This window comes from Triturus cristatus, chromosome 7 (assembly GCF_964204655.1).
Source record: "Triturus cristatus chromosome 7, aTriCri1.1, whole genome shotgun sequence".
In the NCBI taxonomy this organism is placed as follows: Eukaryota; Metazoa; Chordata; class Amphibia; order Caudata; family Salamandridae; genus Triturus; species Triturus cristatus.
This window is the reverse complement of record NC_140590.1, coordinates 15,120,312-15,192,400: the sequence shown is the minus strand read 5'-3', so window position 1 is coordinate 15,192,400 and position 72,089 is coordinate 15,120,312. Positions and strand designations below refer to the sequence as shown.

General features: G+C 48.4%; 1 protein-coding gene across 2 annotated transcripts; it reads right to left on the bottom strand.

The window, feature by feature from the left end:
• Window positions 1-22,823: 22,823 nt before the first annotated feature.
• LOC146808691 (keratin, type I cytoskeletal 47 kDa-like) lies at window positions 22,824-51,322 on the bottom strand. Of its 2 annotated transcripts, none has more exons than XM_085615502.1 (8): window positions 50,773-51,322; window positions 42,939-43,015; window positions 38,896-39,052; window positions 37,075-37,236; window positions 36,824-36,949; window positions 36,056-36,273; window positions 34,220-34,332; window positions 22,824-23,822 (listed from the first exon to the last, which is right to left on the bottom strand). In XM_085615502.1, exons 1-8 carry the CDS (start codon window positions 51,247-51,249, stop codon window positions 23,713-23,715), a joined length of 1,440 nt encoding a protein of 479 aa, XP_085471628.1. In that variant the 5' UTR covers window positions 51,250-51,322; the 3' UTR covers window positions 22,824-23,712. The 2 variants fall into 2 exon arrangements, with proteins under 2 accessions (XP_085471628.1, XP_085471627.1); XM_085615501.1 differs by having other exon boundaries at window positions 34,220-34,335; window positions 50,773-51,321.
• Window positions 51,323-72,089: the final 20,767 nt, after the last annotated feature.

Genomic DNA, 72,089 nt, shown 5'->3' with positions numbered 1-72,089 from the left:
AGGTCTTTCCAGTGATTGTCAAGTCCTTCTTCTCTGACTTCCTGCACTCCTGTTGTTCCAGTGTTCTCTTCTGCAACTTGTCTCCTAGAAGCCAGACTTGCTGTCTCAAACGAGAGGGAGACGAAAGCCATAGACAGCGCATGCGCTGTCTAGTAGGTTTGACCTATCAAGAACACTACACCCTCAACTTGCCTTTAAGGGCATTGTCTGGAAGAATGTTTGAACATTGACTATGAGCACAGCAACAGTTAGCTCAGCCTAGCAATGAGGGAGAGGGGCAAGACTGGCACCTGTTAGCATCCCAGCCATCACTCCCTCCCACCTATTGCTAATCTGCATCTGTTCCCTGGTTAATGGGCCCTAGCTAATAGGGCAGCCATTTCCTGAAAGCTATATCACCCACAAACTTGGCAGAAGGATATGTATTTATTACATGATGATGACACCAGCGTCCACTCAACTTATTAGGAAACCTGGAACACATTCTTGTGAATAGGCCAACCAGTGGCGGCTCGCATAGGGCATGCTGTGGGGCGGGGGAGGGGGAGGGGCAGAGTGTGGGGGGGGGGGTATTAAACTCGGACAATTATTACTTTCCTCCGTTCCGTCGTATGTCCGAGTTTCCTACCCCCCACCTTGCCCCTCCCCTGCCCTACCGCCCCACAGCGCGCCCAATGCGAGCCGCCACTGAGGCCAACTCATAAAGGGACCATACATTTCATGACGAAACTAATGTAAGATGATTGAGCGACAAGCAGCGATGCTGAAGATATGTGGTAGGAGGCAGATGGACTTTGGGGGCCTCCAATCTCCACATTCTTCCGACCATCACCGATTGAACATCCCTCCTTCAAGCTCCATAACTTACACAAGATGTTTACACTTCCCTGACGCCTGCAGGCACTCGAGGAGAGACAAGGAGCCAAGCACTGCGTGGCGAAGAGGTGGGGAGAAGCCCCAGATTCTGTTTCTGACTTAAGCAAATGCGCATCAAACATTTCCTCTCGCCCTTTTTTGCATATCTTTTCTGTCTGCCTCGCCTCTTTACTTATGCTTATAATCTACATGGTACATATTGTCCGTCCCCTGCCTGGTCGTGGCTATTCCAGTTTTATTTTCTGGCCTGTACTCGTAGACTCGCTGCTCTCATTCCTTTTCATGTACTCAGTTGTAGTCTTTGCTCAGACTTAGTTTGGGATGTCTTCAAGTTCTGGTCGTGGGCAGTTTTAGTTGTCAAACTTGTTTGCACATATTGATCGCCACAATCTTTGGTCGGAATAGCCTAAAATGGCAATTCTCTAACAGTAAATGATGTGGCAGGTGTCCTAGAGGTGCCGCGTTTGAACAGTCGAGTATGTGCAGGCACACTGGGGTTTCATCTCGCCAGTGGTACTTGCAGCTAGCAGAGAAGGCACATATGACACTCAACCGACCAACAGTCCGACAGTTCAGCCTTCCAACAGTAGAGTAAGTGACAGACAACAGGGAGGGCAATTCATGAGCAGAAGAAACAGTGCACGGCACATCTGAGCTGCATCTGCCTTACATTAAGCATGTGCCCGCCCACTGGCGAGTTCAGCTCCTTGGCGGTAGAGTGTGTGTCAAGGGACCCGGGAGTTGAGCTCCTTGGCGGTAGAGTATGTGTCAAGGGACCTGGGAGTTGAGCTCCTTGGCGGTAGAGTGTGTGTCAAGGGACCCGGGAGTTGAGCTCCTTGGCGGTAGAGTGTGTGTCAAGGGACCCGGGAGTTGAGCTCCTTGGCGGTAGAGTATGTGTCAAGGGACCTGGGAGTTGAGCTCCTTGGCGGTAGAGTGTGTGTCAAGGGACCCGGGAGTTGAGCTCCTTGGCGGTAGAGTGTGTGTCAAGGGACCCGGGAGTTGAGCTCCTTGGCGGTAGAGTGTGTGTCAAGGGACCTGGGAGTTGAGCTCCTTGGCGGTAGAGTGTGTGTCAAGGGACCCGGGAGTTGAGCTCCTTGGCGGTAGAGTGTGTGTCAAGGGACCCGGGAGTTGAGCTCCTTGGCGGTAGAGTGTGTGTCAAGGGACCCGGGAGTTGAGCTCCTTGGCGGTAGAGTGTGTGTCAAGGGACCCGGGAGTTGAGCTCCTTGGCGGTAGAGTGTGTGTCAAGGGACCCGGGAGTTCAATCAATCAATCACAAGATTTGTAAAGCGCACTACTTACCCGCGAGGGTCTCAAGGCGCTGACGGAGAGGAGGGGGGGGGTGTTGCCGCTACTGGTCGAATAGCCAGGTCTTCACCTCTCTAGCACTACACTATGTGCAGGGCCACTGTAATTATGCCAATGTGTGGCTGTGATGTTTTACGCAATATTATAGATCTGCCCTATCATTCACATAATCCATCATGTGCCGCAAAATCTGCAAATTAAAATTAAGAAAATATTTCTAGCTCAAATTCTCTGATAGGAAATGGGAAATTTGCAGGCAATATTTGAATGCTGCCCACAAGCAAACACCTTAGGTCCATGTAAGTGCAAATAGAGAAACCTGAAACAACGACCCACAAACGAGTACATTGCATGAGTTAACATAATGGCATGCTCACAGAGTCAGTTAGAAAACAAACAACCACTGGCAAAGTCAATTGGTCTCACCTCGGTGAGCTATTGGCTTTGCCAATGGTGTTTGGCCGCGCTGCACATCATCCCCGGTGTTTTGCAGCATAGCTAAAGGTAAAAACAACAAGCATTAAAAATGCAATAGGTCTCGCCTTTCATTAAGTTAAAGCCATTGGCTTTGGTATACAATACCATTAGCAAAGCAAATGGCTTTAACTAAATCAAAGGCGAGACCTATTGCATTTTCAATGCTTGTTCTAGTTGATACCGATCTGATTTATGATGTCAGTGCGCCCCCGATGGAACCTCGTTGTTGTGCGGTGCAGTGTGCCGCAGGTGCTTTCTTTAAGTCGTGTTTTGTTTCGCGATGTGTCGCGTGGAATACATTGAGCAAGAGTTAAAGCTGCACTGTCACGATAAAGTTGGCAATACAACGCATTAAAGATGGTTACTTATGTTTTAGAAATAGAAGGTATGGGGGTTGTTTGACAATTTTATGTACTTTTTTAATGCACTAAAAAGTAAAGCCCAACAAAGATAAAATGTATAGATTGTAAAACGAAGCCAAGATTCCATGCGCCCAGTGTCTGCCACCTTCACATACATGGTGAACATGCCTCGGGGGATTACCACAGGAACACGTACTTGACCGCATAGTTTCTAAGCCCCTTCGAGATTTATGTTTTTTATAGTAAAGAGAAACCGAGGCAGTAAAGCAAAGTCTGCAGTCTCAGTTGTCGCCCGGGGCACGATGGCTTTATTAACAGACACAACAAGCCTCTCTAAATTAAAAAAAAACATGCGTCGCTCGGCAAGTGTCACGGATTTATTACAGCTTTGGACTTATGGGCGGGACACATCTTTCTTTATGCCACACGGAGATATTAAAAATAACCGTATTTTTTAGATATGGGGGGGGGGGGGGGGGAGGGACTTGTTCCCCAGAAGCACATGCTTAAGAGCGGTATACAAAGGGGGAAACGCATACTCTCTTGCATGTATGCTGATACCGACGTCACCCTGCTTGCCAGCTCTTTTTTTAAAGTCTTTTTTTATATACGCAGTACATGTTTTTGACACATCAAAAGAAAGCAAACAAAACAGTCTGTCAGAGGGGTTCAAGAGACAGGGGGCCCAGTAGCGAAACCCCAATAAAAAGAGCACAGGCGCGGCTCTTCAGAGCACTCGGGGTTGTATTTTGTCTGCACGTCGCCATGTCTCCTCCTGTCCCAGACTCACGAGCGAATCACATTTCCCATTCAGATCCTGGCCTCTCCGTGTGCTTCTGAAGTTCATTTGCAGCTCTAATGCAGCCGCCTCTCAAATCCCCTGGGAGAATCTTCAAATAACGTCAAAGCGAGATTGCGCGTGGGAAAAGCAAAAGAGGAGATCTCAGAGAAAAAAATAGCAATTAATGTAAGATACCTGCAAGGGGAACGCCCACTTGATGCCCTCCATACACAGATTCACAACACTAAGGTACCTGAATGATGCTGCGAGAAGACTCGATTCGATGCGTCAGCTGCAGCGGCGAAACCCCTTTACGCGATGCGACGACAGCAGCTTTTGATACGTATTAGAAACATGTTAAGGTTAGCCCATTAACAACTTGTGCCTATCAATGTATTGGACTTTCTGCGTATTATGTGTATAATGAACATAATAATAAAATGTTAATGTTTGTTTATATTATGTAATAAAATACGGCCGGGGGTTTACTACCCCTAATCCAAAGAAGTGTGCTGCTTGAATTGTTTGCCTTGGGGGTAAAAGGGGAGGGAGCCCCTAGGGGAGCCAAGTGACTGCCCACCCCAAGGGTTGCGGGTGACGAGGAGGGGGACTTTAAGCAAATACCAGGCTATATTGGAAGGCAGGGAACGGACTCGGGCACGCCGCCATTATGGTGGTCACGCCAGGCCCCCCACCTCGGTGGGAGGCAGGGGGCGCCGCGCACGATACTAACACAGTGCCCCCGGCCTCCCCTTGATTGGTTGGTGGCCTGCGTGAACCGGAAGCACTTGTTAGTGCTTCCGGTCCGCGCACTCTTGAAAGACGGTTGTGACTGGTTGTGCACTGCCCTACACTAGGGTAGAAGAAGGCTGGGGAGCAGAGAGGACGGCCTCTCTGTTTCGCCGCTCCCCAGCTTGGGAACTGCCCTCGATGGGTACGGGCCTCCAGCGGAGGCCCTTAACTATACTTTTTCCCCACCCACCATCCCCTAAGGCAGACATTTTGGGTGATTTATATGTTTTTTACATTTCAGGAGGAATACTGTCTATTGGATAGAATTGTCGTAGAGTTGAAATACAGTGTTTTTCTTGATTAATCTTTGTCAATTTTCAGGAGTACTCTCTATTCGAAGGAATGGTTGTAGTATAAGAATGAAAGTGTTTTTTCTTATCTAATCTGCTTTCAAATTTCAGGTGTTATGTTTGTCGTATTATGTGAGTGTTCCCTTGGTCAGGCGGTAAGGTCATGATTGGTGAGCATAGTTTACGATCCTTAACGGGCATAACCATGGTCAAAATGGGGACGCCCAAGGGGGAGACAGAGGGTCTCTCATAGAACTCCAGGGGCAGTTACAGCCGGTAGGCTGGACGGTGCGGGGGTAGGGAGGTCACGCTTCCAGTAGGCTGGTTGGCCACCCCGCACGCGCATGCGCTCAAGGGCGCAAGGACGCATAACTGCAGCGGCCCCCTTTTATGGAGTTGAATCTTTAAGGGCGTGGGGGGGGGGCCTGTTGGAAGTATCCATCTGGTAAGCTGGACCCCCTGCGCAAGGTCACTTTGGTTGGAGGTTGGGACCTACTTTGATCTTGCCCTTGACCTAGGGCCGCCAGTCATTGACCTTGCTGTACGCTCTAACAGGGATACGCAGAAAGAGAATATCTTCATTGCGTAGCATACGATCGGAACCGATATGTATTAGAAACATGTTAAGGTTAGCACTCTATTCAGTTCCTATCCATGCACTTGTACAATGACTCCGGCATTAAGACACGCAGTGCTACAGTCAAATGTGTACAATCTATGCAGTCCCCTAACCCCCTGCAGACTACGTATTCACTCCTGCAATAACCCAGGTAGTGCCCATGCAGTGGCCCAATCACATTGCCATTCTCTGTCCACTCCTGCAATTATCCTAACATAACCATGTCCTTATCTAATCACTGTGCTGAAACACAAGCACTTATAAAGCAGTGCTTAATTTGTAAAATAGGAAGTGCAGGTGCTGAAATGTTTTCTTAGGAGGCCACTACCCACTTTGCTGGCTCCACCCACATCCTCCATTGTCTCCACCCACTTCCACCATTGGCTCAAGTGACATGTACCCCAAAAATAATTCTCACTTAGCCCCTGTCTCGGATCTAACACCATGCACATACAGTCTCTTGCTTACACGCTGTTTAGTCAGGCTAAAATTGTGCTCATTATTCTGGCTCTGCTGTTTATGATTACTTTTAGTCCACATTCCATGCATTATTGATCTGCGAACACTGAACCAATGATAATACCTTACAATGTTCCGAAAGAGTTGTAATACCACTTTCAGCGTGGCAATGCAAAAAACACGTGTTGATGTAAACATGTCATCAAGACCTGCTAGACTTCTGGAAAGTTCTTTTCTGAGCTGCACCTATAGTTAATGGTATCTAAAAAAAAAATCACACAATGCATTACTATGTGAAAATAACACGTTGTTATTTTACATAATCAAAAACTGACAAATGTCAAAGAAAAAAACACACCATTCAGTGCCTTCCGGGCTGAAAAACATAAGGTAGAATTGCACCACCTTAAACATGTCTACGCCAGTTTTCACACAAGTTACTGTATCACTTTCATTATAACAGCCTATTTTTGTGATGACTCAGCAAGAATATGAGCTGGGGCACTTCCTTTGAAGGAATTCCCTCGATGCGTGCATTTAATGACAGGACAAACTGCAGCGCCTTAGTACTGCTCAAATATCCATTAAAGCGCTGTTCACAGCTTCAATTCGTTATCTTACTTCACCTAGGAGATGCAACATCCTTATGGAAGACAGAGCACATGGCCACTAAGTAAACACGGGAACAGAATAACACCTTAACCCCTTCAGCGCGGCGCGGATTACCGTGCTGTGCTGAAGGGTTCGTGCGCGGGCGGGGCCATGACGGAGCGGTTCCGTCATCCGCACAGCGCAACCGATGCGCATGACGAAACCGCTCCGTCATGCGCATCGAAGGGGTTAAGATGAAATCACCCGAACAGCCAGCTCAAAATCACCTTACTTCCTTTAAAGTCCCTATTGAGTAAAACAAAAGTTAGCTTAATCCTCAATTTCACTGCTTGAAAATCAACTGTTATAACGATTCTAACTATGACTTTTTGTGACTACTATTCAAAGTGCAGTACTTATAATTTCCAATCATTTGAACCCAATAACATCACAAAATGGTGAAATGCCACTCACCTACTTCCCTCTTTAATTCAGCTGTCCATTTGACGAGAAGAATCTTAACTTTTCCTGCGCGAAAAGTTCAACGTGGGGAAGTTACCAAATTCCCCTATTTTGTAAGGTTCCCATTGGTTGGAGAATTCCTGTTCATTTAATCCATGTCTGACAATGAGTTTTATCCAGGGGCTGGAAAAATGCAACGCAGGGTAGGCGACCAAGGGAGCCATCGAGGGAAAACAAACCCACCACGGCATATTCTACGATCTAGAACCTCCTCGCCTACCCTAATGCTCGGCACCTGGGCTGGTGACCTGTGCGGCGGGGGAGCGGGAGGGGTGTTGGTTTGGTGGGAGCTAGATGGACACATTTGGAGGCAGCGCATGATACCCAGCACGAGAGCCTCGGAGGCGGCCTCCTCCTCCCAGCTGTGGCCCGACTTGGCCTGCGGACACTGACTCCCTGGCTGGATCCCCACCATCGGAACCACAGCACTGCACCACAGACACGTCCCTTGGTGACCCGCTTGGACCCAGCGTTGGCGGTGGTGGGTCCTCCGGCTCTCTGAAGCTGTTGCCAACACCTGCGACTCAGTGGCTGACTGCGGTCGTGGCCTCTGTGGGCCTGGGCCCTCTCGCCTGCTCTGGCTCCCGTTATCCACTTCAATCATTTACATGGCTGGGGACCGATGTTGGATGGGAGCCGGGTGGCAACTCGCAACTGCGGTAACCCCTAGCCTATGCAGACACTACTGAGGCGGCCTACCCTCAAAGCCCAAATTCCCCGTGATCTGCGGTGGCCTGCTACTGTTCACTCCTTGCCCACTCTCCCTCTGCCAGCAGTCGCTATGTCTCCACGGAGGCACATATTCTTTCCTGCCAGCCGAGACCCTCCATCAGCAACATTAACTCCCCTGCCGTCGTTGACTGTTACCGCCTCGCCTGTGAGCGGCAATGCTTGAACTGTGCGTGTGCTTGCTGGACCGAGGCCAGACAGAGGTGGGGAACTGGGCCCCCGGGGGGAACAGCCAGACTGGCATTTATAACCTAGACCACTATGCTTGACTACCATCAAGGGAGGCCCTCACCTGCACTGGCATCCTGCACCGGGACTTTCCTGCTCACAGTGGAAGCTCCGGCATTGGGGCTGATGCTCGGGCTCTTCTCCAGTGCGCCTGTGGCCCTCCGCCCGCCCCCTCAGATGCCCCAATGGTTGCCTCTCCTGGCTACGGCCCATCTGGTGGGTCGGCAGTTGAGCGTTACTTAATTTACCGGTTCGTGGTGGGGCGGGCGGGACATGCACTGCCTTTAGCTTTATTAACTGATTAGGCTTGCCTGACCTGGTGCTGCCTGCCAGTCCTCAATGCCGTCATCGGGTCGCCCTGGCACTCGCACTGAGTACAACAATGACTCGGTGGTGGGGTGCGGGTATGCTGGGACGTGGCAACGCAATCGGGAAAAATCTGCGCACGCTGCCTGCTGCTGCACAGCCCCAACTTCCGCAGAACCAAATTCCAGCCCAAATCAGTGTCCCGCTCACCGGGCCGGAAACACTGAACTAAGGGCCGCGGACACCATCAGCATATCAGATTGAGATTGAGATTCATTCATATGAATCTCCATTGTCGTCTTTGCTCAGCCAGGGCAGACTCAGCCTCACAGCCGCATCCGCAGCACACTTTGACTCACTCAGGAGACGGATGAGGAGCAGTACTGCGGACGAGCGAAATTGAGCACAACAGTCTATGACAAGTCCAGTAGTAAGGTAAATTAAACATATCAAAATGAATGACGTGCAACAAGATGCGTGTAGACCTGGCCCTGACAATTAAGTGCCGGTGCTAAGCACCGGAAAGCACCGGCACAAATTAAGCACTGTTATAAAGTCACCATGCTGTCAACTACCAGCACTCTAACTATCCAGTTCCTATCCATGCACTTGTACAATGACTCAGGCATTAAGACACGCAATTCTGCAGTCAAATGTGCACAATCTATGCAGTCCCCTAACCCCCTGCAGAGTACTGATTCATTCCTGCAATAACCCAGTCATGTACTTATGGAATGGCCTAGCCAGCAACACTAGTGCAGCTACAATATTCTGTGCGCTATGCATGGAGACCTGTAACTAGCTATACACTATCGATACACTCTTGTAAATACCCAGTTAGTACTTATGCAGTCTAGGAATCCTCTTCTCTGTCCCATACACTTCTCCTATCACCCATACAGCGCTATCTACTTATGCTATTAGTCCATCAATAGCTAAGCACCTATAAATTCACCATGGACTCTGTTTGCAGAACACTAATCATTCTAGTTACAAGTTATATACTTATTGAATGGCCTAGCCAGTAACACAAGTACGGCTACAATACTCTGTGCAGTATGCATGCACACCTCTAACCAGCTACATACTATTTATACACTTTTCTAAATCCTCCTGTATGCCCCATGCACTTCTCCAATCACCCCTCCCGCACTATCTACTTATGCTACCACTCTGGCAATACCTAAGCACTTACAAATGCACTCTCTTTGCAACACTGTAAGCATTCCAATTACTATGTAGAGCTTTTTGTGTATTCACAGCATTGTTGCAATACTGTCCAGTTTGTGCTTGAACAATATATGGGAAAACTATTAAAAGATTTAATTTTTCAAAAGGTATTTATTAAATTTTGAAAAAATGAAAATATATTTCGTACAAAATGGATTTTTTAATTTTTGCACAGACCAATGTAAGCACTTAACTCTATGATCCATGAAAATGCATAAAGCGTTACTGTGCTTTTTCAGAAGTTATTTTTATTGCAAACCCCTTCTATTTGCAATGTCAAGACTCCACATACGAGTAATGGTAGATGTACGTAAACTTAAATTACCCTGCAATCGAGCAGTTGAGGAAGATCATAGCAAGATCTATTTTGAAAAGATTTAGTTTGAGGTGGTGATGGATCATCCAGAGTGGACGTTTGCAAGGTCAGTGCATGGGAGACAATGTCTTCTGGAGAGGTTCCTTTTAGGCATGCCTGTACGTCATCTGCATAAAAGTAGTAAGAAAGGTCGGAATGTTTTAAAAGTGCTCCTGGTGTTAATGGTTTCATATAAAAACTGAAGTTGATTGGAGACAGAATGCAACCTTGGGGGGAGCTATGCGAGCTGGAAACTGGCTGGAGCAAGAGAGTGCAGCTCTCATGTATTTGGAAGGGTTATTAAGAGGACACTGTAATATCTGGATGTCACTCCTGTATAAGAGAGGCACAGTATTGGTGGACACACTGCGCTATGCAGATGTTGTCGCTCTGTAATACAGGTATAGCAGCAAAGAACACGTGATATCTAGATGCCGTCCATATATGTGAGAGGTATAGCAGCAAAGAACACGTGATATCTAGATGCCGTCCATATATGTGAGAGGTATAGCAGCAGAGGACACGTGATATCTGGAGGCCGTCCATATATGTGAGAGGTATAGCAGCAGAGGACACGTGATATCTGGAGGCCGTCCATATATGTGAGAGGTATAGCAGCAGAGGACACGTGATATCTGGAGGCCGTCCATATATGTGAGAGGTATAGCAGCAGAGGACACGTGATATCTGGAGGCCGTCCATATATGTGAGAGGTATAGCAGCAGAGGACACGCTGTCATAACTTCATGTCATGGCTTTTGACAGAGGTATGATCGGCCAGGATGGATACACTTTGTTTCCTCAATGAGAGAGGTAAAGCAGCAGAGGACACACTGGGATTTCTGTGTGAGAGGGGTGTACCTGTAAGGGACTCACAATCCTGTGATTGAGAGGTACAGCTACAGAGGATGCACTGTGATAAGTGGTTGTGATTATTGTACAAGACCGAAATAGCATCAGAGACCACTCTGCAATACTTGTATGGGAGAGGTGTAGCAGCAGAGAACATTCTGTGACAGATCTAGAACAGCTGAGTAGACACTATAATTCCTGTATGAGAGAGGTATAGCAGCAGAGGTGATCCCTGTATGAAAGAGGTATAGCCGCAGAAGGGATTCCTGTATGAAAGAGGTATAGCAGCAGAAGGGATCCCTGTATGAAAGAGGTATAGCAGCAGAAGGGATCCCTGTATGAAAGAGGTAGAGCAGCAGAAGGGATCCCTGTATGAAAGAGGTATAGCAGCAGAAGTGATTCCTGTATGGAAGAGGTATAGCAGCAGAAGTGATTCCTGTATGAAAGAGGTATAGCAGCAGAAGTGATTCCTGTATGATAGAGGTATAGCAGCAGAGGGGATTCCTGTATGGAAGAGGTATAGCAGCAGAAGTGATTCCTGAATGAAAGAGGTATAGCAGCAGAAGTGATTCCTGAATGAAAGAGGTATAGCAGCAGAAGTGATTCCTGTATGGAAGAGGTATAGCAGCAAAAGTGATTCCTGTATGAAAGAGGTATAGCAGCAGAAGTGATTCCTGTATGATAGAGGTATAGCAGCAGAGGGGATTCCTGTATGGAAGAGGTATAGCAGCAGAAGTGATTCCTGTATGATAGAGGTATAGCAGCAGAGGGGATTCCTGTATGGAAGAGGTATAGCAGCAGAAGTGATTCCTGTATGATAGAGGTATAGCAGCAGTAGGGATTCCTGTATGGAAGAGGTATAGCAGCAGAAGCGATTCCTGTATGAAAGAGGTATAGCAGCAGAAGTGATTCCTGTATGGAAGAGGTATAGCAGCAGAAGGGATTCCTGAATGAAAGAGGTATAGCAGCAGAATTGATTCCTGAATGAAAGAGGTATAGCAGCAGAATTGATTCCTGTATGATAGAGGTATAGCAGCAGAAGTGATTCCTGTATGAAAGAGGTATAGCAGCAAAAGTGATTCCTGTATGAAAGAGGTATAGCAGCAGAAGGGATTCCTGAATGAAAGAGGTATAGCAGCAGAAGTGATTCCTGCATGGAAGAGGTATAGCAGCAGAAGTGATTCCTGAATGATAGATGTATAGCAGCAGTAGGGATTCCTGTATGGAAGAGGTATAGCAGCAGAAGTGATTCCTGTATGGAAGAGGTATAGCAGCAGAAGTGATTCCTGTATGGAAGAGGTATAACTGCAGAAGTGATTCCTGTATGGAAGAGGTATAGCAGCAGAAGGGATTCCTGTATGAAAGAGGTATAGCAGCAGAAGGGATTCCTGAATGAAAGAGGTATAGCAGCAGAAGGGATTCCTGAATGAAAGAGGTATAGCAGCAGAAGGGATTCCTGTGTGAAAGAGGTATAGCAGCAGAAGGGATACCTGTATGGAAGAGGTATAGCAGCAGAAGTGATTTCTGTATGATAGATGTATAGCAGCAGTAGGGATTACTGTATGAAAGAGGTGTAGCAGCAGAAGTGGTTCCTGTATGAAAGAGGTATAGCAGCAGAAGGGATTCCTGTATGAAAGAGGTATAGCAGCAGAAGTGATTCCTGTATGGAAGAGGTATAGCAGCAGAAGGGATTCCTGTATGATAGATGTATAGCAGCAGTAGGGATTCCTGTATGGAAGAGGTATAGCAGCAGAAGTGATTCCTGTATGGAAGAGGTATAACAGCAGAAGTGATTCCTGTATGGAAGAGGTATAGCCGCAGAGGGATTCCTGTATGACAGAGGTAAATCAGCAGAAGTGATTCCTGTATGGAAGAGGTATAGAAGTAGAAGTGATTCCTGTATGAAAGAGGTATAGTAGCAGAAGGGATTCCTGTATGAAAGAGGTATAGCAGCAGAAGTGATTCCTGTATGAGAGAGGTATAGCAGCAGAAGTGATTCCTGATTGAAAGAGGTATAACAGCAGAAGGGATTCCTGTATGAAAGAGGTATAGCAGCAGAAGTGATTCCTGAATGAAAGAGGTATAGCAGCAGAAGTGATTCCTGTATGAAAGAGGTATAGCAGCAGAAGGGATTCCTGTGTGAAAGAGGTATGGCAGCAGAAGGGATTCCTGTATGGAAGAGGTATAGCAGCAGAAGTGATTCCTGTATGATAGATGTATAGCAGCAGTAGGGATTACTGTATGAAAGAGGTATAGCAGCAGAAGTGGTTCCTGTATGAAAGAGGTATAGCAGCAGAAGGGATTCCTGTATGAAAGAGGTATAGCAGCAGAAGTGATTCCTGTATAGAAGAGGTATAGCAGCAGAAGTGATTCCTGTATGATAGATGTATAGCAGCAGTAGGGATTCCTGTATGGAAGAGGTATAGCAGCAGAAGTGATTCCTGTATGGAAGAGGCATAGCAGCAGAAGTGATTCCTGTATGGAAGAGGTATAACAGCAGAAGTGATTCCTGTATGGAAGAGGTATAGCCGCAGAAGGGATTCCTGTATGACAGAGGTATAACAGCAGCAGTAATTCCTGTATGGAAGAGGTATAGCAGCAGAATTGATTCCTGAATGAAAGAGGTATAGCAGCAGAATTGATTCCTGTATGATAGAGGTATAGCAGCAGAAGTGATTCCTGTATGAAAGAGGTATAGCAGCAGAAGTGATTCCTGTATGAAAGAGGTATAGCAGCAGAAGTGATTCCTGAATGAAAGAGGTATAGCAGCAGAAGTGATTCCTGCATGGAAGAGGTATAGCAGCAGAAGTGATTCCTGAATGATAGATGTATAGCAGCAGTAGGGATTCCTGTATGGAAGAGGTATAGCAGCAGAAGTGATTCCTGTATGGAAGAGGTATAGCAGCAGAAGTGATTCCTGTATGGAAGAGGTATAACTGCAGAAGTGATTCCTGTATGAAAGAGGTATAGCAGCAGAAGGGATTCCTGAATGAAAGAGGTATAGCAGCAGAAGTGATTCCTGTATGAAAGAGGTATAGCAGCAGAAGGGATTCCTGTGTGAAAGAGGTATAGCAGCAGAAGGGATACCTGTATGGAAGAGGTATAGCAGCAGAAGTGATTTCTGTATGATAGATGTATAGCAGCAGTAGGGATTACTGTATGAAAGAGGTGTAGCAGCAGAAGTGGTTCCTGTATGAAAGAGGTATAGCAGCAGAAGGGATTCCTGTATGAAAGAGGTATAGCAGCAGAAGTGATTCCTGTATAGAAGAGGTATAGCAGCAGAAGTGATTCCTGTATGATAGATGTATAGCAGCAGTAGGGATTCCTGTATGGAAGAGGTATAGCAGCAGAAGTGATTCCTGTATGACAGAGGTATAGCAGCAGAAGTTATATCCCTTATGGAAGAGGTATAGCAGCAGAAGTGATTCCTGTCTGACAGAGGTATAGCAGCAGAAGGAATTCCTGTATGAAAGAGGTATAGCAGCAGAAGCGATTCCTGTATGAAAGAGGTATAGGAGCAGAAGTGATTCCTGTATGGAAGAGGTATAGCAGCAGAAGCGATTCCTGTATGAAAGAGGTATAGCAGCAGAAGTGATTCCTGTATGGAAGAGGTATAGCAGCAGAAGGGATTCCTGAATGAAAGAGGTATAGCAGCAGAATTGATTCCTGAATGAAAGAGGTATAGCAGCAGAATTGATTCCTGAATGAAAGAGGTATAGCAGCAGAAGTGATTCCTGTATGAAAGAGGTATAGCAGCAGAGGTGATTCCTGTATGAAAGAGGTATAGCAGCAGAAGGGATTCCTGTATGAAAGAGGTATAGCAGCAGAGGTGATTCCTGTATGACAGAGGTATAACAGCAGAAGTCATTCCTGTATGGAAGAGGTATAGCCGCAGAAGGGATTCCTGTATGGAAGAGGTATAATTGCAGAAGTGATTCCTGTATGGAAGAGGTATAGCAGCAGAAGTGATTCCTGTATGAAAGAGGTATAGCAGCAGAGGTGATTCCTGTATGAAAGAGGTATTGCAGCAGTAGGGATTCCTGTATGAAAGAGGAATAGCAGCAGAAGTGATTCCTGAATGAAAGAGGTATAGCAGCAGAAGTGATTCCTGAATGAAAGAGGTATAGCAGCAGAAGTGATTCCTGTATGGAAGAGGTATAGCAGCAAAAGTGATTCCTGTATGAAAGAGGTATAGCAGCAGAAGTGATTCCTGTATGATAGAGGTATAGCAGCAGAGGGGATTCCTGTATGGAAGAGGTATAGCTGCAGAAGTGATTCCTGAATGAAAGAGGTATAGCAGCAGAAGTGATTCCTGAATGAAAGAGGTATAGCAGCAGAAGTGATTCCTGTATGGAAGAGGTATAGCAGCAAAAGTGATTCCTGTATGAAAGAGGTATAGCAGCAGAAGTGATTCCTGTATGATAGAGGTATAGCAGCAGAGGGGATTCCTGTATGGAAGAGGTATAGCAGCAGAAGTGATTCCTGTATGATAGAGGTATAGCAGCAGAGGGGATTCCTGTATGGAAGAGGTATAGCAGCAGAAGTGATTCCTGTATGATAGAGGTATAGCAGCAGTAGGGATTCCTGTATGGAAGAGGTATAGCAGCAGAAGCGATTCCTGTATGAAAGAGGTATAGCAGCAGAAGTGATTCCTGTATGGAAGAGGTATAGCAGCAGAAGGGATTCCTGAATGAAAGAGGTATAGCAGCAGAATTGATTCCTGAATGAAAGAGGTATAGCAGCAGAATTGATTCCTGTATGATAGAGGTATAGCAGCAGAAGTGATTCCTGTATGAAAGAGGTATAGCAGCAGAAGTGATTCCTGTATGAAAGAGGTATAGCAGCAGAAGGGATTCCTGAATGAAAGAGGTATAGCAGCAGAAGTGATTCCTGCATGGAAGAGGTATAGCAGCAGAAGTGATTCCTGAATGATAGATGTATAGCAGCAGTAGGGATTCCTGTATGGAAGAGGTATAGCAGCAGAAGTGATTCCTGTATGGAAGAGGTATAGCAGCAGAAGTGATTCCTGTATGGAAGAGGTATAACTGCAGAAGTGATTCCTGTATGGAAGAGGTATAGCAGCAGAAGGGATTCCTGTATGAAAGAGGTATAGCAGCAGAAGGGATTCCTGAATGAAAGAGGTATAGCAGCAGAAGTGATTCCTGTATGAAAGAGGTATAGCAGCAGAAGGGATTCCTGTGTGAAAGAGGTATGGCAGCAGAAGGGATTCCTGTATGGAAGAGGTATAGCAGCAGAAGTGATTTCTGTATGATAGATGTATAGCAGCAGTAGGGATTACTGTATGAAAGAGGTGTAGCAGCAGAAGTGGTTCCTGTATGAAAGAGGTATAGCAGCAGAAGGGATTCCTGTATGAAAGAGGTATAGCAGCAGAAGTGATTCCTGTATAGAAGAGGTATAGCAGCAGAAGTGATTCCTGTATGATAGATGTATAGCAGCAGTAGGGATTCCTGTATGGAAGAGGTATAGCAGCAGAAGTGATTCCTGTATGGAAGAGGTATAACAGCAGAAGTGATTCCTGTATGGAAGAGGTATAGCCGCAGAGGGATTCCTGTATGACAGAGGTAAATCAGCAGAAGTGATTCCTGTATGGAAGAGGTATAGAAGTAGAAGTGATTCCTGTATGAAAGAGGTATAGTAGCAGAAGGGATTCCTGTATGAAAGAGGTATAGCAGCAGAAGGGATTCCTGTATGGAAGAGGTATAACTGCAGAAGTGATTCCTGTATGGAAGAGGTATAGCAGCAGAAGGGATTCCTGTATGGAAGAGGTATAGCAGCAGAAGTGATTCCTGTATGAAAGAGGTATAGCAGCAGAAGTGATTCCTGTATGAAAGAGGTATAACAGCAGAAGGGATTCCTGTATGAAAGAGGTATAACAGCAGAAGGGATTCCTGTATGGAAGAGGTATAGCAGCAGAAGGGATTCCTGTATGACAAAGGTATAACAGCAGAAGTGATTCCTGTATGAAAGAGGTATAGCAGCAGAAGTGATTCCTGTATGAAAGAGGTATAGCAGCAGAAGTGATTCCTACATGGAAGAGGTATAGCAGCAGAAGTGATTCCTGAATGGAAGAGGTATAACAGCAGAAGTGATTCCTGTATGGAAAAGGTATAGCCGCAGAAGGGATTCCTGTATGGAAGAGGTATAACTGCAGAAGTGATTCCTGTATGGAAGAGGTATAGCAGCAGAAGGGATTCCTGTATGACAGAGGTATAACAGCAGAAGGGATTCCTGTATGGAAGAGGTATGGCAGCAGAAGGGATTCCTGTATGGAAGAGGTATAGCAGCAGAAGTGATTCCTGTATGACAGAGGTATAGCAGCAGAAGTTATATCCCTTATGGAAGAGGTATAGCAGCAGAAGTGATTCCTGTCTGACAGAGGTATAGCAGCAGAAGGAATTCCTGTATGAAAGAGGTATAGCAGCAGAAGCGATTCCTGTATGAAAGAGGTATAGGAGCAGAAGTGATTCCTGTATGGAAGAGGTATAACTGCAGAAGTGATTCCTGTATGGAAGAGGTATAGCAGCAGAAGCGATTGCTGTATGAAAGAGGTATAGCAGCAGAAGTGATTCCTGTATGGAAGAGGTATAGCAGCAGAAGGGATTCCTGAATGAAAGAGGTATAGCAGCAGAATTGATTCCTGAATGAAAGAGGTATAGCAGCAGAAGTGATTCCTGTATGAAAGAGGTATAGCAGCAGAGGTGATTCCTGTATGAAAGAGGTATAGCAGCAGAAGGGATTCCTGAATGAAAGAGGTATAGCAGCAGAAGTGATTCCTGCATGGAAGAGGTATAGCAGCAGTTGGGATTCCTGTATGGAAGAGGTATAGCAGCAGAAGGGATTCCTGTATGGAAGAGGTATAGCAGCAGAAGTGATTCCTGTATGGAAAAGGCATAGCAGCAGAAGTGATTCCTGTATGATAGCTGTATAGCAACAGTAGGGATTCCTGTATGGAAGAGGTATAGCAGCAGAAGTGATTCCAGTATGGAAGAGGTATAGCAGCAGAAGTGATTCCTGTATGGAAGAGGTATAACAGCAGAAGTGATTCCTGTATGGAAGAGGTATAGCCGCAGAAGGGATTCCTGTATGACAGAGGTATAACAGCAGAAGTGATTCCTGTATGAGAGAGGTATAGCAGCAGAAGTGATTCCTGATTGAAAGAGGTATAACAGCAGAAGGGATTCCTGTATGAAAGAGGTATAGCAGCAGAAGTGATTCCTGAATGAAAGAGGTATAGCAGCAGAAGTGATTCCTGTATGAAAGAGGTATAGCAGCAGAAGGGATTCCTGTGTGAAAGAGGTATGGCAGCAGAAGGGATTCCTGTATGGAAGAGGTATAGCAGCAGAAGTGATTCCTGTATGATAGATGTATAGCAGCAGTAGGGATTACTGTATGAAAGAGGTATAGCAGCAGAAGTGGTTCCTGTATGAAAGAGGTATAGCAGCAGAAGGGATTCCTGTATGAAAGAGGTATAGCAGCAGAAGTGATTCCTGTATAGAAGAGGTATAGCAGCAGAAGTGATTCCTGTATGATAGATGTATAGCAGCAGTAGGGATTCCTGTATGGAAGAGGTATAGCAGCAGAAGTGATTCCTGTATGGAAGAGGCATAGCAGCAGAAGTGATTCCTGTATGGAAGAGGTATAACAGCAGAAGTGATTCCTGTATGGAAGAGGTATAGCCGCAGAAGGGATTCCTGTATGACAGAGGTATAACAGCAGCAGTGATTCCTGTATGGAAGAGGAATAGCAGCAGAATTGATTCCTGAATGAAAGAGGTATAGCAGCAGAATTGATTCCTGTATGATAGAGGTATAGCAGCAGAAGTGATTCCTGTATGAAAGAGGTATAGCAGCAGAAGTGATTCCTGTATGAAAGAGGTATAGCAGCAGAAGGGATTCCTGAATGAAAGAGGTATAGCAGCAGAAGTGATTCCTGCATGGAAGAGGTATAGCAGCAGAAGTGATTCCTGAATGATAGATGTATAGCAGCAGTAGGGATTCCTGTATGGAAGAGGTATAGCAGCAGAAGTGATTCCTGTATGGAAGAGGTATAGCAGCAGAAGTGATTCCTGTATGGAAGAGGTATAACTGCAGAAGTGATTCCTGTATGGAAGAGGTATAGCAGCAGAAGGGATTCCTGTATGAAAGAGGTATAGCAGCAGAAGGGATTCCTGAATGAAAGAGGTATAGCAGCAGAAGTGATTCCTGTATGAAAGAGGTATAGCAGCAGAAGGGATTCCTGTGTGAAAGAGGTATAGCAGCAGAAGGGATACCTGTATGGAAGAGGTATAGCAGCAGAAGTGATTTCTGTATGATAGATGTATAGCAGCAGTAGGGATTACTGTATGAAAGAGGTGTAGCAGCAGAAGTGGTTCCTGTATGAAAGAGGCATAGCAGCAGAAGGGATTCCTGTATGAAAGAGGTATAGCAGCAGAAGTGATTCCTGTATAGAAGAGGTATAGCAGCAGAAGTGATTCCTGTATGATAGATGTATAGCAGCAGTAGGGATTCCTGTATGGAAGAGGTATAGCAGCAGAAGTGATTCCTGTATGGAAGAGGTATAACAGCAGAAGTGATTCCTGTATGGAAGAGGTATAGCCGCAGAGGGATTCCTGTATGACAGAGGTAAATCAGCAGAAGTGATTCCTGTATGGAAGAGGTATAGAAGTAGAAGTGATTCCTGTATGAAAGAGGTATAGTAGCAGAAGGGATTCCTGTATGAAAGAGGTATAGCAGCAGAAGGGATTCCTGTATGGAAGAGGTATAACTGCAGAAGTGATTCCTGTATGGAAGAGGTATAGCAGCAGAAGGGATTCCTGTATGGAAGAGGTATAGCAGCAGAAGTGATTCCTGTATGAAAGAGGTATAGCAGCAGAAGTGATTCCTGTATGAAAGAGGTATAACAGCAGAAGGGATTCCTGTATGAAAGAGGTATAACAGCAGAAGGGATTCCTGTATGGAAGAGGTATAGCAGCAGAAGGGATTCCTGTATGGAAGAGGTATAACTGCAGAAGTGATTCCTGTATGGAAGAGGTATAGCAACAGAAGGGATTCCTGCATGAAAGAGGTATAGCAGCAGAAGTGATTCCTGTATGACAGAGGTATAGCAGCAGAAGTGATTCCTGTATGAAAGAGGTATAGCAGCAGAAGTGATTCCTGTATGAAAGAGGTATAGCAGCAGAAGTGATTCCTACATGGAAGAGGTATAGCAGCAGAAGTGATTCCTGAATGGAAGAGGTATAACAGCAGAAGTGATTCCTGTATGGAAAAGGTATAGCCGCAGAAGGGATTCCTGTATGGAAGAGGTATAACTGCAGAAGTGATTCCTGTATGGAAGAGGTATAGCAGCAGAAGGGATTCCTGTATGACAGAGGTATAACAGCAGAAGGGATTCCTGTATGGAAGAGGTATGGCAGCAGAAGGGATTCCTGTATGGAAGAGGTATAGCAGCAGAAGTGATTCCTGTATGACAGAGGTATAGCAGCAGAAGTTATATCCCTTATGGAAGAGGTATAGCAGCAGAAGTGATTCCTGTCTGACAGAGGTATAGCAGCAGAAGGAATTCCTGTATGAAAGAGGTATAGCAGCAGAAGCGATTCCTGTCTGACAGAGGTATAGCAGCAGAAGGGATTCCTGAATGAAAGAGGTATAGCAGCAGAAGTGATTCCTGAATGAAAGAGGTATAGCAGCAGAAGTGATTCCTGCATGGAAGAGGTATAGCAGCAGTTGGGATTCCTGTATGGAAGAGGTATAGCAGCAGAGGGGATTCCTGTATGGAAGAGGTATAACAGCAGAAGTGATTCCTGTATGGAAGAGGTATAGCCGCAGAAGGGATTCCTGTATGACAGAGGTATAGCAGCAGAAGTGATTCCTGATTGAAAGAGGTATAACAGCAGAAGGGATTCCTGTATGAAAGAGGTATAGCAGCAGAAGTGATTCCTGAATGAAAGAGGTATAGCAGCAGAAGTGATTCCTGTATGAAAGAGGTATAGCAGCAGAAGGGATTCCTGTGTGAAAGAGGTATGGCAGCAGAAGGGATTCCTGTATGGAAGAGGTATAGCAGCAGAAGTGATTCCTGTATGATAGTTGTATAGCAACAGTAGGGATTCCTGTATGGAAGAGGTATAGCAGCAGAAGTGATTCCTGTATGGAAGAGGTATAACAGCAGAAGTGATTCCTGTATGGAAGAGGTATAGCCGCAGAAGGGATTCCTGTATGACAGAGGTATAGCAGCAGAAGTGATTCCTGATTGAAAGAGGTATAACAGCAGAAGGGATTCCTGTATGAAAGAGGTATAGCAGCAGAAGTGATTCCTGAATGAAAGAGGTATAGCAGCAGAAGTGATTCCTGTATGAAAGAGGTATAGCAGCAGAAGGGATTCCTGTGTGAAAGAGGTATGGCAGCAGAAGGGATTCCTGTATGGAAGAGGTATAGCAGCAGAAGTGATTCCTGTATGATAGATGTATAGCAGCAGTAGGGATTACTGTATGAAAGAGGTATAGCAGCAGAAGTGGTTCCTGTATGAAAGAGGTATAGCAGCAGAAGGGATTCCTGTATGAAAGAGGTATAGCAGCAGAAGTGATTCCTGTATAGAAGAGGTATAGCAGCAGAAGTGATTCCTGTATGATAGATGTATAGCAGCAGTAGGGATTCCTGTATGGAAGAGGTATAGCAGCAGAAGTGATTCCTGTATGGAAGAGGCATAGCAGCAGAAGTGATTCCTGTATGGAAGAGGTATAACAGCAGAAGTGATTCCTGTATGGAAGAGGTATAGCCACAGAAGGGATTCCTGTATGACAGAGGTATAACAGCAGCAGTGATTCCTGTATGGAAGAGGTATAGAAGTAGAAGTGATTCCTGTATGAAAGAGGTATAGCAGCAGAAGGGATTCCTGTATGAAATAGGTATAGCAGCAGAAGGGATTCCTGTATGGAAGAGGTATAACTGCAGAAGTGATTCCTGTATGGAAGAGGTATAGCAGCAGAAGGGATTCCTGTATGGAAGAGGCATAGCAGCAGAAGTGATTCCTGTATGGAAGAGGCATAGCAGCAGAAGGGATTCCTGTATGGAAGAGGTATAGCAGCAGAAGGGATTCCTGTATGAAAGAGGTATAGCAGCAGAAGGGATTCCTGTATAAAAGAGGTATAGCAGCAGAAGTGATTCCTGTATGAAAGAGGTATAGCAGCAGAAGGGATTCCTGTATAAAAGAGGTATAGCAGCAGAGGGGATTCCTGTAGGAGAGGTATAGCAGCAGAGGGGATTCCTGTATGAAAGAGGTGTAGCAGCAGAAGTGATTCCTGTCTGACAGAGGTATAGCAGCAGAAGTGATTCCTGTATGGAAGAGGCATAGCAGCAGAAGGGATTCCTGTATGGAAGAGGTATAGCAGCATAACGGATTCCTGTATGAAAGAGGTATAGCAGCAGAAGGGATTCCTGTATAAAAGAGGTATAGCAGCAGAAGTGATTCCTGTATGAAAGAGGTATAGCAGCAGAAGGGATTCCTGTATGAAAGAGGTATAGCAGCAGAAGGGATTCCTGTATAAAAGAGGTATAGCAGCAGAAGTGATTCCTGTATGATAGAGGTATAGCAGCAGAGGGGATTCCTGTAGGAGAGGTATAGCAGCAGAGGGGATTCCTGTATAAAAGAGGTGTAGCAGCAGAAGTGATTCCTGTCTGACAGAGGTATAGCAGCAGAAGTGATTCCTGTATGGAAGAGGTATAGCAGCAGAAGTGATTCCTGTATGGAAGAGGTATAGCAGCAGTAGGGATTCCTGTATGAAAGAGGTGTAGCAGCAGAAGTGATTCCTGTATGATAGAGGTATAGCAGCATAAGGGATTCCTGTATGGAAGAGGTATAGCAGCAGAAGTGATTCCTGTTTGACAGAGGTATAGCAGCAGAAGGGATTCCTGTTTGACAGAGGTATAGCAGCATGAGACACTCTGTGACAACTAGATGTCATTCCTAGTAGGAGTGAAGGCAGGGGGTTATGCTCACTGATAGACGCATAAACGAGGCACATGGACTGCATCTGTTACTTGAAAGAGCGCGTTTATTCCATCACAAAGAGAAACAGCGATTTTACATTGAACCAGAAGGACTCTGAGGGCCCCTTACACGCCGACGTGTCAAACACAGCACATATTTAGGGATCTAAAGGTGGGATTTACTTCTGGGAAACACATGGGGTCTTGAACAGTTTAGGTACAATGCACCCTGTCCTAAGGGATAAAGAAATCCCGTGTACAATATTACACCGCGGTAAGAGCAGGTGCGTAGTTCCTGTCGCTGATATTGTTTCTTAGGAGCTCTTTAAAACTGTACAAAGTTAGGACTTCAAAGTAGGACTTTTTTTATCTAATAAAATGTCACAAGTTCACATTTTCCCTTATTCCTTTTTTCTGTTATTTGCATTTGTCACTTATTTATAGAAAGTTTATTCATGAATCAAGGGACTCTAATCATTTTAATCTTCTGTTTCCCTACCATGTGGCTCAACAACATGTATAACTCCTTTTTCACTTTGTAATCAATACATTCGTGTACAGTGCTTTCCCTCGGCTTCGTTGTCACTTCGACTATTTACCGCAAGTAGTAAACCTACAAATACAAAACTAATCAGTGATACCTGGCTTCCCATTGGTTCTACTTGAGGGAATGTGGCATTTTTCCTAGAGTTTGCCCCTTTCTCCATATTTTCAACATGTTCTTGTAAAATCTGTGGTGGCAGCATTGCTGCTGTGGAGATGTTATGAACCTGCACTGGGAGACGACGGATGTGTGCACACTGCGACTCCTTCATTCTGCTGCACTGTCCCGTGCACATCATAGCGACACGTCAAGCGAAGCCTCCATTGGGTCCTTTCTCTCTCTGTAATCCTCTTATGTTTCCTTTGGAAAGGCTGCTCTTCTGTGACATGTGCCTATTTCTTATTTGTCAGGTCCTCCGCGATTTCCTCAATGCGGGAAGACACAACTACGCCGTCGACAACTTCCTCAACGATGGTCTTCACCGTCCTGGTTTTGGTGGGGTCTGGAGTATTGGCAAGAAACAAGAGGTGCAAATTAGAACTACACTCTGCAAAAGTAGGAATGTGACAAGCATTTTTTACACAAACAACACAACAAGTTCCCTTTTCCTTTATTTTTAAACTTCTAGACTTTTAGATGAGAACTAATACTGTGCCTCAACATTTGTCAATATATAGACATTTTAATAAAACATATTATTAAAAACAAGAACAAAAACAAGAACAAACTGTGAATATGTTTTATTAAAATATCTATATATTGACAAATGCTTTTAACATATGTGAATTGGTCAAACGTTTGAAGAAAGGTATTTTTGATACTTTTGTATGAAATATTGCTCTTGCCAATAAAAATCTATTAATATAACATTCCCTTTTACATCTGGTGATTTGGTTTAGTGTCTTTTACATGCACGTTTGTAATTTAGCAACTTGGAAATCTGTTATGGCTTAAAATTCTTTTTTAGATCACGGATTGATTATATCTGGTAAACCAGTTGAGGCACGGTATCGGTTCCCATCTAGAAGTTTAAAAATCAAGGAAAAGGAGCTTTTTGTGCTGTTTGTGTATCTATACCCATCCCATTTCCAAAGATACAGGGGGCATATCATCAACGAGGCAATTAAAAATTATCGCCGCTTTTGCGTCCGTTTTCAGACAAAAATCTGCAATAATTTTATTGCCTAATCAGCAAGGTCATGCTATCGCATGAAACCTTGCATTAGCGCCTGAAATCTGAACGCCATCTTTGCATCTCTAATGAGATGCAAAGGGGGCGTTCCTCCCCAGGATAACGGGAGAAATGTCGCTAAGCGACATTTCTCCTATTATCAAGCCTCACGCAAAGCAGCATAGCGACAAGAAAAGTAGCGATAACCCCTGTTATCGATGCTTTCCATACGCCTGCTTCAGGACTGACTTAGCCATGATATCCTATGGAAGGTGGATATCATGGCTAAGTATGCCTTACCCTATCATCAAGCTATCGCCAAACTTTGTGAGATTATCGCTGGATTACCAGCGATAATCTCACATTTGGCAGTTAGCATTTGGAATATTATCGCTTTTGAGAAAAGCCATGCTAATAGCACGCTATCTCAGTGATAAAATTCCACGTTACCCGGCGATAATTATCCTAGCGCTAAATGCGCTTAGAAGTAATTATCGCCGGTCCTTTGTGATCTGCCCCCAGGTTCCTCCTTTATATTTTGACACAAGCATTTTTTACCCATGACTAACATTTTTCTTGGCAATCAAAGCATGTTACGGGATCCCTTTGAGAGGCTGTGGCCAACGGTGCTATGGGGTGCCTTTCTCAATCCATCTCTTCTTCTCTGGTGTTAGGCGTGTGCACTTCAAAGACCAGAGGATTAAAGAGTGCTAAACCTTTACTCACTTTTTGCACAAATCTAGCATGTTAGGAGTCCCTTTTCCTTATGACCTTCACATGTCTCCAGAGTCACCTTCGATTGTAACATACTTTTGAAATGTTTATCATACTTTTAGGTTCCATGGAACCTTTCATGTTACAGTGAAAACCATTATAACTGAAATATTATAATAAAACAGAAAAAAATATTTTGTGGTTTCAAAGCAGTAAATAATTTCCAAGCAGAATAAAAAATGTCTAAAGTTTGTTTCATATGTGCAGTGTGTACTGCAGATTCTGTCCCCCAATGTTGCTACCTCTGTTGTCCCGTGGTGCCCAGAGCTCTGGCAGACCATCAATTGTGTGTGCACTGAGGTGCAATAAAACATCCGAAACATGAAAACCATGCTGAACCTGCAATGTGCCGAGCAAGTGCCACTATCAAAAGAACAAACTGGAAGTCTGGAATGTGCCCCTTTTGTAGCCACAAGAGGCAGCACGTGGACCTAGCACTTCTCTGAGACCTGTAAAGACATTTGTAGGCACTTGGGGCGAGGCTTCTAAGAGCATTGAGGGTCTAGGCAAGAAGGCAGAACAAGAGACTCGGTGGGATCCCCCTGAGGGATGCTGGCCCTGCCCTCCTAGTGGGGTTCGCCTCAGTTGCCTTGGATGGGATGACTTTACCAAACCTCTGGCTTCATCCTCTTGGAAAGCACCAGCTGCACAGGCGGATCTCTCTTTCCGCTCACACAGATGAGGACTTAAAGCCTACTTCAACCAACAGATGTGCTTGAGTCTATCCTTAGAGGCTCCTCTTCCCATCATGACCTTACTTACCAGTTCTAAGCATTGTCGCAGTCATGGATGCCGGGGATTCTTCCTGGTACCCGAGGAAGGCCCATGGGATTTGGACCAGAGTGACCCTACCTGCTCTGTACAAGATGGCGCTGCATTCACTGCTTTCAGGTAGGAAGTAGAGACAGTCTGGGGAGTCCTTGCCTGGACGGATCTTTTTAAAGTCCGCACTGCGGACAAATGATCTGCTTGTGCAATGGATCTGCTTACACTAAAGCATATCCTAAAACATCACTGGGTCGAGTAGCAGTCTGCACTGACTTTGAGCACCTAGATGACGCAGATAATGAATGTCTCCTAGGGTGATCACGCAAAGCTGAAGAGGGTCACACTGTGCGGCAGAGGAGAGACAAGAAAGGGCTGCCTTAAGACCAGTGAAATGTCAGATGGACATGACGTTAACGCTTGGCATCTCCTTTTCACTCTAGGTTCTGCAGACTCAAGTTCTGTGTCGTCTTTCGGAATAACACACTTGAAAACGCCTGTTCTTGTTAACCTCTTTTCAGGAAAGCTTCTCCACAAACAGGGATTGCATTTACTAGGTTGATGAATTCAAACTTGCGAAATGGCTTTTAAAAATATTTCCACAAGTTTTTATTTTATGTTATGGAGCACCCAGAGTCACTTCTTGTGTGTGGTTTTCTTTCTGATTTGTTTGCTGAGATGTTCCCACCAGATACTCTGCACCCTTATTTCTATCATACTGACACCTCCGTTCTCCCTTCATCCTTTTATTTAGGAAGGGGTACACTTTGCTTTCACATGGGATCTTTTGTTATGTTTCTACACCCTAAGCCAGGCAGGTCGCTCCGCATGCCGCGCAGCTCCACCTGACTGCGCCCGTGCTCCTGTGCCCAGCCGCTGCCAAGTACCGAGTTCGAGGCCCGCGTCCAAGCACAGGCTACCACCTGCGCCTCATCCCTGGTGGCCAGTGGTAGGCCGTAGGTCTGCCTTTCAGTAACTTCATCGTATTTTGTATTTTGTTTACTTTTCTGTGACCGTTTTTTTCCCTCCTGTTATCTGTGTGCCCTTCTGCCTTTCTGTAATTGTATTGCATTTTGTATTTTGCTTTCTTGCGCTGTGACCGTTCTTATCCCTGCTATTTCTTTGTCCTTTTCCCTCTGCTTCCCTTTCGCCCATTCTCCCCGCTGCTGCATCCCCTGCGGGCCCTGCCCCCCCCCCCCGCTCGCCCATTCGTCGTTCTCCCCTCCCAGCTGCTCCTCCCTCCCACCTCCCCTTCTTATGGCAGCAGCGGACACACGCAGCGGGTGCACCCCTGGCGCACCAAAGGCACGCCTAAGGCAAGCCCGTCTGTGCCCGTCCGCGCCTGGACCGCACCCAGCGCCAGAACCCCTGATCCCCGCGAACGCCACGACGCCCGACTCCGCTATGATGCCAGCACCCTCCAAGCCTTCAACTCTGGACGAGAACACACCTGCTACCGGGCCACTCCGAAGCGCACCCAAGGATCCTTCACCTGCCAGAACTGCAGCTTCACCAGCATCCGCCCCGCCAAACCTCCGCCCAGGAAATAACCCAACTACCTCAGATGCATCCTCCTCAACACCCGCTCCACTCGCAAACACGCCGTTGAACTCTGAGACCTTCTCGACTCAACCTCCCCAGACGTCGCCTTCCTGACGGAGACCTGGCTGAACCCCACCTCAGCACCCGACATCGCCATAGCCATCCCAGAAGGCTACAAGATCTCCCACAGGGATCGCACCAACAGAGTAGGAGGAGGAATCGCTATCGTCCACAAGAACACCCTCAGAGTCTCGACCAACACCGACGACACCCTCAGCACCGCCGAACACCTGCACTTCCAGATCCACACCGACCCCAACACCACCCTCAGAGCAACCCTCATCTACAGACCCCCCGGACCCCAACCACAGTTCAGCGACTCCATCGCTGACTTCATCAGCACACACGCCCTCGCCTCCACGGACTACATCCTCCTCGGGGACCTGAACTTCCACCTCGAGAACAACAACGACACCAACTCCACCACCCTGATCGACAACCTCGGACTCAGACAGCTCGTGACAACACCCACCCACGCCGCCGGCCACACGCTTGACCCCATCTTCTCAGCAAGCTTCCACGTCTCCTTCAACCACACCACCGAACTCCACTGGACCAACCATCACTGCATCCACTTCGCCTTCAGGAAGCCCACCACGCACCACCGCACCCAACAGATGCCTCGCAGCTGCTGGAGCAAATTCACCGAAAACCAGCTAACCACCACCCTCGTCCAGAGCCCACCCGCCGACCCCACCAACCCTGACACCGCCGCCCGCAACTTCAGACAGTGGATCGACGACTGCCCCAACACCCTCGCCCCACTCAAGAAACCCTCCAACAGCCACACCAGCAAGAAAGCCACCTGGTTCATCGAAGACCTCCGGGCCTCCAAGCAAACATGCCGAAAACTGGAGAAGAACTGGATCCGCGAACGAACACCGGACAGCTATGCAGCCCACAAGAACGCCACCCGCAGACACCAACACCTCATCAGATTCGCCAAAAGGGCCTCACTCAAAGACCGCCTAGATAACAACGCACACAACAGCAAAGAGCTCTTCAACATTGTGAAGGAACTCTCCAACCCCAACACCAACACCAACGACATCCCACCTTCGCAAGACCTGTGCGACTCGCTGGCCACCTTCTTCCACCGCAAGATCGCCAACATCCACGACAGGTTCAACGCCACGACCGCCCCGACAACCACTGAGACCTCCGCCCCCAAGACCACCACCCGCACCAACCGCCTGCTCTCCTAGACCAACATTAACGACGAGGACACCAGCAAGATTATGAACACCATCCACTCCGGATTACCATTAGACCACACCACATCTTCAACAAAGCCAGCACAGCCATCGCACCCCATCTCCGGAAGGTAATCAAAATCTCCTTCGAGACAGCAACCTTCCTGGAAAGCTGGAGGCATGCCGAGATCAACGCCCTGATCAAGAAACCCAAGGCGGACCCCAAGGACCTCAAAGACTTTCCGGCCCATCTCCCTGCTCCCGTTCCCGGCGAAGGTCATCGAGAAGACCGTCAACAAACAACTGACCCGCTACCTCGAGGAGAACAGCATCCTGGACCCGTCCCAGTCCGGGTTCCACAGCAACCACATCACCGAAACCGCCCTCATCTCCGCCACTGATGACATCAGGACCCTGCTAAACAACGGAGAAACAGCGACCCTCATCCTCCTGGACCTGTCAGCCGCCTTCGACACGGTCTGCCACCGCACACTATGAACACGCCTACACGACACCGGGATCCAAGAGAAGGTCCTATACTGGACCACATCCTTCCTTTCCGGCACAGCACAGAGCGTCCGCCTCCCCTCCCTTCCGCTCCAATGCCACTGAGATCATCTGCGGCGTACCCCAGGGCTCATCCCCCAGTTCAACGCTGTTCAACATCTACATGGCACCTCTCCCCATGTCGCCCGACAGCACGACTTCAACATCATATCCTATGCCGATGACACCCAGCTGATCCTCTCCCTCCCCAAAGACCCTCACACTGCCAAACCCAACGTCCATGAAGGAATGAAGGTCGTTGCCAAATGGATGAAGAACAGCTGACTGAAGCTGAACTCGGACAAGATGGAGGTCCTCATCCTCGGTTCCACCCCTTCGGCCTGGGATGACTCCTGGTGGCCGACCACACTGGGAACAGCTCCAACACCCACCAACCATGCACACAACCTAGGGGTCATCCTCAACTCCACCCTCTCCATGACTAAGCAGGTCAACGCCGTTTCCTCCTCCTGCTTCAACACCCTCCACATGCTCCGCAGGATCTACAAGTGGATCCCCACCGAAATGAGAAGAACGGTCACCCAGGCCCTCGTCAGCAGCAGGTTGGACTAGAGACCCAGAGTAGCGACTCCGAGAGCAGTAGGAACACTTTGGGGTATGACAGCTGTGACAGGTCACCATCCCTGTGGGAATTGCGCCGCCTGCCCCCAGACCGTCAAATCTACCACTATTGACATTGGAGGAGGGCGTCTATGGGAACAAAGGCGCTTCACAAATTGTAACAGCCTCAATGTCATCTATTTGATAGTCTGCCCCTGTGAATACAAATACGTGGGTATGACGACCAGGAAGGTCAAGACGCGCATTTCCGAGCACAGGAGCACCATCCGCTGTCGTAAACAGTCCACCAAAATGATCAATCACTTTTTGGAGGTGGGACATGGCCCTGATGAATTTCGATGGACCATTCTAGAACAGCCCCTGATACCTAACCATGTGACAGACATTAGCAAGTTTCTGTTCAGGAAAGAACAAAAATGGGTGTACACTCTGAACTCAGACAAGGACGGGTTGAATGATGACATCCCGTGGATGTCTCTGTGAGATGCACTCCTCTAGCGTATTAGTCATCTCAACATTTATATGGGGTCTGGCACTGATTCTGACCAGTTCACAGGCTATGTTTGCTTTTCTCCATACTTCGCCATTTCTTGTGAGGTTCAATGTAGGATTCACCATAATCTTTCCATTCCTTGTGATGGTGTAGCCTCATACGTGTTTTCTAGGCCATTGTCGGGCATAAACACCCCGTTGCCTTTGTCAACTTATATCTAACACATATTGGAGCCCCTCTGCCTGATCAACAAGTGCTCACTTGTCTAAAATAAAAATAAATAATAAAGAATATTTCAGTGGATCTTTATTTGTTATTTATTTTTTACCGTTCCACTTGTTAGTGCGGTATTGCTTGGCTTAAAATAGAGCCTTACAACATTGGTAGCCATAGTAACATGTAGAGCTGCTAGTGCGCTGTACCTGAGCTTTTACAAACAACAGTACCTCCAAAAAAACCATTTCTTTTGGATGCCCCTGCTTTAAACATACATGCAAATATCAATGTTTCTGGAGACTGAGTATTAATAAATAAATTAATAAATTTGTGAGCTTTCATAAGCTCTAATCTACCTGTGAGCGTCCTTTCTCTCAATAGGACTACATATCCCAGAATCCTTAGTGGTCATGTGATGACAATTGACACGCCCAGTTGAGGAAGTAAAACTGTAGTGTTTGACTCCGCGCGTTACCTCCCCTTACAGCCAGAGGGACGCTGGAAGTACCGACGGACAGGTGAGAGACACGTTCTTCTTGCCTGTCTGTCAGCAATCCTAGTAGCAGGATGCCATTGTGCGCGCTCGCCACCAGTGTGCGCATTGTTTATCCAGAGTCCATTGAGCGCTGCTGCCAGTGTAGAGTTCAATCCCATAGCGCGGTAAGAGCTATTTGTTTTACGGAGGACCAGAGCTCTGCATTAACTATCGAGCTCTGCTGCCTTTGTGGAGTTTAAACCCTCAGCGCGGTAATTGACATTTGACTCACGGCGCACTAGAGCTCTGTTTGTTCTCTCGCGTTGGGCTGCTGGTTATGACCCACACGCGAGCAGTTTTCAGAAAATGTTCAAAAAGCGTCATTGCGGGTGTTGTGTACTGGCGCTCTGCCTATGTGTTTACAGTTTAACCAGATACCGCCCAGATGATGGTATTACTAACGAAATGTGCTCTAATATAATAGCTGGAGTGTTGATGCTAAAATATAACCTGCTAAAATATAACCTCACAAGCAGGGATCCTGTCACGATGTGTACTAGTGGCAGTTCTCTAATGACTAAGTGATACATGCATAAGTAATTATAAAATGAGGTGCAGGCGGACCCTATACCTCAATGTTTAGGAACAGATATGCTTGTTCTTTGCACTGGCTTAATTGTCATTAAACACATTTTCAGGCCATCGAGGGTCTGATCTTTGCCATTTGTTCAACTGCGGCCATTGCCTTAGCCAGGGTTTTTTGGCTTTTCTGACCTACTATTAACACCAGTACAATTTGTGATTATGTGTGAAGTCAGCTGCTCGCTGACGTGTCTCTGTATGTGTCTCTCTCTTTCCACTAGAGCGGTGCTTCAATTACCTGAGCTGTTTGCCAGGTGAGGTGAGGCAGTACTCTCCTGCACAATATGGTAAGTGGGAGCCCTACTACATATCATATGTAGGTATTGTAGTTCCATGTAGTAATTAAAGCACTACCAAGGATTGCTTCATAAATTCTCTTTATAGATATGGTATACCATGTAATTGTTTTGGATACCGTAGATATACTAATTATATGTTTTTCCCTTGTTTTCGACTATGTTTGTTCTCCTTCGGACTTCACAGCTGGGAGAATGATCCTTCACTAATACCCAGGTGATACCTTTTCCTTTTTCATATTTTCTTTACACAACACTAGCAGTAGCGACACAGGTCCTGAAGAATGCAGTGGATACCAGTGTGATCCGTAATTCCTGCTGAAACATGTCGACCAACCTGTTGGTAGCTATTAGTTAAAACTACCAATTTCGCTCTTTTTAAGCTTTAGAGACTTTGAGGTCTCAAATAAATAAGTACTTTCCTCAGAGCCATCTAATTTTAATATCACTACTTGACCTCCCCTTACAGCCAGAGGGACGCTGGAAGTACCGACGGACAGAGCGGTGCTTCAATTACCTGAGCTGTTTGCCAGGTGAGGTGAGGCAGTACTCTCCTGCACAATATGCTGGGAGAATGATCCTTCACTAATACCCAGGTGATACCTTTTCCTTTTTCATATTTTCTTTACACAACACTAGCAGTAGCGACACAGGTCCTGAAGAATGCAGTGGATACCAGTGTGATCCGTAATTCCTGCTGAAACATGTCGACCAACCTGTTGGTAGCTATTAGTTAAAACTACCAATTTCGCTCTTTTTAAGCTTTAGAGACTTTGAGGTCTCAAATAAATAAGTACTTTCCTCAGAGCTATCTAATTTTAATATCACTACTTTGCACTTTTGCACTATTTCACTTTTTTACTCGCACTGCTTTTCAGTAGCCCCCTGTGACCCAGTTATACCATCACTGGTTCCTATGTTGTCATTCATGACTAAACTCTTTTCCTATCCTTCATGGTTAGAAGGAACCCACATGATGAAAAGGGCGCCCAGGAAGAGCTACTGATGGGTATTTTTCAAAAACTATGAATGATGTACCCTGTCTAGCGAACCAATATCACTAGCTCCATTACATAGTCGTATCTTGTGAATTTCATACCTTTGACCCTCCATTACTTTTTGTATTGTGTTTAGTTACTTTCGGGGAGTGTAGTGCTGAGTGGTCATTAAAATTAATCCCTGAGACCCAAACCCATTTTGACTTGTTTGATGGACTAGGGAAACGCCCTCTACGCAGGAAGTTCGGCCAAACTCCTGAGACGGTTGCAACACATCCAGAACGCCTCGGCATGTCTGATCTTTCACATTCCCTGCCGCAGCCACATCACACCCCACCTGAGAGACCTGCACTGGCTCCCCGTCAACAAGAGGATAACCTTTAAGCTCCTCAACCACGCACACAAAGCTCTCCACAACATCGGATCAGCATACCTCAACAGACGAATCAGCTTCTACACCCCCACCCGCCAGCTCCGCTCCACCGGCCTCGCCCTCGCCGCTGTGCCCCGCATCCAAAGAATGACTGCCGGCGGCAGATCTTTCGCCCACCTCGCCGCCAAGACCTGGAACACCCAACCCACCCACCTACGGCAGACCCAAGTCCTACTGACCTTCAGAAGACTCCTCAAGACCTGGCTCTTTGAGCAGTAGCAGCACCCCCTCCCACCCCCAGCGCCTTGAGACCCTCACGGGTAAGTAGTGCGCTTTACAAGTGATTTGATTGATTGATTGATTAGGCGCTCGTTCATGGTTTCTATACTCCGTCCTCCACAACCTGTCCAATTTCTTCTTACCGTCTGTTTCCCCCTTTCCCAGATCTCCTCTACTTTTTAGCAATGTGTATTAAAACAGAAAACAGACTACTTCAAACCTGTTCTTTTATATTTTCAGGTTTACTCTCTACTGCTCCCCATTTGATCGGACGGCACACTTTCTTTAAACAAATGTCTGCGCCCGTGCATCAAACAGGATTTACACTCAGCACTTTAGAGTTAAGAAAGTGTTTGCTATGGCATTCCCAGAGCTCTGCCTGCCTATGAAGGCATGCTCTGCCATCCACAGATGATGTCAACTAGGCTATGACTGCTTTCGAACCTGAACATGGAGAAACAAAGCAACCTTTTGATGTGGAAATGCTTGCATACCTTTCTTGGAATCCACCGACGAGGTCTGTGATTTCATTTCTGTGGTGGAGCTTTTGGACGAGGACACTGTAGAACTTTTAGTAGACTCCATCTGAAAAGATGATTGGCTGGTGCTGCTGTTGAGAAAATCATATGTTTTATTTTTTTATTAACTGTGGACCTTCTTTGCTATATTGAAAATTAGCAGAGGTCATGGTTTCCTGCTGCTAGCAGGCTGTACATTACCATTTTAAGGCACAGAGTTTGGGAACCAATTATAGGGAAAACATTCTTTACCCCAATTTGGCTACATGACTCGTAAGACGACAGTAATAAAGAAAGCATGATGAGAGCTCACGCAAAGAGCACAGTCCTCCTATTTTCTAAAACCTACCTCTATAGGAGTTGGGCTACGGCTGAGACGTCATCATACGTATGGCATACATGAGGATGTGTAAGGTTCCACTGCGGCCTATTCAGGGACATGATTTCACTGAGGAAATGTCCTTTATGCTTAATATGAGCAGAATGAATGTAGTGTCCTAGGCCTGTGACATTGATGCTGCTATGTTTAAAGCACCACATAGGCTTCACATACGAGGTTCGGGATACTGATGCTGAGCATTGGTTCCACTTCAGACACTGATGTTACTTTGGATAAATACTCAAAGAACATTTCCTGTGGATACTTATCTATCAAAATACAACTGCCCACTATTGCTGGCTGAGAGGTCGTCCAAATAACATCTGTGGAGTTACTGAGAATGTGTATGGGGTGCTTTCCTATAAAGTCTGGAGGTACATTTGAATTAGGTATGACTGTCATTAAAGCTGATGGGGTCATTGGAAGCGAGTATGAGTGGCACTCAAAGCGTTTACTGACAGAATATTCAGGTAAACAAATTGACTACCAGAATATTGTGATCGGAGGAGTATATAGGTTTGCTATGTTTAGCTCCAGGTATATGTAAGTATATACCCTCACGATATTCTGTTAGTTGATATTTAGGCCACTGTATTTTGACAAGTCTATATTTGTATCCTCGCTAGTCTGACATACAACCCATCAAAGTCTATATAGTTGTTGGAAAGGGTTATGAGTGGCACTCCAATCATTTCTATGAGGTCACCTTGAGAATGTGGGGGCATATCATCAAGGCGGCGCAGTAAAATTATCGCCGCTTTTGCGGCCGTTTTCGGCCGAAAAGCGGCGATAATTTTATTGCCTTATCAGCAAGGTCACGCCATCGCGTGAATCCTTGCCTTAGCGCCCTCTCCCATAACGCCCAGCTTTGCATCTCTAATGAGATGCAAAGTGGGCGTACCTTGCCAAACTTACGTGGAGAATGTCGCTAATTGACATTTCTCCAATTAACAAGGAAATCACTAACCTGCTTCGCGATATTAAAAGAATCGCTAACCGCGCTTAACGCAGGTTTCTGTACACCTGCTTTTAATCTGACTTAGCCATGTAATCCAATTGGAAGTGGATTACATGGCTAAGTCCACCCTGCCCTATCAGCAAGGTATCGCCTGTTGCAGTACGATTATCGCCGGTTTTCCAGCGATAATCGCACTATTTTGTAGCTAACGCTTGGATTTCTATCGCTTTTGAGATATGCGTTGCTGATAGCACGCTATCTCCGCGATAGAATCCAGCGATAGCCGGCGATAATTATCCTAGCGCTAAGTGCGCTTAGCGATAATTATCACCGGTTGTTGCTGATATGCCCCGTGTATTGGTGTCACTATAATAAGGTCTAAGAGGACGTTGTTGACTGGGATTGATATCCTTACAGTACACAATTCTTGCCCCTTATAAGAGAGTTGTGAGAGATCTATAAAAGCTTTTCTTACCCGAACTCTCCCTCCAGCAGACGCCGGTAGGTCTCGATCTCCATCTCCAGCCGAGTCTTGATGTTCAGGAGCTGCTGGTACTCATAGCTCTGCTGCTCCATGTCGCTGCGGAGCTGCATGAGCTGCGCCTCCAGGCCGCTGATCTTCTGCTGCATCTGCATGAGCTGTGTCCCGTAGCGTCCTTCTGTCTCTGCCAAGGTTTGTTCCAGGGAGCTTTTCTGTCAAGAGATGAACCCAGCATGTTACAGAACAGGCCAGAGCACTACAACCATGGCAAATAGGCTGGCAGAGAATCCAGAGCCATTTCATAAAGTTCACCTCAAGTTGAGAGCATCCTTTTGTTTGTGATGTATATGCACCATACTAATGGCTGCACACCCTGCACCTCTCACTGTGAGGCACCATGCCCACAAAGCTTACCCATTTCTTGTGCCACTTAGTGGGGTAGGCTGTAATGTGAGTAAAATAAAAATGAAGATGTTGCAATTCTTGAAAGTGTTTGCCCACATCCTGCCCATTAACATATCATGATATCAAGTATTGTCTATTTTTAAGAATTTTAAATATGCAGGGTTATATTTTGGGGGAAAGCTGCTGAAATTAGGTTTTTTCGTCCTAAGTATTTAGGAATATTATTGGAAATATATCCAGATTACTTAAAAAGTCTACACCTAGGTATAAACAGAGAGCTTTCAAAGTATACACTCATGTGAGTAGAAGTGTATTCCTCTACTTCTGAGAATCACACGGTATCTGAGACATACGTACCATGGCCAGCTGGGACTGAAGCTCGATCTCCAAGCTCTGGAGAGTGCGGCGAGTATCTGTCACCTCACTCGTCGATGACTGCACCGCCTGCACGTTCTCAGTGATCTGCGCTTTCAATTCTTCAGACTGAGTCAACGGATCAAAAGCGAGAGGAGAGCTTTGTTAGTATCCAACAAGTGTGAAATGCGCCTGCATATCAGGCTGCTCACCATATTACACTGCACAATGTGCCTTTTTAACAAGCTTCTTACCGCCTTCAAGAACTGGGCCTGGGCTTCTCTGCGGTTCTTCTCGGCCAGTGCCTCATAATCGCCTCTCATTGCATTCAGGACTCCGGTGAGGTCTTGTCCAGGAGCAGCGTCCATCTCGACACTCACTTCACCAGAAGCATTGCCTCTCACTGCCATCATCTCCTGTGCAGAGCAAGAAGACCATTGGCTTGCAGATCATATGGACAGGAACTAAATACACATGTAGAGGGTTTGGGGGAAGCTAGATATTAAATTGGATGCCATGGGAATTGACTAGAGGGAATTAGGATCATATATCTGTAGGAACCCTAAATCCACCCTAAAGAAATTAATCATTAAAGCCCTGGAAACAGTCTCAGATCTTTGAAGACACTGGCTTTCATTAGACCATGCCTCCTCTTGCAAGTCGACATCCATAACATGACATCACAGGTCGTCCTATTAGACAGCACCGTCTTCCACTTGTCCACACCCCTCCGACATGACTACAGTCTGTCACTGGACAAAATACCATTCATTGACTCACACCTTCTCTCACTGTAGCCCTGCATCCTACATTGGACTCTCTTTCCTTAGACAACCTCACCTCCACCAAGATCCAACCCCCGTTATAGCCCTTTACACTTCACCTTACTATTTAATAAGGACCACTCCCCTCAAATAAGACCATTGCCTTTATCTCTATAACAGGCATCTTCCCCCCAGACCACACACCTCCTGCAGAATCTAAATCCTGCTAGTAGCTGTCACTCTTCAGACCATACAAGTACAACTATACAACCCTCACACTATCCCAGCAGCCTCCTGTTTAGACCACATCCTTGTGTTCATGCTACTCCCTAGATAAAACTCCAAAGAACACAAATGCGCCCTATTGATGCAAACTGACACCAAGAGCCCACATTATAACCAAATGGGCCACGCACACGAGTCCAGTACAATTCAATACCCGGAACGTGTTTCTGGTACAACTAGTTACCAACAGACCTTGCCCTTAGCCTATGCAGTACAATACCAGAAAGATCAAGTCATTCATCATTAGAACTGCTGAATGTATAGATCACACCCTCGGACAGGAGACTACAGACCTTCATAGGCAATCCCTAGGTAAGTATAACGCGAGAGCCAGGTTCGAGCCTCGAAGTTGGCTCAACATCCAGTGATTCTGGGCAAAGTCACTTAATCTCCCTGTACCCATAGACAGCGCCTGGATGCCCTCACGGGTGATAAGCCATGCCATATACATCTACAAATGTAATTTATGCCATTAAAACACACTATCATATAGAGAACCACTAGACCCCATCTATGAAAAGAGGCAACGACACAGACGTCTGCCTTGGCCTCTAGAAGCCATGTTGCAATAGAGAACTGTCTCATATCTGATCACATTCTCACCCACCAAAGACATCATCCCAAACAACTGTGCCACTGCCTGGAGAACACACAGCTCAAAAGACAACATACACACGGCACACTCTCCCTCCCTGTAGAACATAGTGCCGAACAGACGCCACACCCTCTAAGAACCAGATCAGGCGTTTCTCAGTAGCTCGCTCCCCTGCTAGAAGGTCACCGCTTTCCCCAGTAACTTACCCCTGCGCAGACACTATACCTTCATTATTTGTCTTTTGTAGAAAAGATGTAGGTGTAAAATAGAGTCAGGAGTCCTAAAAAGAGAACTGGGGGCCAATCACACTTATATAATAAGAGTCAGGCACACTCCAAGGGAAGTGGTTCTCAAGAGCTCCTGTGCTGGACAAAGGTATTATTGATGGGCCATGGCTTAGCAAGAAACAAAGCACTGGGTCTGCCATCTACCTCTTCGTGGTTCTTCTTGAGGTAGGCCAGCTCCTCGCTCAGGCTCTCGATCTGCATCTCCAGTTCAGATCTGGACATGGTCAGCTCATCCAGGACGCGGCGCAGCCCATTGATGTCGGCCTCCACGCTCTGGCGCATGGCCAGCTCATTCTCGTACCTGAAAGACAGATAGGGAAGGAGGTCGTTCAGGTTACAAGAGCATGCAGGCCTCAGGCATCACCACAGTACACTACTGTACATTGTCTGTGGCACACCTAACAAACTCCCAGTCCCACAAGTCATCTTAAGGCCTCTAGGAGCATTGTAAATCTAGCCAATGAGGCAGAACAAGAGGCCTAGACCTTAGTTTCAGCTGACAGGTTGAAACACCTTAATAGTAACCATTGCTTAATTTGTGCAGGTGGTGGGTACCAGCACTCATTTCTTGGGACTCAGACTTAATTTCCACCATCAAACTTTGACCCAGAGCAAAAGAGAGCAGGCAGAAAAGAGAGAAGGCAAAAAATAGAAACAGAAGAAAGCTAAAGATAGCGAACGAACAGAGAGACCAAGGATGAAAAAGAATCTAAAAAAGTGAGATAACAAGGCAGGCTGTGTAGATGGGATAGAACCAAGACTAGGCAGCCTTGGCTACTATGGCATTCATCGCACCATTTGTGGGCTTCTAAGATACTCTTTGGGTTCCTGGAATTATATTTTTCTAACGTGATAGAAGAATAATTGGTTGATCTGAATTATGTATTATGCTAATAACACAGGTGCCCTGTATCCCCTTAGATGTGAGAGAAACAAGGGGAACAACTGTATGGACAAGAAAGTAGCAATGGTCTCCTTTTTTCTATAGGATAGCTTCTTAGGAAGATTTGTTCCTCAGATTGACAAAGTTAGCATCTCCTGCCACTGTAAAAGTTTAAAGTTGCACTTGAAAGTCGTAGATGTTGTGTAAGGAAGATCTATCACACTTAACTACATCAGACTAGTTAGAATCGGGCTTCAGGGGCACTCAAGGATACCATATCTATATACGTATTCACCTATATAAATATAACGTATTGCATTATCACTCTCCATCAAGGAGCCGGCTCCGCATGTATTCGAAGGGTGCATGTTATCTGCCATGGGGGGTGAGGCTGAACTGACACTGGTTTATGGAAACAGGTGCTAAGGACGGCATAAATCCTGATGTTAAAGATATGAGCCCTGACCAAATTCCTAGAGCGTCCAATTCAAATAAACACTATCAGACCAGTGACTCAATAAGAATATGTATGGACTGTCTGAGCTTTGAGGAGCCAGCTGTGTGTAGCTTGGCAGCCTCACTCAGGTCAGTACACACACTGTATCCGGTCAGCTCAGGGCTGCTTGTCAAATTAGTTCTATGGGAACAAAATAAGACTTCAACACCCAGAATGCATTAGGCTATGACACAGAAGTCCAGGACTAGAAACACTGTCCATAATGACCAGATTTGGGGCAGGAAAACCCACCACACACCACCGCACCCAACAGCTACCACGCCGCTGCTGGGGCAAGGTCACCGAGGACCAACTGACTACCGCCCTCGCCCTGAGACCACCCACCGACCCCACCGACCCAGACACCACCGCGACCAACCTCACACAGTGGATCAACGACTGCACCAACACCCTCGCTCCTCTCAAGACCTCTACAACCAACCACACCAACAAGAAAGCCGCCTGGTTCACCGAGGACCTCCGGATCTCCAAGCACACCTGTCGGAAGCTGGAGAAGAAATGGCTCCACGACCGAACACCAGACAACCACACAGCCCTCAAGAGCGCCACCCGCAGACACCACCAACTCATCAGGACCGCCAAGAAGACCGCCTTCAAGGACCGCCTAGACAACAACGCACACAACACCAAAGAGCTCTTCAGCATCGTGAAAGAACTCTCCAACCCCAGCTCCAACACCAACGACATCCCGCCATCTCAAGACCTGTGCGACTCCCTGGCCACCTTCTTCCACCGCAAGATCACCGACATCCACGACAGCTTCAACTCCGACCCCCCCGCACCCACCACCGAGTACACCACCCCTGCGACTACCACTCGCACCAGTCACCTGACCGTCTGGTCCAGCGTCAGCGACGAAGACACCATCAAAACCATGAACTCCATCCACTCCGGATCCCCATCAGACCCCTGTCCTCACCACGTCTTCAACAAAGCCAGCGCAACCATCGCGCCCCACCTCCGGAAAACAATCAACTGTTCCTTCGAGACAGCAACCTTCCCAGAAAGCTGGAAGCACGCCGAGATCAACGCCCTTCTGAAGAAGCCCAAGGCGGACCCCAAGGACCTCAAGAACTTCCGGCCCATCTCCCTGCTCCCTTTCCCGGCAAAAGGACCGAGAAGATTGTCAACAAACAGCTGACCCGCTACCTCGAAGTTAACAATATCCTGGACCCTTCCCAATCCGGTTTTCGCAGCAACCACAGCACCGAGACCGCCCTCATCGCCGCCACTGACGACATCCGGACCCTGATGGACAAAGGAGAAACAGCCGCCCTCATCCTCCTGGACCTATCAGCAGCCTTTGACATGGTCTGCCACCGCACCCTATCAGCACGCCTCCATGACGCCGGTATCCAAGAGAAGGCCCTGGCCTGCACCACATCCTTCCTCTCCGGCAGAACCCAGAGCGTCCGCCTCCCACCCTTCCGCTCCAAAACCACTGAGATCATCTGCGGCGTCCCACAGGGATCCTCCCTCAGCCCGACGCTGTTCAATATCTACATGGCCCCCCTCGCCCACGTCGCACGACAACACAACCTCAACATCATCTCCTACGCCGACGACACCCAGCTGATCATATCCCTCACCGAAGATCCCCACACCGCCAAAGCTAACGTCCACAGAGGAATGAAGGCCGTGGCCGACTGGATGAAGGACAGCAGACTGAAGCTGAACTCAGACAAGACGGAGGTCCTCATTCTCGGACCCACCCCATCAGCCTGGGACGACTCTTGGTGGCCCACGTCACTAGGCACAGCCCCGGAACCCACGGACCACGCACGCAACCTGGGGGTCATCCTCAACTCCACTCTCTCCATGACCAGGCAAGTCAACGCCGTCTCCGCGTCCTGCTTCAAAACCCACCGTATGCTCCACAGGATCTTCAAATGGATCCCCCTCGACACGAGAAAAACCATTACCCAGGCCCTCATCACCAACAGACTCGACTACGGGAACGCCCTCTACTCAGGAACTACAAACAAGCTCCTGAGACGACTCCAACGTATCCAGAGCGCCTCGGCCTGACTCATCCTCGACGTCCCCCGCCGCAGCCACATCACACTTCACCTGAGAGGCCTGCACTGGCTTCCCGTCAACAAAAGGATCACCTTCAAGCTCCTGATCCACGCACACAAAGCACTGCACAACACCGGACCCACCTACCTCGACAACCGACTCAGCTTCCACACCCCCACCCGAAGCCTCCGCTCAGCCAACCTCGCCCTCGCCACAGTCCCCCGCATCTGAAAAACCACCGCCGGCAGCAGATCTTTCTCCTACCTCGCCGCCAAGACCTGGAACACTCTCCCCACAATCCTACGACAGACCCAGGACCTGCTGGCCTTCAGAAGACTCCTCAAGACCTGGCTCTTCGACCAGTAGCACCCCCCCTCCCCAGCGCCTTGAGACCCTCTCGGGTATGTAGCGCGCTTTACAAATGCAGTGATTGATTGATTGATTGAGGAGTGGGGAATTGTTAGCTATATGAAAATCTTGTGTAAACTGTATTGGAGGTGGTGCTCTCAGCAGAAGGCAGCCCTGTCAAGTATTCTAGGTTGATGAGGTACTCTAACCCATTTGTTTTTTGTACTTCAAATTCTGGGACTTGTAGGCCTGCTTTAAAATGGAATAAACAAGACTACAAGTCCCAGAATTCAAAGGAGAACATCTGGAATAGAGCAGCACATCACGCATGGACCCGGGAAACTTGGCAGCTAGGCTGCGTAGTAAGTTCTCCAATGGGTAGAATGTTCTAGAGGACGCTCGCCCTGAGCTCAAACTCACTTCAGCTTGAAGTCGTCCGCTGCCAGCTTGGTGTTGTCGATCTCCAGCACATAGCGCACGTTGTCAGTGTTGGCAATCTGGAAGGCAAGAAAGGGTTTGATCAGCAAATTGATATTTATACACTACAGTCTTTTGAACAGATGTGCTCTGCTTACCAACAAATGGCAGTACAGAGGGAGCCGGAAGTGCATGGTGACGTCATGCGCGTACAAGTGTGACGTACTACGAAAGAACTGGAGTGCCCACGTGCAATTACTGAAATATTAATATTTGGGGTTAGAAGACGGAGGCTCGGTGGCCAGGGAGCGGTTGTAATCAATAAAGAATAGTTCCTATTTCCCTTATAGGCTCTGCGCATTGGAATAATATACACTATAGTTTTAGCATAGGACTAAGGTCAGTATGTCCCTATCGAGTATATTAAACTTAATTACTTGTGTGTGCCAGCTAACTCAGAGGTCACTAGATGAACAAGAAGGGATTAGTTTCTGATAACCACATAAACATGACAACTTTGTTTCCCTTTAGAATCGGAACGTGTCTCAGAATCGTGGAAACAATAGATAACAGTTTCACTCAGTCAATAGTGTATGCTTCGTTTCTGCAGAGTTACACAGAAATAGAAAGACGGGCGTTTCAATAAAAAGGGGTTTATTGAACAGTCTTAGTTCTCGTGTAAGAGATATGAACTGCTACAATCGTTAGACAGTACGCAAGATATAATATGCAGAGCGTAAGCAGTAGAAAGAAGTAATACTGCAATAGCATTGTCGTTTTAGCTATGACACATATTTACATACATATATAAATAACACAGGCTATAATGTGAATACTCATCTGGTGCTTCTAAATAGTTCTACCCCAGTGTACCTAACCTAAGTGTAGTAAGAGGCAAGAAGTAGGTGCTGTTTTCTTATAGTATAGCTTTTACTAAGTTTGTCTGTCAAGAGTCCCTCTAGGTTCTAATCGACTCCATACCTTTAGAATGAGAGAGGTGGGAATCTCTTTCCCGGGTCTTGAACTCTGAAACCCCGCAAGGGGAGACAGAACACTGGAACACTGTAATCTTTGTGTGCAGGGAAGACAGCATCTGTTCAGTGCGTCAGGTGGGGACTCGAACTCCGTCCAACTTGCCGTGGCGAGCCGAGCAGCATCAAGCTAAATCGAGCCGACACTTGCCATGGTAAGTGAAGGTATATTTCTACCTGAAGGTGCTTAGGAATGTTAGCATTGACGTAAAGTCGGCAGAAGAAGACGTCATGAATGAACCCCTAAGGAATGGTAGTTCATGCATAATAGATGAGTTCTTGGAGAAATCAATAATCCCAGCAGGGAAAGTTCCAACGGCTTAAGGGGCTGGTTTCTAAGATCCCGTTGTGACGTGGGATGGATGGATGTAGGTGACCATGCCTGTATTTGGGTTGCATTCCTAATGCCTAAATAATGACTGTAAATCTATGCCTCAATAAGGACAATGTGAGTTGTGCCTATATAAGGGCATGATACGTAAAGCCTATATAAGGGTATCTAAAGTGACACACAACACCAACACCATCATGGATTAACGTTACTGGCACCCAGTTTGCGAGCCGAGTCGGTGAGGCATCGTAAGTAGATGGGGTGACTTTTGTGTATGGTTTTGAATTCGAATAATGAGGCGGTGGCCATATTTTGTTGAGTTGTGTGTTCCAGCGGTGGGGGGGGACTAGAAGATGCAATGGGGCCACGTAACGAGTAACATCGGGGACTATATATCTCAGCCAGCCCGGTTCTAGAGGGTGGGCTGGGTGGGTCAGGCTCACCCAAACATGAGCCTTGGCCCTGGCAGTGCCTGCTTGAAGGTCAGTAGAAATTGGCAACTTTCATTGAAAACGTTCCTCCGAACGTTGTTTTTCTTCCTGTTCTAGGAGTTGCGTGACTGGGCCTGGGCTCTCTCTCACTCCCAATCACGCATCTCCTTTTAGAAAGAAGGGCTGTGTCCCCACCCACTCGTGCAGGTAAAATAGGGGCATGGGAAGGGGACAGATCCTTTCTTTGGCACCGGGTAACCTTAACCTTCCTGCTGCATGGATATTTCTTTTCAGGAGAAAAAAAGTTTGATTATCCTGATTCACCTTTCCTGGCCCCTGCAGCTGCTCATCAGACCGAGCTATGACGAGGAACCAGCAGGTAAGAGAATGTGTGGCTATTTGTTCTTCTTTTTAAAATCAGGGAAGGCCCAGCAAGAAACATACTTCCTGTGTGCTTCATTTACAATAAAAAAGGACCAGATAACTCTGGTGATTTATGATCCTGCTGGAGAGCAATCATTTGTCTGTTGGTAGTTTTGAAATGAAGATAAACTGCATTTTATGTGGATAACTCAGTGGGTTATGCCTTTGTCACAGATGAGAAGAGAGATGAGGGACACTGGAGGAGGGTGGCAGTGAGGGAATATGAGGGGGAGGTCAATGGGGGAGCTACGGACAGATGAGGGGCGCAGGTGGAGGGTGGCAGTGAGGGAGTCTGAGGAGGAGGTCAATAGGGGGGCTATGGAGAGATGACGGGTGCTGGATGAGGGTGGCAGTGAGGGAATCTGAGGAGGAGGTCAATAGGGGGGCTATGGAGAGATGAGGGGTGAGGGATGAGGGTGGCAGTGAGGGAATATGAGGAGGAGGTTAATGGGGGCTACGGTAATGAGGGGCGCTGGTGGAGGGTGGCTGTGAGGGAATTCGAGGAGGAGTTCAATAGGGGGGCCACAGAGAGATGAGGGGCGCAGGTGGAGGGTGGCAGTGAGGGAATCTGAGGAGGAGGTCAATGGGGGGGCTAAGGTTAGATGAGGGTTGCTGGTGGAGGGTGTCAGTGAGGGAGTCTGAGGAGGAGGTCAATAGGGGGGCTATGGATAGATGAGGGGTGAGGGATGAGGGTGGCAGTGAGGGAATATGAGGTGGAGGTCAATGGGGGGGCTAAGGTTGGATGAGGGTCGCTGGTGGAGGGTGTCAGTGAGGGAGTCTGAGGAGGAGGTCAATAGGGGGGCTATGGATAGATGAGGGGTGAGGGATGAGGGTGGCAGTGAGGGAATCTGAGGAGGAGGTCAATGGGGGGGCTAAGGTTAGATGAGGGTCGCTGGTGGAGGGTGTCAGTGAGGGAGTCTGAGGAGGAGGTCAATAGGGGGGCTATGGGGAGATGAGGGGTGAGGGATGAGGGTGGCACTGAGGGAATATGAGGAGGAGGTCAATGGGGGCTACGGTAATGAGGGGTGCTGGTGGAGGGTGGCTGTGAGGGAATTTGAGGAGGAGTTCAATGGGGGGCCACGGAGCGATGAGGGGCGCAGGTGGGTGGTGGCAGTGAGGGAATCTGAGGAGGAGGTCTATGGGGGGGCTAAGGTTAGATGAGGGTCGCTGGTGGAGAGTGTCAGTGAGGGAGTCTGAGGAGGAGGTCAATAGGGGGGCTATGGAGAGATGAGGGGTGAGGGATGAGGGTGGCACTGAGGGAATATGAGGAGGAGGTCAATGGGGGCTATGGTAATGAGGGGCGCTGGTGGAGGGTGGCTGTGAGGGAATTCGAGGAGGAGTTCAATAGGGGGGGGCCACTGAGAGATGAGGGGCGCAGGTGGAGGGTGGCAGTGAGGGAATCTGAGGAGGTCAATGGGGGGCTAAGGTTAGAAGAGGGTCGCTGGTGGAGGGTGGCTGTGAGGGAATTCGAGGAGGAGTTCAATAGGGGGGGCCACGGAGAGATGAGGGGCGATGGTGGAGGGTGGCAGTGAGGGAATCTGAGGAGGAGGTCATGAGGGAGCCCAAGAAGTGTCACTTGCCTGATACTCCCACCTCAGAAACCTCCTCTTCCCATCAAAGGGACATTACATGGAAAAAAACACTTTTATGAGAGTGATGACTTTTAGAAAATAGTGCGTTTTACTGAACACTTGTAAGACTAAGGAGAGATAAAGGAGGGCCCGGAAGCAGGCCTGGGTAGACATATAAGTGACAAATCTGGCCCGCAGTTGCCCACCCGAATGCATCCTTGGCCCACCCAAATAAAATTTCCTGGAGCCGGGCCTGTAACTCGGTGCCACCTATCACCTCCCCAGTGCACCTTACATAAAGCAAGTTTTAGTGCCACCTGGCACAACAGTCTTGTAGTTTCGTAGCATTATAAAAAGACGGGGCACGGGACGATCGGTGCTTTGGCAAATGATCACAGGGCCTTCACCATAAGCAATCTCGTTTGATTCTTACCCTAGTGGGTAGGAATACGAACTCAGTGGCGGGGTGCTACCCAAAAAGCTCTCTATAGTTTCTTCTTTGCCACTGGTTTCTTATGAGGTGGGAATTCTCCTGTGCCATCCTATGGAATTAAGACTGCAACACCGCAGCTTCCTCTTCGAGAACTACATCACCCACAATGCTTCGAAAAACAAGAAGCTCTTGCTGGTAATTGTCTCACTGGGAGATAAGAGCGATTCTTAGATCTTGCTTTCTACATTCACGACGTGGAGTACGAAGGATCGAAGCTTTTCACGTTTCAGGTTAATGCTAATTCTGAAGGGACCCTTAAATTGAGTCAGCTCAGTGTTCGGAGTTATCGTGGTGGGGTTGGTATTTGGGGTGTTCGGGGTGGTGTGATGCCCCCCTGACAGAAGCCATCCTGCATGAGCTACTCATGACAGCACAGAAAGTAATGTACCGCGCTGGCCACGCCCATAGTGCCCACCTCTCCTTTTGTAAACTGGGTGTCAGGCTCACATTGGGGCAGATTTACAAGCCCCTTGCGACATCTGTCCAACACCATTGCGTCACTTCTGTGACGCAGCGTCGTCGTAAACAATGCGCCACTATGCAACATATGCAGGGGCAGATTTATGAGGCCCGTTGCGCCATCGGAACGTCACTTTTTGTGACGTTCCGTGGCGCAGAAGCCTGCGTGATATTTATTTATCAGGCAGCACTGAGCCACTTTTTTTGGCTGAATGCTGCCTCATAAATATCAGTCCCTTTAACGCAGTGTTCTGCGTTAAAGGGGCGTGCAATGGGTGTTGCTGGGGGCGTTCCCAGCAACATCCATGGCCTTTTGACACTGCCCCAGATTTACGAGAAATCGTAGATCTGAGGCAGCGCCAAAAGCTTCCGCCTCCCCAGGGGAGGCGTAAGGGAGGCGCAACGGGGAGAAATATCTTTATTTCTCCTCGTTTTTCCTTTTTCTATGTGTGCTGCATTCTGCAGCACCCACACAAAGAGGAAAAACCTCTTGTGATTATTTTTGTACAGAAAGGTTTCCCTTCCTGTACAAAAATATTCATCTCCGCAACGCAGGCACCCTTGCACCATGGTGCAGAGGTGCCTGCGTTGGCGCAGGCAGCCCATTGTGCGCCGGCGGAGGGGAAAAGGACAGGAATGCGCCGCATTTTATAGATACGGCGCATCCCTGCCCTTTTCTTTTGCCGTAGGGAAGCGCAGCAGGAAGGCCTGCTGCGCTTCCCTACGGCAAAACCTCATAAATCTGCCCTGTACAATGTGACGCATCTAGTGAGATGCGTCACGTTGTAAAGCCCTGCGCTACATTATACCTGCGTCAGGTATAATGTATGCAGGGTGGGCGTTTCCTTTTAGGAAAGCCTCGTAAAAGTAACGCATTTCATTGAGTTACTTTTACTACGCCACTGCGTCAAAACCTTACGCCTGCTTCAAGTGACGCAGCATGTTAGGAATAAGCATTCCTAGCCATTGCTGGAGTTGCGTCATGCTTGCGACATGACTCCAGCAATGCGCTGCCTATACGTCAGAAGATGCGTCACGCATCTTTCCATCCTTGAACCACGGTGCGCCGCATTGCAAATGCGGCGCATCCACGGTGGCGCACGGCTATTTTTCTGTGACGCAAAATAACTGCCGCAGCTCTGCTAATATGCAGAGATGCGCCAGTTATTGTAAATCTGCCCCATTGTTTTTACTGCACCCCACCACCGTTAATTCAATTCCCTTGTAGATCCCGGGTTTCTTCACGTGCACAGCATACAACCTGGGTTTTGTGCAGTGCCACTGGATTTATGAGGTAGGGAAGCCCTAAATTATGCAGCAAGAAAATGCAATTTATTTGGCATGATGAGGCACATTTTTTGTACTATAACTTTATTATTTTTGTCATATTTAACCATGGTAACCCTCGCTGGTCAAAGATTTAGAGCCAGTCCAACCACAAAATACAGCAATAAGTGACAGAAAAATAATCAGTCAACTTTCGCGACGAGTCTTCCACTGCGCGGGAACACATTCCACAACATGTTAGCAACTTTGGATTTGTTTGAGCTAGAAAGACATTGTTTATTAAAATCTGATGATTATGCAACAATGGTGGATTATATGGCAAATGCGGCAAATCAATAATTATGCGGAAAACGCAGACGCCGCAGAATCACATGATTCCAGTGGCGCTGTTTGTAGATCGAGAGGATGAAACAAACAGATGGAGTAAGAGAGAGAAAAGGGAAAGACCTAGATAGAGGGAGTTAAAGGGAGGCAGGGGCAGAGGTGCGAAGGGGTAGTGAAAAATAATAAAGAATATATAGAGAGTTATCGGCAGTACCTAGGGCCAGGCGCAGAGAACATAGGAGAGAGAAGGGGAAGGGAATAGAGGTGGGCGAGCCATTGAGGGTCGAGCTTGAAGCCTGGCTCTGATCAGCTCAGGGTCCTGTTGGACCCTCGAGCCTATAAGAAGCCGAGCTTTTATGTGGCTTCTTCCTGCCTCCCTCCCTCTCTTTCTACCCAGGATGTGGCATTAGGGCCAGAGCTGGTGACTTTGGAACTGAAGAAACAAATCCTTAGCATAAGGGATGACAAATAGATACTCATTTACTGGGTGATTTGTTCAAAGTGAAACCAGAAAAACCTGGATTAATTGTTGCTCCCCCTTAAATTGTGAGATCTTTGGCAAACATTGTATTTCATCAAAACTCTTTTTTTCTTCAATATCATGTATGAAAACACTTTCAAACATAGGAGTTTACAATACCAGTTGTACAAAACCCGTCTGTGTTTAATTCAATAGACTGTAATGTTGCTCTAAAATACCTGGGCGTGTAAAGAACTCCTGACGCCTGTTTTGCCTCTCAGGTCACTGCTCAGAAGAGACACATTAATGTTAAGGCTTCCACAAGTTGAATCTTGAGGAGAATGGATCCTATGTCACATGGCCTGTGGTATGATTTCCACAGCGATCATGTCCGGGCTCAGCTGGGCACGGGCTGTAGGAGCCTGGCCAGCCCCCTGGCGCACTCACCCTGTACATTTTTGGGCGCGCCCATCTATCTATAGAGGGGAGGGTGGAGGAACAGTCACTCTGTACTCGTGAATACGACGGCCCTGTTTTTCGAAATAACTCATTTTATGTAATCAATGATAAACTATCCTACCGCCGTTGTCTTAGCTCATCCCTCGCACAGTGTTGCCTGAAACTGTATTTGCTAATCTCTGCCCTTCTTTCATCTCGGGCCAGTTACAAGTACACATGTCCCGTCCCAGCGCTAGGGAGCGCCTCTAGCAGCTAAGCATTTCCGGGACCTCGGACAGGGCCGGCAGTGCTGCTGATGCTGACCCCTCGCACCCTCGCACCCTCTCACCCTCGCACCCTCTTACCTTGTTCCGCAGGTCGTCGATGGTGGCATAGTATTTGCTGCAGTCGCTCACGCGCGCGCTGCCGCTGATGCTGCCCCCTCGCACCCTCTCACCCTCGCACCCTCTTACCTGGCTCCGCAGGTCGTCGATGGTGGCATAGTATTTGCTGCAGTCGCTCACGCGCGCGCTGCCGCTGATGTTGCCCCCTCGCACCCTCTCACCCTCGCCCCCTCGCACCCTCTTACCTGGCTCCGCAGGTCGTCGATGGTGGCGTAGTACTTGCTGTAGTCGTTCGCTCGCTCGCTGCCGCTGCCCTGGTTCTTCTCGTACCAGTCGCGGATCTTGAGCTCCAGCTCGCTGTTGGCCGCCTCCAGGGCCCGCACCTTGTCCAGGTAGGAGGCCAGGCGGTCATTGAGGTTCTGCATGACCTGCTTCTCTCCGCCGCTGCCAATGAGGCCGCCATCGCCACCCCCTGCGCTGAAAGCAGAGCCACCCCCAAAGCCAGAACCCATGCTGAAGGAGGCCCCCCCAAAGCCAGCCCCAGCACCACTACCGAAGGAGGCGCCCCCAAAGCCAGCTCCAACGCCACTACCGAAGGAGCCCCCCCCAAAGCCAGCCCCACCAGAGCTGTACACCCCTCTAGCCACGCTGAAGGACTCGCCCCCAAATGCAGAGCCCCTGCTTGACGAACCATACGCTGATTGGCTGCTAAAGCGATTCATGATGGCGGCTGGTGAGAGGCCCCTGGGCTTCAGATGTACCTGGTGTGGCGAGAGCACAAGAGTACACTGCAACCAGCCCCGACTGTCCCTTTTTATAGCCAAAGGGGTGTGGGGGACGGGGGGGGGGTTGGTGTATTTCAAACTGGCCTCAACCCCTCCTGGCTCGGCAGGACCACATTCCTGGCCCTCCAGATAGGCATCCCCCCCCTGGCACTCACTCTGACCTGACCATCTATCTTGGAAATCCGTCTCCCTCAGGCGGGTTCTCGTCTTTCTCCGGAGGTGCGTGTGGAGGTAGAAACTCACCTGGCAAGAAAATATTTGTCGTCTTCGCAAAATGCCAAGAGCTGCCCTCGGCCCCTGTCAGCAATGCTGAAGGCCCCCCCACTCTGAAAGATGCACGTACGCTTGGATGTCCCGGGAAACAAGCAAAACAAGCTGGACCGCCCAAGCAGACCTCCCCCCCCACCCCCCACCAGATACTGATGGGAAGTAGGCCACACATGTGAAGCTCCTCGCTTTACGGTTGCTGCGCACTTTTTCTTAATGTATACTTGTACAGCTATGTATTAGTACTAGTAATTTACTTTATTCGATAAAAAATCATCATAAAAGTATACAGTTTTACAATACAGTGAACTAAAAACGAAAACCCACCAATCCTTATTACAACGTCAAAACATGTTAATTTTTCCGCTTACTAATTTATACATTTAATACATTGTCACATATTTGGGGGAGCGTCTGCAGGATACCTGGAGCGATTAAGTGGGATAAGACAGTGCCTTGGCACTCCTCATGCGTGTCAACCAAGCACTGGCCAGGTATTTAACTACCCCACAAACCATGGCGGTTGAGGACGTATCAGTGCAAAGTACCGCAGGGCCATTTTATGACATCTAAGGCCCATCTCCCTACATAAAGGCTTTAACCAAGTGCTCCTAGCTACCCTGTATGCGGGACAAGCAAAAAAGAAATGCGCCAGAGACTCGTTAGGAGCTACACATCCCGGGCAAGATTTCGTTAATCCCCCCTGGTTATTCCACCTAGAGATAAAATCATTCACCGGGAGAATCCCAAACCTAACCTTTAGATAAAGCGCTCTATCCAGGGGTTTTTCTATAAAGTCCAAAAATGGTTCGAATTTCCTAGACCATTTAAACGTCAAGAACCGCTCAGTTAGGGGCCCCCCTGTATCTCTACAAAGAATCTCCTGCTGAACCCAATCCCAATACAACTTCTTAATCATTTGCTTGGGAGGCGGAGATTGGCTCAGCCACAAATCGTTCTTGAGAAAAATCAGTTCGTCTAAGACTGCTGCATAGTTGTGAAGCTCCTTGGTCCTTTGTAGGCGGACCCAAAAAAGTAATTGGCGCAAGCCCGCTAGATCTTTGAGGGAACGCCTGCCCAGGTCTAACCGTAATGGGGTTAACGGAGTGGAAGGAGGAAGAGCTACCAAATCTCTCAAAATTTATTTTCAGATATACCCCACTCCGTTATGTTCTCAAACCCCCATAATTCAGAGCCGTACAGGGCGGATGGTAATGCTTGCCCCTCATAAATTGCAAGAACTGGTGCTACAGGTTTGCTCGTGGACTCCCGGTGTTCTCTCAGAACCGCCCCAGAAACTCTTTTATGATTCAACAACATTTTGGCCAAATGATCTTTCCAGCTCATCCGTCTATTAACCCTAACACCCAAATAATCAAAGGAGTCTACCAGCTCCAGAGGCTCATCATTGAGCAAAAGATTGTTCCTAAATCTATTCGAGGGTGATAAGGCCATGAGCTTTGTTTTAGAGGTATTGATGGTAAGACCTCTATCGGTACAAAATGCACTAAAACGATTCAGGAGCTTTTGGAGACCTGCGGGGTTTTTTGAGATCAAAATGGAATCATCTGCGAAGAGTAGGGTAGGTGTTTTTTCCCCTGCCAGTGATGGCGCATCTGCCGAGTCCTCTCTCAGATGATCCACCACTCCATTCACAAAGAGAGAGAACAGGGTTGGTGCCATCACACATCCCTGGCGTACACCCCTCTTCACGGGTATCCTCTCTGTCAGTTGACCTTGGGTACCCCATCTGATCCTCGCATAATTCCCCTCATGGAGTTTCACAATGAAACCCAAAAGCGGTCCTGGGACACCCATCTTCTCTAGGATTTCCCACAGCCTTGCACAAGGGACCAGGTCGAACGCCATCCTGAGGTCTATGAAAGCCAGGTATAAACTACCTTTATTGATGGTAACCGTCTTCCAATAGACCGCAAAGAAGCGAAAGACCTGGTCCATCGTGCCCACCTTTTGGCGAAATCCGGCTTGAAACTGCGAGAGAACATGCTCCTCTTCCATCCAGACACCTACCCTCATGATGATGACCCTACCAACCACCTTCTGGATCACGTCAATCAGACTGATCGGTCTGTAGTTGGCAGGGTCATCTCTGGCACCCTTTTTGAACACTGTTATCACCTCTGCTCCCTTCCATGAGTCTGGCACGGGGTATCCCCTAGAAATCAAGTTCATTAATATGGCAATAAATTGAGCCCAAGCTTCGGGTTCTTCCAGAAGAAGGTCCCCTGGAATCCCATCAGGGCCAGCGGCCTTCTTCGGGGTCAGGTGTCTAATAGCCAATACCACCTCTGAAGCCAAAAATGGATCTTCAAACATCATACTAGGGGGGACCCTACACACAGGATCGGAAGGGGGGGAGGAAATCCCTTCCAAACCACCATACAGAGCAGAAAAGTGGCCGAACCATTGTTGGCTTGTAATATGATTAACTGTTGGGGGCTTGGTACGCTGCCTAGCCTTATTAATCATGTCCCAAAACAACGAAGAATTCTTCATTTTGGAGGAACATTTGAGATCCTGCCAAAATTGTTCCTCCCATTCGCGTTTGGCCAGCATCAAAGCTCTTGCACAGTCCTTCCTGGCTACTCTAACTAGGGGTTGACTCTTTTTTCGTAGGGCCAGAGTTAACTCTTTCCTTTTTTCCTTACACATGTCTGAATACCAGGGGTTAGTGGTTTTTGGCGGTTTTATCCCCTTGCTGGCATTCTTACCCTGGATTACAAAGTACTTCCCTACTTCCTCAACTGTGTGTTTATAGGCCAATGCAAATAATGACCCCTCGGCACTATCTGTTGCCAATTCGAGATCCCTCAACTCCCTGGTCAGGTCTACTACATACGCCCGAATCCTTGCCAGATTTTCAACCTGAAGTTGAACCTTGTCCCATTTCAATCTACGATTGCCATTGAATGGGACAACCTCATTGGTTGACCTCAGGGGGGCGCTCTTCCCACGACCTTTTTGTTTGCCCCACCTCAACTTCATACACAGGGGGTTATGATCGCTGTCCTGTGAGGGTACCACCACCATATCTATTAGATCACACCACAAGGTGACATCCAATAGAATATAATCAATTCTGGACGGGCCACTAAGCCTATTAAAAGTCATTGCTCCCGCACGGTCAGAATGTGACCTACCATTTAATGCTCTTAGATTGTATTCCACTGTGAGAGCGTTGATCTGAATTGCCTTTGGTGACCATTTTTTGATTGGGGCGAGTGTCAGTGCCGGGATGGACCATCTAGAGTCCTCTTCCTCAATGCCCAAAGGGTCATCCCCACCGAGGGGTTCAAATGTGCAATTAAAATCCCCACCCAAAATGATTTTAGAGCCTGAGGGACAGCTAGCTAGTGCCTGGTCCAAAATTGTTACTGTGCTTGAGGTTGTATTCCCCGGGGTCCCTCTGGAATAGATGTTAAATAGATCTATCCTACTACCTTTTATTGGTTCTACAAGTGAAAGGTGTTGAATGTCCCTACTCACTAAATCATAGGTAGAAACATCCCAGTTCAGTTCTATTTTAACCCAGACATGTAAACCCCCTGCAGGTCTGCCCTTCCCACAGCTTTGAGCAGGCAGAAAAAAGGTTGTATAACCAAGTTTGTGTACAGGAAGTAAGCTCCATGTCTCTTGGAACATGCATACATCGAACTTCTCGATGAAGATGTTCCATTCTGGGAGAAGCAACTTTTTTTGTAATCCCGCCACGTTCCAAGATACAATATGGATAGCCTCACTGCCTGTTACAAACGGGTCAGTAACAGCCCCCTGTTTCCCACCCAGCACCCCAGGAATAGAATCATTCGTAATTTTTAATGGGCATATTAGATTTGGCAATGGGCAGCCATCAGCACTACACGCCGACGACTGGGGATAAGTAGTGGTTACAATCCCTCCAGTAGCAGATCTATTAGTCACTGTTGATGCCTTGATCCCAATGGCAGATCTGGTGGACTCGCTATGGATCTCACAATCACTACCCGATGGTCTGGAGGCGCCTGGGCTGCCCTCCCTGCCCGGCGTTGACTGTAATCTTCAATCACATTCTTCCATACCAGAGAACACATCAAATCTGTTCTCTACCTCCAAGGGAGTGAAGGGTCTCAGGTGGTCCAGTCTCATGTTGACGTTTCTGTTACCTCTCGAAGGCACAGTATTCCACCTTGTAATGTCAACAGCAGGGGCTGAGTGTAGACCATGTGCCACGTACCTACTGGTGGGTACTCTAGGTATATTTGTAAAACTTAGTGGCTGTTTACTTATATAGGATAGAGGGAACACCAGAGATCTAGGGTAGAAACATGACAAAGCATGAGGGGTAATGCAGTTGTTACCATTTCCCCTGGGCCAGTTCAGTATGTAATCAGCTACACATGGGTCTCTAAAGTTGACTACCACTATGTCTCCCTCAATGTCTTTACATCTACCACCCAACCAAGGGAGACGTCTAACATGCAGTATCTCACCATTAAAGTTCTTGGTGAGTGGTCTGTGTAAACTGAGCCAATGCATGGTTTTGTTTTTCAACTGGGTGAATCCTTCTCTATTATTATCAACCAGAGGGGGCAACCACTAAGGGCTCAGCTTCTGGTGGTAGATTGACCTGTGGCCCGTTGTTCACCAGAGCCCTATAATCATTATCGATTCCCCGATTTCCTCCCATATTCCCAGGGGGTTCCGATGTTCTTCCACCGGGGGAGACATTAGCTAAATTCTCAACCAAGGTATTTACAATCTTAGGGGCGACACACCTTGGTGGTTTAGAGCTGTCTGGTTAGTAGGTTGGGGTATAGCTTTAATACAATGGGGTGGGACATTAGGTGCAATAAAAGTAGGTGGTGGGCCTTTGAGGGTAGAGGGAACGGGCACATTCATCTGGCCTTTGACCAAATCTACCTTCCTGCTTAAAATAGATTCTATATCTGTAAGTCGTTTCTCCACCCTCTTCAAACTCTCAATGATGGGGAGGATAAGAGACCTAATCAGATGGTCAAGATTATCGTGTAGGACAACAGAGGGAGCTGACAGCAACGGTAGTTCAATGGCAACAGAGGGTGCCATCGATAATGATTCAACGGGAGTAGAGAATAGTTCGGAACTATTTGCATCCAGATCATGGCCTTCAGTGGGAGTAAAGGGGGGCAAGATGGGCATAGTTAATGATTCAACTACTTTCCCCGGTGTGGTTCTGACAGTCAATTTTATTTGCTTCCCAAACTCCGAATGGCTAATTTTAGACTTGACCTGCCCGCACCCTTCCTGCGTCCTATTTTACTTGGGGGGGGGCCATGAGGCTTAACCAGTTCAGTTTTCTTAGCGTTCTTCCTAACCGGTTTGCCACAACTGAGGGTGGGTGTTTTTAAGGTGACGGGAAAACCATTCAGACTGTGGAGGGGAGTGCCACTATCATCCGTATCGGTAGGGGTACACTGTATAAGGGAACAGTCCTGAAACAAATATGGGACACTATCCTGCGGGGATGGATCATTATCATCATTACAACCACCTCCATCCCGAGAGGGAGACTGGAATGAGAGAGTTTCTTGGGCCCTAAGTTTTACACTTTCAACAGAGCGACGACGCTCCAACCTACGCTCAGCCAATGATTTTTCCCTACCCTCGTCCAACAGAACCCTAGAAAAATATTTGTCTATGGAACCATTTATCACACCCCCCCCGTTTTTCCGAAGTAAGTTTGTCCGTCACCTGGGCCATTGCAGCAATGACAAACTAAGGGACACGGCCTCCCTTGGCCTCTGAGGGCCTTAGAGGGCCCGCCCTTTGCCCGGGCTTCGCCCCGGTCTGCCCCCCGCTCGCGTCCCGCTGTCGCGGGATGTGGAGAGACGTAAATAAGTAGGGGAGGAGTCAGGAAGAGGTCGCCAGGTGTAGGTAATAGTGTTCGCGCTATGCGCCCTGGGCCTCGCAGTCCTGAGTAATGAAACCCCAGTGTCCGTAGCACACGATTGTGCGGTAAAATCCCAACTGATCCACAGCCTGGTCACAAGAACAACTTAACTCCAGCAGCAAAGACCAATGCCTGCGAGCGGCGCCCGCGAAGCGGGGGCCGTGAGGCGTGAAGATCCTTGGGGGGGAGGAGTCAGGAAGAGGTCGCCAGGTGTAGGTAATAGTGTTCGCGCTATGCGCCCTGGGCCTCGCAGTCCTGAGTAATGAAACCCCAGGGTCCGTAGCACACGATTGTGCGGTAAAATCCCAACTGATCCACAGCCTGGTCACAAGAACAACTTAACTCCAGCAGCAAAGACCAATGCCTGCGAGCGGCTCCCGCGAAGCGGGGGCCGCGAGGCGTGAAGATCCTTGTGGGGGAGGAGTCAGGAAGAGGTCGCCAGGTGTAGGTAATAGTGTTCGCGCTATGCGCCCTGGGCCTCGCAGTCCTGAGTAATGAAACCCCAGGGTCCGTAGCACACGATTGTGCGGTAAAATCCCAACTGATCCACAGCCTGGTCACAAGGACAACTTAACTCCAGCAGCAAAGACCAATGCCTGCGAGCGGTACCCTATGTATTAGTGAAATGTAACACAGACAGAAACTATGAGATGCGCCTCGTTGGTTAAATGCTTCTCCAGCAGGGGGACAGTGCGCGCTCTCTTCCGCCCAAAGGTGTTCACTATCATTCCACTGCCCCAGCAGCGCACACTCATCAGTCATTGGCAACCGAGGCCTTACCACGGGGCCTCTGGAGTAAGGGCCCTAAACACGAGAGCCGAGGATCTCCCGCCCTAAACGCAGGGGCACAGCCAGTGCGCAATGATCCCTGGTGCAAGGAAGAAAACAGACCCCTGGCTCCTGTCGGCATTCAAAACCAGAGTTCATCAGTGGTCCCTTCATGCCTCTGGCCCCAGGTGCCACTGCACCTGCTGCTCCAATGGAAGCTGGGCCCCTGTATGAAAAGACAAACCCACCGAACGGTTGCTGCCAGCAAGGTGAACACTTCCGTGCAGGTCACTGCGGGCACTGTCACCAGTCACGAGCCTTTACCTCCAAATCATCGTTTCCAAGTGCCTTTGTCTCATTACTTGACTGGTGGCCAAACATTACCACAGCACCCAGAACTCATCTGGGTATCACACCACTGTCCAAGACTGCAGAGGGTCCCTGAGGATCTGGAGTGTGAGGTCACTCTTGGAACCAGCACTCTCTGGTTGGCTGAAGAGATGCCCCCAGCCAGGCAGAGCCTGCCACTCCCGCCAAGGGCTGGTGATTACACTCCCCTATTAACTGTGCTCACCCTTGGGTAGCGTGGCCCTGTGCAGTCAGGCTTAATTTAGAGACAAATGTGTAAAGCAAAGGCAGAGCAGGCCATCATGACAAATGCACTGAGCGTCACACATGAGCCTTCACACTGGATGTATGTAAACATGTTTATATTCAACACACGTTCATCATTCTAATATGAACATCAGATACTTTTGGACATAAAACACATTTGGAATTATTGCTTGCAGTACTAGGACCACTCGTATTATGATGATTTCAACAGTATGCATACTGTAGGACAATAGCTAACCTAAGTCCCCCCGCCTTACCCCCCACAGAGGACGTGCACCCTTATGCAGTGCAACACGCTGCCCACACTAGGCCCACCCTGGTAATCCTGGTATTACAGTCCCACACAGTCATATGGTACACCCAGGGTCACAGCAATTAAAAAAATCTGTCCGTACCTGAAAAAAGAACACAGGGCCGGCTTTAGCACTGGTGGCGCCCAGTGCGACAATGGTTGTTGGCGCCCCCCCAGTGACCACCTCTGCCATGGATTCCCATACTATCACCCTTTAACAGTGTCCCTCAAGTCTCCATAACCACTTCATCTCTCAGATGCATTTAATTTGTTGTGTAGCGCCACTTATACCAATGTAGGGTGTCAGAGCACTTTACATCACACGCACACTACACAGAGACAATCATAGGTGTGCAAATCAGTGTATAGGAAATGTTAAATAAGACAGGACGATAAGGTGTAGGAGTCACATGTCATCCATACTGGTAAACAGTATAGTTTAATAGCTCACTGTCTATGATAGGATGTTAACTTATTAACTGCAAGTGATAGAAGTATCTCTGGGACAAACGCAATGACCCACTGATCTATATAAATTATATGCATGATCTGCTGTTACAGGTTCTTTGCAGTAAGCACATTAACCATCAGCGCTACCCTACCATGACTCAAAGCTTCCACTAGACTAACCTCCGATCTTTCTGTAGGAAGAAAATGAATCACGGAGTAATCTTGACATTTTTATTGACGGCTGAAAACTTCTGGAGACCGGAACGCTGGCAGAAGGTGCTTTTAAAACTATTATATACTTGCAAACATGACGCCCCCACCTAAAGTCAGCGCCCGGTGCGGTTGCACCGGTCGCACCGCCCTAGAGCCGGCCCTGAAAGAACATGTTATAGGAGCACCGTGGCCCGGAGCCACGTGGGGAAACCCAACGTCAAATGTATTATGCTTTTGGTATGAAATCAACCTATAAAGCAACACCGCCAGCCAGTGTCGTGAATTGCAGGTGGTCCACACACTATCACTCCCATACACACTCACTCCGCACCGCTCTACGGTGTGACAGGTATCCAGAACAGTCCGTATGGAACGTTCCTGCTCACATACGTACTCTGCATCCTAATGCGGTGCCACTGGTACCCAGCAGGTCAATGGATAACAAACAACCTGCAGACTCCATGCCCCCAGCCTTCTTCCTCCCTCTAGTTCACGCTGATTGTACTCTACCCGCAAATGGAAGATAACCGACACCGCCTCCCAGCACTAGGCCGCACTTGGCTGAAGTCACTTAGTCTGCGTCCTAGGGAAGCAGCTGGGGATATGTAGCAAGTTTTAATTATGCGGTAGACGTAAACAAGGAGGAGTTTAGCAGCCACTCGGAAAATTCACCTACACGTGTTAAAACACAATGGAGTTACGCAGCCTGTTGACCCGCTTCTGAGCTACCTCGGAACCCTTCCTTCAACCCAGTCAATCTCTGTCTCTGCTACCTGGCAACAAATTGTCTTTGGGAGGGGCTAGGTGAGGAAACGGCTGATGGTCTGCTGTAATGAGAGTCAATAAAGGAACAACTGATGAATGGGTAGTAACACAGGGCAGCCTCTCAGTAGGAGGAGGCACCCCAACAGGTAGACAATGATCAGGGTCGTGCCCAGGCAATTGGGCACAGCATTTGGTGCGAGTTGGCATGAGTCGCACCAGACACTTCAGGTTTCAAACACAAAGGGTTGCAAAATTCTGTACCTCCCTGCAAATGAGGCACAACGACTGGTGCACATTAATATGGGTTGCATCAGGCAAATCTGGTCACACTCATGAAGAGTTGCAAATTAGGTACCTCCCTGTGAATGAGGCACAACGTCCGGCGCACAATGATACAGGTTACACCAGAGCAGTCCGGTCACACACACAGGCGCAAGTTCAGCAGAGCCACATAAGGCGGTACTCAAAGTACACCCCCACCTTCAATCAATCAATCAATACATTTATAGAGCGCGCTTCTCACCCGTGAGGGTCTCAAGGCGCTGAAAGGAGGGGGGGGTGCTGCTACTGCTCGAATAGCCAGGTCTTGAGGTGTTTCCTGAAGGTGAGATGGTCCTGGGTCAGTCGTAGGTGTGCGGGGAGGGAGTTCCATGTCTTTGCTGCCAGGTAGGAGAATGATCTTCCTCCGGTGGTGGTTCTGCGGATCCGTGGGACGGTGGCGAGGGCGAGGCTGGTGGAGCAGAGCTGACGGGTGGGGGTGTAGAACGAGAGGCGGTTGTTGAGGTATTCGGGGCCCATGTTGTGGAGCGCTTTGTGTGCGTGGGTGAGGAGCCTGAACGTGATCCTCTTGCTGACGGGGAGCCAGTGCAGGTTTCTCAGGTGGGTGGATATGTGGCTGTGGCAAGGGATGTCGAGGATGAGTCGTGCGGAGGCGTTCTGTATGCGCTGAAGACGTTTCTGAAGTTTGGCTGTGGTTCCTGCGTACAGGGCGTTCCCGTAGTCCCGTCGGCTGGTGACGAGGGCCTGGGTGACAGTCTTTCTGGTTTCGGTGGGGATCCACCGGAAGATTTTTCGGAGCATGCGCAGGGTGTTGAAGCATGAGGATGAGATGGCGTTGACTTGTTTGGTCATCGTGAGGGAGGAGTCCAGGATGAATCCCAGGTTGCGTGCGTGGTCCATGGGAGTCGGTGTGGTGCCCAGCGCTGTGGGCCACCAGTAGTCGTCCCAGGCAGATGGGGATTGTCCGAGGATGAGGACCTCCATCTTGTCTGAGTTCAGTTTCAGACGACAGAGTTTCATCCATTCCGCGACATCTTTCATTCCTTCCTGGAGGTTGGTTTTGGCGGTGGCTAGGTCTTTGGTGAGGGAGAGTATCAGCTGGGTGTCGTCGGCATAGGAGATGATGTTGAGGTTGTGTTTGCGTGCGATGGCGGCGAGGGGGCTCATGTAGATATTGAAGAGGGTTGGGTTGAGCGAGGAGCCTTGGGGTATGCCGCAGATGATCTTGGTGGACTTGGAGCGAAAGGGAGGGTGGCGGACTCTCTGGGTTCTGTTGGAGAGGAATGAGGTGATCCTGTACAGGGCGTTCCCGTAGTCCCATCGGCTGGTGACGAGGGCCTGGGTGACAGTCTTTCTGGTTTCGGTGGGGATCAACCGGAAGATTTTTCGGAGCATGCGCAGGGTGTTGAAGCATGAGGATGAGATGGCGTTGACTTGTTTGGTCATCGTGAGGGAGGAGTCCAGGATGAATCCCAGGTTGCGTGCGTGCGTGGTCCATGGGAGTCGGTGCGGTGCCCAGCTCTGTGGGCCACCAGGAGTCGTCCCAGGCGGATGGGGATTGTCCGAGGATGAGGACCTCCGTCTTGTCTGAGTTCAGTTTCAGATGACAGAGTTTCATCCATTCCGCGACGTCTTTCATTCCTTCCTGGAGGTTGGTTTTGGCGGTGGCTGGGTCTTTGGTGAGGGAGAGTATCAGCTGGGTGTCGTCGGCATAGGAGATGATCTTGAGGTTGTGTTTGCGTGCGATGGCGGCGAGGGGGCTCATGTAGATATTGAAGAGGGTTGGGCTGAGCGAGGAGCCTTGGGGTACGCCGCAGATGATCTCGGTGGCCTTGGAGCGGAAGGGAGGGAGGCGGACTCTCTGGGTTCTGTTGGAGAGGAATGAGGTGATCCAGTCCAGGGATTTTCCTTGGATCCCAGTGTTGTGGAGGCGGGTTATTAGGGTGCGGTGGCAGACAGTATCAAAGGCGGCTGAGAGGTCTAGGAGGATGAGAGCGGTTGTTTCCCCGTTGTCCAGCAGGTTGAGGGTCGAACCTTGTGAATTGGACACCGCACACAATGAGCATGCAGTCGGCATGACGCACAAGAGAAATTCAACACAATCGACTAAGTGGGTCACCTTGGACCCCGCAACTGGTAAATCAACTCACCCCCACAAGACGCTTATGAATGTCAGGGTCCCTGCAGAACAAGGAACCACAAGTCTTAGATGCGAGCGAGATAGATAATCCGATCTCCAGGCACAGTTCTTGGTTCCATGCTCACACCATGCTACCATGCTACCAGTTGGAATTTAGTAGAGAGTGTTGGCACTTGAGAGGGCACCGCTCACCAGGGGGCCGATTCCGATCCTGGAAAAACCGGGTACGAACCGTCGGTCGGAGCGTTTTCTCCGTCCGACTCGTAACCGGTAAAAACACCATACAAACTTGCAAGTACGATTCTTACGGAAACACCATTTCCGTACGAGTCGGAAAAAACACCGACCGACAGCAAAATCCATACAAATGTGATCCAGGACCCGCGGACGTGATGTCCGGACGGAGTTAGGCATGTGTTTACGTCCCAGCAAGTACGATTCGCACCGACAGCAGTCCGGACGGCAATATTTTTACGGCACCCAAAAAGTGCCGGAAAAGCGAAGGACGCCGTGATGCGAGCGGAATAGGGGGCCCGGTACGCGCCGTCTCCCCCCCCAGCCCCCCGTATGTACGCGCCGTCCCCCCCCAGCCCCCTGTATGTACGCGCCGTTCCCCCAGTCTCCCCGTGGATGTACAGCACGTACCCCCAGCCCCGTAGGTACGGCACGTACCCCCACCCGTGTATGTACGACATGTACCCCCACCCGTGTATGTACGACATGTACCGTCACCCCCGTAGGTACGGCACGTACCCCCACCCGTGTATTTACGACATGTACCCCCACCCGTGTATGTACAACACGTACCCCCACCCGTATATGTACGACACGTACCCCCACCCGTGTATGTATGGCACATACCGTCACGCGCTGGGGGTCCGCACCGTACCTACGGGGGTGGGGGTATGTGCCGTACATACACGGGTGGGGGTACGTGTTGTACATACACGGGTGGGGGTATGTGCCGTACCTCCGGGGGTGGGGGTACGGCGCCTACATCCGCGGGGCTGGGGGGGGACGGCGCGTACATACGGGGGGCTGGGGGGGTTGTTCGGCGCGTACCGGGCACCTGTTTGGACGTCGCCATGGTTGCTATAGGAGTTCGCTCCGGACGGTCTTTTTACCATACGGTTGTACAATCGGACGGACGGTAGGAATCGTGCTTGCGCGCTCGGACTTCAGTTTTCAGATTCGGACGTAAAAATGTCCGGGGACGTGTCAGAACACCTTTTCCGACCCGAGGACGTGTCGGGGAATTTACCCAATGCGATTCGTATGGACTTTTTCACATACGAATCGTACTTGCCAGTTTGTACGGGACTTGTACGATTCGTAAGGTAAAAAATCCAGATACAATTCGTACGGGGAATATTTTTCCAGGATCGGAATCGGCCCCCAGATGTCAGGTAGATGGTGTAGGGCCCTTGTGGGAGATCTTTGATGTCCCTGAGATGGTGAACAGTCATAATATCGAAAAAAAAATATCGCCTGGACAGAATATCGAGATTTTAATATAGAATGGACTGAATATCGAATTGCCAAAATATAGTGGTGCAGAATATCGAAAATCAGGTTAGAAATATCGATTTACATAATATAGAAGTAAGTAATATCGACAGTCATGATATAGTTGTTAAAAATATCGATTTTTTTATAGTGTTTTAAGTGTTAGGGTATGTGTTAAAAGTATGTATTAAATTTGGAATGTATGTTTGAATATTTTTAAAGTAATTAATTTTATGTTATTTAATTTTTGTGTAATTTAGTTCCGTAGCGGGTTGTGGGTTTATAGGGGATTCGGGTGGGAAGTAATTTAATTATAGTACATTAAATAATAATTTTTAGGAATTATTAATTATTTTTAATTTAATTTTGCGTTTTACTTCTGTAGCGGGTTGTGGGTTTATAGGGGAATAGGGTGGGAAGTAATTTAATTGTTATTAAGTAATTATTATTTGGTATTGATAATTAATTTATTGTAATTAACTTTTAATTGGTAATTAATTTTTAATAATTGGTAATTATTAATTATTATTAATTGGTATTATTTGTATTTATAATTTTTGGTATTGAAAATTAATAGGTTGTTAATTATCAATAGGAATTTAATGTAAAAAAATATTTTGGTATTTATAATTAATTATTAAATATTTTGTGATTGGTAATTAATTTTAATACTTTTTTATTAGTATTAATAATTAATTTATTTTTAATAAAATATTAAATTAATATTTTCCCTACTATTGCACTCACTGGAGTGGGAATAGTAATTTTTACCCCTACGCTATCCAACGCTTTCCCTACTATTGCACTCACTGGAGTGAGAATAGTAATTTTTACCCCTACGCTATCCAACACTTTCCCTACTGTTGCACTCTCTGGAGTGGGAATAATAATTTGTACCCCTACTCTATCCAACACTTTCCTTACTGTTGCACTCTTTGGAGTGGGAATAGTAATTATTACCCCTACGCTATCCAACGCTTTCCCTACTGTTGCACTCACTGGAGTGGGAATAGTAAATGTTACCCTCCCGCTATACAACGCTTTCCTTACTGTTGCACTCTGTGGAGTGGGAATAGTAATTTGTACCCCTACGCTATCCAATGCTTTCCCTACTGTTGCACTCTTTGAAGTGGGAATAGTAATTTTTACCCCTACGCCATCTGACGTTTTCACTACTGTTGCACTCACTGGAGTGGGAATAGTAATTTTTGCCCTCGCGCTATCCAACGCTTTCCCTACTGTTGAGACTCTGGAGTGGGAATAGTAATTTTTACCCCTACGCTATCCAACGCTTTCCCTACTGTTGCCCTCACTGGAGTGGGAATAGTAAATTTTACTCCTACGCTATCCAACGTTTTCCTTACTGTTGCACTCTTTGGAGTGGGAATAGTAATTATTACCCCTACGCTATCCAACGCTTTCCCTACTGTTGCACTCACTGGAGTGGGAATAGTAAATGTTACCCTCCCGCTATCCAACGCTTTCCTTACTGCTGCACTCTGTGGAGTGAGAATAGTAATTTTTACCCATACGCTATCCAATGCTTTCCCTACTGTTGCACTCTGTGGAGTGGGAATAGTAATTTTTACCCTCCCGCTATCCAACGCTTTCCCTACTGTTGCACTCTCTGGAGTGGGAATAGTAATTTTTACCCTCCCGCTATCCAACGCTTTCCCTACTATTGCACTTACTGGAGTAGTAATAGTAAATTTTACCCGCCCGCTATCCTACGCAAAAAATATTGAATATTTTGAATTAATATTACGTTAATATATATATGTATTAAAAAAATATTTTTTTTACTTACATTAATTATTTATAAATTTAAAAGTTATTTAAGTATTTGTAAGTTTGTTTTAGTTAATTATATTTATTATTTCATTAATTTTACATTACGTTTAAGACATTTAAAAAATTTGATATTTTGACCAACTATATTTTTTACAACGATATTTTGGATTCTATATTTTTGTACTTACCTGTTTGTAGATAGGGATTCGATATTTTGGCATTCTATATTTTTTGCTCGATATTTTGGCAGGTCAATATTCTCCTCCTCGATATTCTGTCAGTGATCCCCCTGAGATCCCCGAAAAAACAAGAAGTCCTGCCGACAGATCCTTGGAGAGCACACTTGAGGGAGCCACACTTCAGCCGGTCTGCAGGCCCAGGCCAGCCACTATTCAGAAAAGGCACACTGTCCCCTTCATGGTCAATAATCCTCCATGGGCACAACAGTCCTCTGAGCATGTGGCCACGCAGTCCGGGTTCTCTGGTCTGGCATTCCCGAAGCATATTTCTCCCCACGTGGATGTTTTGCCACGATTATCTCTTCTTCATCTCTTTCTCCCTCTCTTCAGAAGGATGGTGCCAATAGTTACACTGTCTTGTACCTTTGAGGTGGGGGGCAGTTTACGGTGTTTCCATTTGATCCACAGATGTGTCCCCTAAATTGTAGGCCTGTATGCCATGGGGTCTTGGAATGTGGATCTTAATCTTTTGTGGGACCGTGAGCCGGCCCCTAGAGGCCAAGTGTTCAAACATCTCTTTCCATTGATAGGAAACATCATGAGGCTGCTCGACTGCAATCCACTCTAGCAGCCTGCAGTACTATCAACTCCTTCGCCATGTGACCATCAGGGACGAGCAAGTCTCGTATGTGATGAAAACACACTCCGGTATTCCTCACTACCTGGGCGCACATGCGCTATTGCGCACACCGACCTGCACATTCAGGATGGACACTTTGGTGCCGATCACGATCCGGTAAAAAATGTCCCCGTACGACTCGTATCGGGTCTTTTTACCGTACGAATCGTACAAGTGCCGTACGAACTGGCAATCACGATTCGCATGGTAAAAAGTCCATACGAACCGCACTGGGAATATTTCCCCACACGTCCCCGGGTCGGAAAATGTGTCCGACACGTCCTCGGACGATTTACCTTACAAACGTAAAAATCCAAGTCCGACCGAGGAATCACGATCCATCCCGTGCGTCCGAGCGTACAACCGTATGGAAAAAACACCGTCCGCACCGAACACCTATAGCAACCATGGAGACATGTGCCCGCATACGCGCCCAACACTCCCCCCAGCCCCCGTACGTCCGACACGTATCCCCCGTATATGTATACCCCCACCCGTCTAGGTACACCCCAGTACGTTCCAGTCGTACCCCCACCCCAGTACGTGTCGTACCCCCGTGTACCTACACCCCAGTACGTTCGAGCCCCACCCCCACCCCAGTACGTGTCATACCCCCCGTGTACCTACACCCCAGTACGTTCCAGTCGTACCCCCACCCCAGTACGTGTCGTACCCCCCGTGTACCTACACCCCAGTACGTTCGAGCCCCACCCCCACCCCAGTACGTGTCATACCCCCCGTGTACCTACACCCCAGTACGTTCCAGTCGTACCCCCACCCCAGTACGTGTCGTACCCCCCGTGTACCTACACCCCAGTACGTTCGAGCCCCACCCCCACCCCAGTACGTGTCATACCCCCCGTGTACCTACACCCCAGTACGTTCCAGTCGTACCCCCACCCCAGTACGTGTCGTACCCCCGTGTACCTACACCCCAGTACGTTCGAGCCCCACCCCCACCCCAGTACGTGTCATACCCCCCGTGTACCTACACCCCAGTACGTTCCAGTCGTACCCCCACCCCAGTACGTGTCGTACCACCGTCAATGTACACCCCCCCACCCCTGTACATGTCATACCCCCCGTGTACCTACACCCCAGTACGTGCGAGCCACACCCCCACCCCAGGACGTGTCATAGCCCCGTCTACCCACACCCCAGTACGTTCCAGTCGTACCCCCACCCCAGTACGTGTCGTACCACCGTCAATGTACACCCCCCCACCCCTGTACGTGTCGTACCACCGTCAATGTACACCCCCCCACCCCTGTACGTGTCGTACCACCGTCTATGTACACCCCAGTACGTTCCAGTCGTACCCCCACCCCAGTACGTGTCGTACCACCGTGAACCTACACCCCAGTACGTTCCAGTCGTACCCCCACCCCAGTACGTGTCGTACCAACGTCAATGTACACCCCAGTACGTTCCAGTCGCACCCCCACCCCAGTACGTGTCGTACCCCCCGTGTACCTACACCCCAGTACGTGCGAGCCACACCCCCACCCCAGGACGTGTCATAGCCCCGTCTACCCACACCCCAGTACGTGCGAGCCACACCCCCACCCCAGTACGTGTCATACCACCGTCAATGTACACCCCCCCACCCCAGTACGTGCCGTACCACCGTCAATGTACACCCCCCCACCCCAGTACGTGTCGTACCACCGTCCATGTACACCCCCCCACCCCTGTACGTGTCGTAGCCCCCGTGTACCTACACCCCAGTACGTGCGAGCCACACCCCCACCCCAGGACGTGTCATAGCCCCGTCTACCCACACCCCAGTACGTTCCAGTCGTACCCCCACCCCAGTACGTGTCGTACCACCGTCAATGTACACCCCCCACCCCAGTACGTGCCGTACCACCGTCAATGTACACCCCCCCACCCCAGTACGTGTCGTACCACCGTCAATGTACACCCCCCCACCCCAGTACGTGTCGTACCACCGTCAATGTACACCCCCCCACCCCAGTACGTGCCGTACCACCGTCAATGTACACCCCCCCACCCCAGTACGTGTCGTACCACCGTCAATGTACACCCCCCCACCCCAGTACGTGTCGTACCACCGTCAATGTACACCCCCCCACCCCAGTACGTGCCGTACCACCGTCAATGTACACCCCCCCACCCCAGTACGTGTCGTACCACCGTCAATGTACACCCCCCCACCCCAGTACGTGTCGTACCACCGTCCATGTACACCCCCCCACCCCTGTACGTGTCGTACCCCCGTGTACCTACACCCCAGTACGTTCGAGCCCCACCCCCACCCCAGTACGTGTCATACCCCCCGTGTACCTACACCCCAGTACGTTCCAGTCGTACCCCCACCCCAGGACGTGTCGTACCCCCCGTGTACCTACACCCCAGTACGTTCGAGCCCCACCCCCACCCCAGTACGTGTCATACCCCCGTGTACCTACACCCCAGTACGTTCCAGTCGTACCCCCACCCCAGTACGTGTCGTACCCCCCGTGTACCTACACCCCAGTACATTCGAGCCCCACCCCCACCCCAGTACGTGTCATACCCCCCGTGTACCTACACCCCAGTACGTTCCAGTCGTACCCCCACCCCAGTACGTGTCGTACCCCCGTGTACCTACACCCCAGTACGTTCGAGCCCCACCCCCACCCCAGTACGTGTCATACCCCCCGTGTACCTACACCCCAGTACGTTCCAGTCGTACCCCCACCCCAGTACGTGTCGTACCACTGTCAATGTACACCCCCCCACCCCTGTACGTGTCGTACCCCCCGTGTACCTACACCCCAGTACGTGCGAGCCACACCCCCACCCCAGGACGTGTCATAGCCCCGTCTACCCACACCCCAGTACGTTCCAGTCGTACCCCCACCCCAGTACGTGTCGTACCACCGTCAATGTACACCCCCCCACCCCAGTACGTGCCGTACCACCGTCAATGTACACCTCCCCACCCCAGTACGTGTCGTACCACCGTCAATGTACACCCCCCCACCCCAGTACGTGTCGTACCACCGTCAATGTACACCCCCCCACCCCAGTACGTGCCGTACCACCGTCAATGTACACCCCCCCCACCCCAGTACGTGTCGTACCACCGTCAATGTACACCCCCCCACCCCAGTACGTGTCGTACCACCGTCAATGTACACCCCCCCACCCCAGTACGTGCCGTACCACCGTCAATGTACACCCCCCCACCCCAGTACGTGTCGTACCACCGTCAATGTACACCCCCCCACCCCAGTACGTGTCGTACCACCGTCAATGTACACCCCCCCACCCCAGTACGTGTCGTACCACCGTCCATGTACACCCCCCCACCCCTGTACGTGTCGTACCCCCCGTGTACCTACACCCCAGTACGTGCGAGCCACACCCCCACCCCAGGACGTGTCATAGCCCCGTCTACCCACACCCCAGTACGTTCCAGTCGTACCCCCACCCCAGTACGTTCCTGGCGCACCCCCAACACAACCTCCTAAGTACGGAGCGCACCCCATGCCCCAACATCACAACCGCATGTACGAGTCTTACAAAGCCACACACAAGGACAAAATCGTACAACCAAATGGCCCATGTACACACCGTACACACGCTCAAAACGCACGTACACAACAAGGACAAAACAAAACAACTCAACAATACACCATTCGAAAGGCACACAGCCACTAAACATGGCCAACAACCACTAAAATAACACAATCACTGACCTGCAACTGTCAAAAACAAACAGAGGCCCAATACACCACCACTCCTTATAACACACCCACCCAAAATTCAAACACTGCCACACCCACCCATGGACCAATGAAAAGGGCCCACACACACAAACCATGAGCCTTTGCAACAGACCCACTGCTGCCAGACACCACAGAACCAGACTACAAGCGACACCACATCTTACACTTGCACACCTTCACACGACCACCCTCACAAACACCCTCTCATCACATTCACACACACACACAACCATCCACACCCCCCCCCAACATCCACACCCCCCCCACACCCACACCATCCCCACCCATACCCCTCACCATGCCCACTACCAAGAATCCAAAGTTCAGTCACCGAGAGTTGGAGGTCCTTGTTGATCAAATCCTCAGAGTCGAGCCACAGATCTTTGGAACATTGGTCAGAAGCACCAGCCAGGCAGCCAAAACAGCCATGTGGCAGACCATCGTCGATGCTGTGAATGCTGTTGCGGACACCAGGAGGACCAAGCAGGATTGCCAGAACAGGTGGTACGATCTGCGGAGGAGGGTCAGAGCCAAGAGACAGGAGGAACACGACCAGGCCAACGCCACCGGAGGAGGGCCCTCCCGCAGAGCCGTACAGTACCATCCCTGGGAGGAGAGGGTGATGGCCATACTGCCGGTGGAGGCAGTTGAAGGAGTAGAAGGACTCCGAGACCCGGGTGAGTACACAAACAACGCACCTCACATGGGGGGAACTGCAACCACAACCAAAATTAATAACAGGCACGCAACCACCACAAGCCATCGCATTACTCAACCACACTCCATGAGCAGGCACATGCCACTGCTGCCACCATGCCCCATGCACCCAGCTGGACAATGTCAAGTCACAGGCCACAGAAGACAACAACACATGACACGGTAACCCGGATGGCGGGAGGCTGGGCACCAAGAATCACATAGTGCGACTCCAAAGCAGACAACAATGCCCTCTGCCCATATGGCCTAGGTCACAGCCAGACAAACACTGTGTCCCAACACAGGAATGACTTGCCAGCAAATGGCGGACGCCTTGCATCAACACATGGGGGTGAAGGCACTGTTTTGCACATGCCAGCAGCTAATGAACAGCCAACAGTGTGAAAGAGTGGCAGCACACACCACCACAGCAGCAGCGCACAGACACACAGCAGACAAAATGGGTGCCTG

Bases quoted from the DNA above. Each gene is read 5' to 3' on its own strand.
- LOC146808691 (XM_085615501.1), bottom strand. From the start codon at position 51,249: ATGAATCGCTTTAGCAGCCAATCAGCGTATGGTTCGTCAAGCAGGGGC. The intron at 37,237-38,895 runs GTAGATGGCAGA...TGCTCTGCACAG, and splicing joins TCAAGAAGAACCACGAAGAG to GAGATGATGGCAGTGAGAGG. The intron at 34,336-36,055 runs GTAAGAAAAGCT...TTTTCTCAACAG, and splicing joins CTGCTGGAGGGAGAGTTCGG to CAGCACCAGCCAATCATCTT.